This window comes from Humulus lupulus, chromosome 8, assembly GCF_963169125.1.
Source record: "Humulus lupulus chromosome 8, drHumLupu1.1, whole genome shotgun sequence".
Classification (NCBI taxonomy): domain Eukaryota; kingdom Viridiplantae; phylum Streptophyta; class Magnoliopsida; order Rosales; family Cannabaceae; genus Humulus; species Humulus lupulus.
Genome location: NC_084800.1, coordinates 93,414,526 through 93,486,614, shown reverse-complemented (window position 1 = coordinate 93,486,614; position 72,089 = coordinate 93,414,526). Strand labels below are relative to the sequence as shown.

At 41.6% G+C, this 72,089-nt stretch overlaps 2 protein-coding genes and 1 non-coding gene across 3 annotated transcripts; 2 read left to right on the top strand and 1 right to left on the bottom strand.

Moving 5' to 3' along the window:
- Positions 1–36,968: 36,968 nt before the first annotated feature.
- LOC133795821 (uncharacterized) lies at positions 36,969–39,695 on the bottom strand. The gene is made up of 3 exons (XM_062233277.1): positions 38,428–39,695; positions 38,100–38,322; positions 36,969–38,024 (listed from the first exon to the last, which is right to left on the bottom strand). The coding sequence occupies exons 1-3, from the start codon at positions 39,693–39,695 to the stop codon at positions 36,969–36,971; spliced, it is 2,547 nt and encodes an 848-aa protein (XP_062089261.1).
- On the top strand, positions 39,055–39,161 carry LOC133799009 (small nucleolar RNA R71). The gene has a single exon (XR_009876219.1). It is a non-coding gene; the product is annotated as a small nucleolar RNA R71 (small nucleolar RNA).
- A 24,443-nt stretch (positions 39,696–64,138) lies between the features above and the next one.
- On the top strand, positions 64,139–67,487 carry LOC133798144 (uncharacterized). The gene is made up of 6 exons (XM_062236349.1): positions 64,139–64,600; positions 64,708–64,813; positions 65,157–66,269; positions 66,502–66,564; positions 66,663–66,883; positions 67,039–67,487. Exons 1-6 carry the CDS (start codon positions 64,556–64,558, stop codon positions 67,264–67,266), a joined length of 1,776 nt encoding a protein of 591 aa, XP_062092333.1. The 5' UTR covers positions 64,139–64,555; the 3' UTR covers positions 67,267–67,487.
- Positions 67,488–72,089: the final 4,602 nt, after the last annotated feature.

Genomic DNA, 72,089 nt, shown 5'->3' with positions numbered 1-72,089 from the left:
CCTCCCCGCGTTAGAGATATGAGTAGTGTCGGACAAGAAAGTGCGCCCAGTTTCTTGGTTGCAAAAATGGAAAAACCCCGTGCCATCTTGGTTAGGGTTAGGGTTGGACTTAAGGTCGAAAAGAAAGTTGACCTCGTGGGGAGTAGGCACTGGCCATTTCTTGAGTTTGTAAAGAATATAGAGTGCGGCCAGCATTCTATACCCATTCAGGGTAATTTGAAAGGGGGCAACTCCAAAGTAATTTGCCACCCCCTGAAAGAACGAATGAAGAGGCAACGTGGCACCTGCCTCGAAGTGAAACCGCGACCAGGAGCTGTAGGCTCCACCTGGCAGGTTGGCCCGCTGGTCGATAGAAGGTCTGACTAAGGTCACCCCTGTTAGATTGTATTTATTTAAGTAGTTGGCGATCATCCGTATCGTCACCCTACTTTGGGGAGCGACGTGCCACTCAACAGTCGGCTGGTCAGCATGTCGGGGACGAGCACGCCTTTGAACATTGGTGTCAGGAGAAAATTCACCTCGACCACTGGTCGAGGGGGCATCAGCAGAAGGCTGGCCTGAAGAGTTAGGGGTTTTCCTTTTTTGAGCTTTTGTTTTTGTTCGAGCCATTCTCTGGGTTGGGACTGGAGGAAGGTTTGGGCTAGGGCGAGAAAAAGGGATATCCGGTATCAAAGTAGATGGGTTTTCTTCGCCTTCAAGTAATTGAGCCAAGAGGTCGTCTTCAATGGGTCTTTCTCCTCCCCAAGGGTCTTGCATATGAACTGCAAATAGACAATGGAGGAGGTAAGACACATAGTCTGCGAGGTAACGTGGGAGATTGGGATAACGTTGCTCGCGTCTAAGAGACCAGCAGCATCCTACCCCTACACTAAGTTTGGTGCTAGTGGTTTGAAAAACGGATCAAAAAGGAAATAAAATGTTTTTTGAAAGGGAACTTTTTCAACTCCTAAAGGGCGAGAAAAAACCCAGTTTTTTCAACTAGCTTAAAGATTAAATTTTTACGTTGATCTTACGCCCTAAGCCTATGGTCCTTACTATCAAACTAATTCCTAACTTATACAAAGCAGAAATACGCTCTCTTACCAAGCATTAGAAGGTTTATACAAAAATCCTCATAAAACCCTACTCAAGAACACGGGAAATCACAGAGTACAGTAATTACATGCATGGCATAAAGTAGAGTATAAAAGACGGAGTGATTACCTGGGCAAAGGTGGAGATTCAGAAAAACAAAGGATTTCAAGTCGGAAAGACCTTCGGCAGGACGTCTGAGCAGTTTCAAAAACCTGGGCTCTGAAGCAAAGTTCTTGAGGTTCTTGACGGAAATGGTGAGTAAAAAATCACAAGGAAGAAAAAGAGGTTACTTATAGAGGCTGAGGTATGGAAAAAAGTGGCAATCATTACTTTCCCATTTTCGAAATGTGGGGGAGTGTATAAGCCGTCAAATTGATCTCTTGAAAACCGAAAAGGCTTGATTAGACATAATTATGTCACGGCTTTCAAAAACGCACGGGGATCCTGACAGATTTCGTGGGGCATATGAACGGTTGTTTCCCTAAAGTTTCTTTATTGCGAAGGTATGGATGACGTGGCAGACATTTAATACACGTGGCTGACATCTGGCAGAATTCTTGCTCGACTATCGACTAGGAAGATATATATTGGTGCAACGCTCAATCTCTATATACGACCAGCCTAGTCGTATACACGCGATATACAGAGAAAATCTTATGCAGTTATGATCAAATCCGAAATTATCTCCCATGATTTCCTGAGTATCCGATTATTTAGGAAAGAATATCTGTACCAAATTAATGTAATCTTCCTTGAGCCTATAAATAGAAAAAGATAGCTCAAGGAAATGGACTCTTTCTTTGGCTTTTTGATTATCTAAGATTAGAATTTTACAAGTGTATTAGAGCTATCACCTTGGATATATTCTTTTGTTCTTCAGAGGTTTGTGAAACTCATTGAACCCTAGTTCTTTGATCACTCCTTTGAATTTTATATCAATAACAGCTCAAGTGGACGTAGGTTATTACCAGATTCTGGGGCCGAACCACTATAAATTCTTGTGTCCTTTATTTTTGTCATCACATTCATTTCAACGTGTTTGTCCACATCAAGTATTTCTGACTCCGTGTTAGTTGACCAAAATCAGGGTCAACACCTATCATCGAGGTGATTTTACTTTTCTTTTCTTTGTTTGATTAAGTAGGCCTGCGTGCCTTTGATTATTGGGATATAAACAATTAAATGCTCGATCCCCCGAGCTCAATTGTAAATACCTTTAACCTCTATGCAGCTTGCACTACTTTTCTTGCCATTATTGCTTTATTACTAACATGCTCACACTTAGTAATTATGCAATTTGGTCTCATTAATTTGGCTTGGTTTTCACGCCACTCAACGTAACGTAACGCCACGAGAGTCTGAAACCTCAACCCGTCCACATTTTGTGGGCCTCAAGTCTTAGAGACTTAGTTCTTGCACTCAAATCTTGGTGACTTGAGTCTCTATCGACTTCTCTTAGTATTTGGATAGTTTATGCACTTAGTGTTGTTTCCCAGGCTCGTAGTCCTTGAGAGTAACTCTTAGTGCGATGTCAATTAGGAACACTTAACGCAGTCCTACATCCTCGAGTCCCAACAACTAGAGGCCTAGGCCATCCATTGTACTTAGAGCTTGAAGATTTTCCTTTTAGTGTTTAGACGCTTTGGGTGTTTAGTGTTGTCTCCCAGGCGCACAATCCTCGAGATTAGCTTTAATTCATTATCAAGTAGGACACTTGACGGTCCTACGCTCTCGAGTCTCAACAACTCGGGCCTTAAGAGGTCCTTTACACTATAGGGTTCTAGATTTCCTATCTCAAAATTGACGCTTTGGGCATTTAGTGTTGCCTCCTAGGCTCGGTTTTCTCGGGAGTAACTTTAACGCCATCTGGTATCCTCAAGTGTCAATCACTCAGGTTCTAGGAGGTCAAATGTACTTTGATAATCACGCCCTGGGGTGCACTGTCCCCGAGATGCCATTTTGGGCTTTCCACCCTGCCCCCGAGTATAGTTACTCAGACCTTTTGCCACATGGAAGTCGTGAACTCATTGTCCGTGGGCTCTAAGTCCCTGGAACATGCAACCGAGTTTCACATCCTTAAGTCAGGCCTTGCGATGTTAGATTTTGGTTCACACCTCGAGTTAGTACTCGCAATACTTGGATTTCTCATCATCGGGTGATTGTTTTGGGGTTGTGCCCGAGTAAAAATGACTTAGGACTCTGTTCACATCTTGAGGATTAGGACCTAGTTTTCGTTCCTTGGGCGCGTGCAGTCCTCAGGAGAATACCTTAGGTTTATCCTCATGTTACGTGGATTTTTCTGATGCTGGGAATTTTTCCCAAGGCTTAGCTTAGGGGTCCCATGACACTTAGGTTACTTCGCTCATTGAATAGATTAGCTTCCTAGGCCATTGTTGACGGTGAAATCTCGTCAACGAAATTAGATCGGAAAAATGAAAGGTAAGTCAGGTGATGTTTATATAAGAACTGAGAATAAACTTTAAGGAAAAGTAAACACAGATAAATAATGGAGCAAGTCTTGGTATATTTCTCAATAGCCTCTCCTTACAATGAATTTTCCAACCCCCTTTCAAGTGATCTTAGAGTCCATTTTATAGTGGGCTCTAATGGCCTTAGGTACATGGTGGTCCAGGAGACCATAGGGTACATAAGTACTATGTTAGGGGAGTGGCTTCAGAGGTTGTGGCCGTACATCCAGCACAGGAGCAGGTGTCAGTAGAATGCTTCCACTACTTGTCTGTACCCATGTCTGATGAATGGTGGCAGGCATAGTGGCGCAGGAGGTAGTGGTGTCGGCTCTGACCTATGGCCGTAGACGTATGGACCATGACTCTTACCCCAGTAGTCTCACTGGCACTGGTATCCGTACTCAGTACTAGGTCGTACAAATGTGTCCCATTCGACTCGTACTGGAGCCTCTAAGCATAGGGGTCTCAAGGTGTAAGGAATGGGACCTTGGGTGTGTGTTACGGTCCTGGCATGAGGTGGAGATCTTGGGTCCTTGGCACGAGATGCCTGAAGCCTCCCGAGGTCACTCACGAGTCTGATTGATAGGCATGTGACCTTGATGGATGTCTAAGGATGTGTAGCGAGATGCCCTCCTTGTGGCCCCCTTGGCGATGCGGTTCCCTAGCTGCTTACGAGGCCCTCTTCCTCTTGCGAGGCCACGCGAGGCTAAGCTTGGGCGAAGCCACGCGAGGCCATGCTTGGGCGAGCTTGGGCAAGGCCACGGGAGGACATACTTGGGCGAGGCCACGCTTAGGCGAGGCCATGCGTGGGCGAGGCCACGCAAGGCCATGCTTGGGCGAGCTTGGGCGAGGCCATGTGAGGCCATGCTTGGGCGAGGTCATGCGAGGCCATGCGTGGGCGAGGCCATGCTTGGGCAAGGCCACGCGAGGCCATGCTTAGGCGAGCTTGGGCGAGGCCACATGAGACCATGCTTGGGCGAGGCCATGCGTGGGCGAGGCCACGCGAGGCCATGCTTGGGCGAGGCCATGCTTGGGCGAGGCCATGTGAGGCCATGCTTGGGCGCGGCCACGCGAGGCCATGCTTGGGCGAGCTTGGGCGAGGCCACGTGAGGCCATTCTTGGGTGAGGCCACGCGAGGCCATGCTTGAGCGAGGCCATGTGTGGGCGAGGCCACGCGAGGCCATGCTTGGGCGAGGCCACGTGAGGCCATGCTTGGGCGAAGCCCTCGGATGTGGGGCGGCTGGTGCGAGACAGTGGCATGGGCTTCGCAGTCGGGCCATGACAAGGGTCCTCGCGCATGGTGGCCGAGCGAGGCCATGGGGCGTCGCGCGCGGGTCCAGCGAGGCCAGGGCATCTTCATGTCTACGTCTTGCAAATGGGGTTCATATGGCCACGATCCCATGAGGCACGGGTCTAGATTCGTGGCGTGATAGCATGATGACTTCCCAAGATGGTGGTGGCCCGAGGGCCTCACATAAGTCTCATATTTTTCCTTGGTGGAATTTGGGCGTTCACATCCTGTATTCAAAAAGGACCTACAGGCTCGAGTCCAATTGCATGAGTAAGTGGCCTTTATTCCTCTGTTCTAATCAGGGACTAGAGATTTCTTATTTGGTGGATTTTTGGCATCCACAGCCATTGACTCCCAGTGCTAGGATTAACCTTACGGTGCTCAATTTTTGGCAACTCGAGGCTTTGAGCCCGAGTGGTGATGACTTAAGCTTCCATTCGCATCTCGAGATTTAGGAACTTAGTCATAGCTCCTCGGCTCAATGTCCTCAGGAGGACACCTCAGTTTTCTCTTGCACTACTAGGATTTTTAATCTTCGAATTATTGTGACACTAGGCCTACTCCACTCATGACTAGCTTAGTTTCCTAGGTATTTATGCCCAAGTATGGATGACTCAGGATTTCGTTCGCATATCGAGATCTAAGAACTTTGGTCATGGCTCCTCAAGCTCAATTTCCTCAGGAGATAACCCAAGTTCGCTCTTGCGCTACTAGGATCTTTAAGTCATGGACTTCCTCAAACTTTGATCAGTTCCCTAGATTTTTCTATTTTTTGGGTATTGACACTAAGCCTACTCTGCTTATGACAAGCTTAGTTTCCTAGGTCATCCTCCACGAGACACTATAATATATTAGGCTACCCTAACCCATGCCCCCCAAGTGATCGGAGACTAGTTTGTGTTCACTTGTCCAGGCCTACGAGCGGGTGCTCCACGAGTAGTTCAAATAGAATAAAAAGGAAACTAAAATATAAGCAGATTATTTTAATTTTTTTACCGTGTTTTGTCTACACAGTTTCCATTACTTGAGCTTGGAGGCTACAAAATGATTACATAATTTAACAAAAATACAATGCTCACATCACTGGTAATACCAATGGAGATGCTCAACATTTTAGGCGTAGAGTACTAACTGTTGGGGTTTTATGCCCTAATTAAAACCTAAATTCTTTGTAATCTCGTTTTATTATCAATAAAAGAATAGAAATCATTTTTTGACTTGGTCAAACACTTTGCTCACATGTTTTATTTTCATGATTATTTGTTTAATATAAACTTCTATTAAAACCCGAGCATATAGCTAATCTTATTTATAGTGACGTAATCATAGTGGAATATAAATATGATTATATGTTCAAAATAAGTTAGTCCTAAGATTAGTCAGTGCACAAGATTTACACTGACTTGCCAATCTACAATATGATCTATTTACACATTACAGTGTTATGTTCTTTCCAGAACATTAGCAAAGTAGATAAGATCAGATGTATTTGTTACATGGGACAGGACCGATATTGACAGTTGATAAGATAAGTAAACATACCGTTATTATTTATTCTAGTCATATCATATAGTTGACCATAGGTCAATTCAATCTCAATTCTGAGTGGTTAGTATTCTAACTGATTGTATTATTTGATTTCTTTGATTTGTTCGTTACCAGCTTACCCTACGGACTAGCCCATACTTACATCTTGGGAACTCGGTAGTATAATTGAGTGGGAGTGTTAAACATAAATGTGAACATCTATAGGTTCTGATGAAGAAGTGAAACGATGGTTTCCTTTTAGTTTGGTTCAAGGTGTTAAATGATAGAGATCTCATTTCAGTAATTAAATTAGTTTACTGAAATATCATTTACAAAGAACTATGTGTTTTAAGGATAAAAAACAATGAGAGGTAAAATGGTATTTTAGTCTTATCTCATTGTAGACCGTCTATCGAGGATTGAGTGACAATTATGGTTGTAACAATGGATAATTAATAGCGTATCTATCTTTGTTATAGAGCGTTCTATGAATTCAAGAGTGCAATTCCGAGTCTATAGTGGAGTCACGAGGAATTAATAAGTTAGTAAATTTATTTGTTAGATTTATGATAACTTATTGGAGCTTGATTTCATAGGCCCATGGTCCCCATTGTACCTTGGATAAAATAATCTAGATAGTCTCAATTAATTGATTTAATCATCAATTAGAATTATCAAAGTTGACCACGTCAATTTTGGATAGTTTCACAGAGTTGTGTAATTTTGAGAAGAAAAGAGAAATTATGGCAGATTTATTAATTAAGATAAATTGGTATCTAAATTAATAAATAAATTTAAATCAAGGTTCAAATTATAAATAATTAATTTGATAAAGGATTTAAATAATTATTTAATTAATTAAATCAATAGAAAATAATACAGGCCTTGATTTTAAGTCAAATGGGCTTATAATCAAATGGGAAATTTCACGGGCCTATAGCTCATAATAATTTTGACCTAGGGCTTCAAAATGGGTATTATTTTATTGATTTTTTAATTAAATTGAATGGCCTAATTGAGCCTATAAAAGGAGTGCTTAGAGAGAAGTAAAAACATAAGTCACAAGTCAGATTTTCTGATAGTTTTAGATTCTCTCTAAACACAAGTCCTTTTCTAAGCCTCTTTGTTATTTTCTCTTCTTCTCTCTATATCTATCACATGTGTTGAGAATTTCCCACACTAGTCTAGGTAGTTCTAAGGATACATTGGAAGATTGTGAAGAAAATAGAAGATCGGTTCAGTTTCTTGATAATACTCTGCGACAGAGAGGATACAAGAGTTAGAGAAACTAAAGGAATGACTCTTTAATTCCGCTGCATATATTGTAAGTATTCTATTCTTTGTTTCTCTTTGAATTCAATTTTAGAAACATGTTTTAGGCTATCTCGTATTAATTTGTTTAATATTAGATATACATGAAAATAAATAAAGATCATGTATAAGCTAATCTAACACTAACTCCCCACCCAGTCAGGCAAGCTTGTATGTCCCTAGACATACAACGCTCTGGACTTGGTATGGACCCTCCTAATTAGGGCCCAGCACTCCAGCACCAGGATCTCGGGTGGCTAAGAAAACTCTTTGCAACACCAAATCTCCCACCCCAAATTTTCTATCCTTCACTTTAGAGTTAAAATATCTGGCTACTTTCTGCTAGTAAGACACTACTCGAAGCTGAGAAGCTTCATAGAGCTTCTCCACGAGGTCCAGAGACTTTCAGAGTAAAGTGTGATTTGGGATCGCTCCCTCAACTGGGAGCATGGCTTCATACCCATAGGCCATGGAGAATGGCGAGTGGCCAGTGGAGGTCCTAGAAATGGTGCGGTAACTCCACAATGCCTTAGGCCGCTCCTCGGGTCAAGAGCCTTTTACTTGCTCTAGTCTTTTCTTCAAGGTGGTTTTAAACATCTTGTCGACTGCTTCCACCTGTCCATTTGCCTGCAGGTGAGCTATGAAGGAGAAGCTCTTCACCACTCCATGCCTTTGACATAAATTCATGAACAACTCACCGTCGAACTGTAGGTTATTGTCGAAGACTATCTTCCACGAGAGCCAGTAGCGGCAAATGATATTCATGATGATGAAATCTAACACCTTCTTGGAGGTGATGGTAGCAAGAGGTTCGGCCTCGACCCACTCCATGAAGTAGTTGACTGCCACAATTGCGTACTTCACTCCCCCTCCTCGTGGGCAAGGATCCGATTAGGTCAATGCCCCAGAATGCGAAGGGTCATGGACTTGTCATCTAAGTGAGCTCATTCGGAGGACCTCGGGGTATGTTGGCGAAGTGTTGGCACTTGTCACACTTCTTGATGTAATCCATCGCATTACCATTCATAGTGGGCTAGAAGTATCCTTGTCTCAATATTTTCTTGGCAAGGCTCTGCCCCCCCCCCCCCCCTAGCGTGGTCCCCACATAAGCCTTCATGCACCTCCCGGAGTCTCCCGAATAACTCCGACTTCTGAAGGACTTGTCACAAGGGATGGTTAGTGAGGACCTTGATTGGATGCGCTTGGAAATAGGGCCTTAACTTCTGAGAGGCCACCAATAGACAAAATGTTAATTTCTCCATAAGCGAGTATCTGGACTATGCCTCGAGGAGTCTCTTACTTATATAGTACACGGGGTGCTGAACATGGCCTTCCTCGCACACCAAGGCAGCACTAACGGCACCCTCCAACACAACCATATAAGGGAGGAAGGATTCTCCGTCTAGGGGCTTCAAGAGGATCGGTGGATTAGCCATGTGCGCCTTTAACTGCTTGAATGCATACTCAAACTCCTCCATCCATTCGAACCTTTGACCTCCTTAGAGTATGTTGAAGAACAGTATGCACTTATCAGCTGCCTTGGAGACAAAGCAGCATAGGGCTTTTATCCTCCCAGTGAGGCTCTGTACATCTTTATGCTTGCGAGGGGTTCTTCTCGGAGCTTGCCTCTATTCCCCGGGCACTGACAATGAAACCCAGAAACTTACAAGAGGCAACTCCAAAAGTGCACTTTTGGGGATTCAACTTCATCCCGAACCTAAATGCCTTGAAAACACTTCTGCCAGGTCTTTCACTTGGTCGAGGGCCATCCTAGATTTGACCAACATGTCATCCACATAAACCTCCATGTTCCTACCCAACTGGTTTTTAAACATATGATTTACCAATCTCTGATAGGTGGCACTTGCATTCTTGAGCCCGAAGGGCATCACTTTGTAGCAATACACTTGTTTTCCAGCTCGAAAGTTTGTGTGCTCTTGGTCCGTGACATGCATCGAAATCTGGTTGTTCCTCAAGTACACGTCCATAAAGGACAAGAATTCATATCTGAAGGTGGCATCAACCATTTAATATATCTTTGACAAAGGAAAACAATCATTTGGGTAGGCCTTGTTGAGGTCAGAGAAATCTATACAGGTTCCCCAAGTGCCATTTGGCTTAGGCACTAGGACCGGATTAGATAACCATTTCGGATATTGAGCCTCTCGGATGAACACGTTATTGAGAAATTTATCCACCTCGACCTTCAAAGTTAGTGCCTCGGTTAGGTCGATAGTCCTACGCTTTTGATGAACTGGAACGATGTTGGGATCGATGTTCAAGGCATGGCATATGATATTCGGGTCAATTCTTGTCATGTTAGAGTGAGACCAAGCAAAGACATCTTGGTTGTCCCAGAGAAAGCTCATCAGCGCTTCTTGGACATTCGCCTTGAGGTTCTTCCCGACCTTGGTTTTCCTGTCGAGGAAGGAGGCGTTAAGTGTTACCTCCTCGACCTCCTCCATGGGCTTGACAACCCTCTCTTCTTGAACTCGAGGGTCCAGTTCATTAGACTCCCCTACTTGAACAACTTGTACCTCCATATCCTTAGGGAGAGGCTGCTCGGGGGTCGCTGCCTCAATCACCATTATTGGTTGCTTGAGGGACACTTTGTAGCATTTCCTGGCCTCTTTCTGGTCTCCTTGGATTGTGTAGATTCCCGCCTTTGTGGGGAACTTCATGCACAAGTGGCGAATTGAAGTGACCGCCCCAAATTTTACCAATGATGGATGCCCCAAGATGGCGTTATATGCCGAGGAGCAGTCCATGACGACGAAGGTCTAGTACTTGAAGGCCTAACGAGGCATTTCTCCAAGTGTCACGGGCAGCTTGATTTTCCCCATTGGAATAAGCCCTTCCCCAAAGAACCTGTATATAGTCGAGGTGCATGGAGACAGGTCGTTCATGGTCAGCCTAATCTTCTCATAGGCTGCCTTAAACAAGATGTTCACCGAACTCCTGTTGTCCACTAGGATCTAAGCCACCATCATGTTGGAAATCTGGCTCCCAACCACCAAAGGATCATGGTGGGGAAATGGACCCTCCAAGCATCGTCCTCGGAGAATGTGATGACTTGGTCAGTCATCCTAGGCATCTGAGCTAACGCTAGCACTTTGTCATGATGATTCAAGGCTCGCAGATATCTATTCTGCGAACCCCGGGAGGTGCCCCCCAATTGGGGTCCTCCAAAGATAGTTCCCACTCTCCTCGTCACTGATGGAGGCTCGTGGACTATTTGTTGTTGTTGGGTTATGGGTACTGCGCTCAGATCCTGGGGAGTTTCTTGTTGCGAAGGCACTCCCGCAGTCGGGCCTTGAATCAGGTGTAGTGTCCCAGAATTTTTACTTAGCTAGATAGTGGTAGTAGTAGCTAGTAGTATATTGTAGTATGTTAGTTTCCGTGGATTTTGGTTCAAGCCGGGACTTAGTTGGAAACTCATAGCAACAGTTATGGATTTTATAAGTTTAACCTATAGTTTAGAAATATTAATTATAACATAATATTTTATTAATATTGCTAGTCCTAGAAATATTATTTAATATAACCTAAGGTTTAGATAGAATTAATAAGAGCATGACACTTGTCATAATCATGTTTATTAAGGATTTAAGTATTATTGATAAATAGATTAAATAAAAGAAAGATCTAGAAGCTCTAGAACCTTCCAGGAGCTGTTAGGATCACGTTTTGACTCAGTCAAAGTTGTTTAATCATTTCAAAATATGCTGAAAAAGTGCAAATACGTGTTTGATATAGGGGCCAATATATCGCCTACGGGAGAAACGGAAAACACGTTGTTGACGGTGAGAACTCGTCAACTAAGTTAAGTAAGAAAAATCGCGAAGTAAAGATTATCAAAAGAAAAGTTTTAGAAATCTAAGTGTAAACTCGAAGAACAATTCCAAAAGAACGATGATGAACTCAATATTCATTCAATATGGTGCCCTTGCTACCATAAAATTTCTAACCCCCTTCCATGTGGAATTGGGGTGTATTTTATAGTAGGCTCTAATTGCCCCTGATACAAGGTGGTCCAGGTGTAACGCCCCAACTCCAGGGACCGTTACGGTGTGCCTTGTAAACAGTGCTAAACTCGCTAACCGAGTCATTTGGCCAAAAACGTGAACTAAGTATGATTAGCGGTTTAGGGATTAAAACTTTGGTTAAGATGTAACGTTTCACTATAACGTTTAATATATACATTGGGATCCCGAAAATATAATTTCAGAGTTTATTACAGAAAATATTTACAACAGGCCGTTCTAAGCGGCAAAACAGGGTTCAACCCTAGTTCCACTTTAAACCTCGGCCGTGGCGGACGAGCAGCTGCATATGTACACATCATCACCTAAGCTCTCCAACTCAAGGATGGTCCAGCTTACTCTTTCCTTTACTTGCACCACGTAGCACCCGTGAGCCGAAGCCCAGCAAGAAAACACAATAAAGCATGATATAATATCAACAACGATCATAATAACCATTCAGGACTATCAGTCCAAGCAAATAGGTGACAATAGCCAAAAGTCACAATAATGAGCATCGCTCCTTCTAGCCATGTGACGATAGGGTCACCAGGGCTCAACTGATAAGTGATCCTTTCATAAGTTTGATTAGGACAGGTGCAAGGTGAATGGTCACCAACATAACCTTCCTCCCGACTCTAGAGTCGTGCTATGGACAGCGTCCCTTGTCCATGTGACAAACAGTCACCGGGGTCATATACCTTGGCCATAAACATCTGGTCATAGACCAGGCAAGCGCTTATAAGTTCTTCGACCTTAGGGTCGGTCTAGCATTAATGCCATAGAGCCATTCAATGCGTGATTCTCGACTTAAGCTTGTTTAGGACAGGTGCAAGGTGATTAGTCACCAACATAACCTTCCTCACGACTCTGGAGTCGAAACTATGGACAACGTCCCTTAGCCACGTGACAAACGGTCACCGGGGTCATATACCTTGGCTATAGTCATCTGGTCGTAGACCAGGCAAGCGCTTATAAGTTCTTCGACCTTAGGGTCGGTCTAGCATTTATGCCATAGAGCCATTCAATGCATAATTCTCGACTCTAGAGTTGGTCCCTGACTAGTCAGTGTCTTTCACTAGTAAGACATGCCACCAATCACATATCACATGTTCCACATCCATAAACGAGGCATTTAGCATGCTTACCAAACGGGTAGTAGTGATATTAGGGCCATGCACAAACACAGAGGCTCAAGCTCTGAACAGTATCATACTCAGTATATAAAGCATGTCCCAAACACATGTTTCTCATGCATCATATGCAATAAATCCAGCAATCTAACATGCATCAATAACAGCCATGCATGTCACGTTTAATAACCAACCAACATGCATCAAGAATAGTCATGCATGTCATACATAATAATAAATCGACATTCATCAATAATAACCACGCATGACGTACTCATTAATCAACCAACATGCATCATAATAACCATGCATGTCTCATATACACAGGGTGCAGTTTTCTTACCTCAATGTCGAGCTAGAACGATTAAAAGAACGACCCTTGAGAACGATCAACTTCTAGTCCATTAGCGGTCACCTAGTCATAACCAAATATAAAACCTCATCAAAATGAGTAAATAAATACTTCCAAACCCAACCCAAGCCTCCGGAATATCAAATCCCACTCAACTAGGTAGTAGGTTCGATCCTAGGCCCTTAGAGTTAAGTTCCCATCACAAAACCACCATTTAGTATTTTTTTTTCCCTTAAGGGCCGCGGCCCTACATGGACCATGCCGCGGCGCGCCCCCCTGACAGAACCTCCACCACCTTCTTCAAGCTAGGGCCGCGGCCCAACTTCGCACCAGCCATTTTTCTTCGTTTTTCCACTTCTAAAACCTTCCAAAAACCCATCTAAACATCATCAAATCAATATTACCAAACTTCTCAATGGTCCAAAACCACCAAAACCTGAAGCTCAAACCAACCAAAAACTCAACAATTCACAAAGTCCAATCCTAAGCTTAAAGACTTAAGAAACTCAAAACTTAACTAAAAAAAAATAGAGCACACCTTAAATTCATAACTAGAACTCACCTCAAACACGGTTTTGAATCCCCTTTGATGGCTGAAACAAGTCCCCTAGCTGCCACCTTTGATTTCCTAGCTTGAAACCTCTCCTAGAACCCAAGAACACCAAAGGAGAAAGAAGGGAGGAAAGTGTACGGGAAGGGAAGAGGAGGAGAACTCTGTTTTGTTCTGTTCTTTCTACAGCCCTCCTAAGTCATATATATCCTTAGGGTCAAAAGACCATAATGCCCCTAAGCCAAGTAAACCCCTCTAAAAGCTTCCGAGGGTAAAACCGTCCTTTCCCGTTTATCTCGTTAATTATAATTAACGCTCTCTAATTCCCGTTATTCTCAACATTCCCAAATACCAATAAATCATATCCCATTACCCTTTAATTCCCGGTACTGCTCTAATTATTAAATTCACCCCGAGACTCACCCCGAGCCCCGAACTTAAACCCGTTATGACTAGACCGAACACTTACATCTCATGATCGTCTCATGTCGATAGCTCGAACCAATCCACCTTATAATGTGGCTATATTAATTAATCACAACCATGCACCCCAAAATATACAATTACGCCCACAGTGGCCAAATTACCAAATTACCCTCATAATTAACATATGAGCCCATATGCATGCATTCACCATCATATAATAATATAATTCACGTAAACATGCATATAATCATTAAATACTATAATAAATCAATTATGGCCCTCCCGGCCTCCTAATCAAGGTCCTAAACCTTATTAGGAAATTTGGGGCATTACACCAGGGGACCAGGTAGTACGCCAGTACACTGTCAAGTGAGTGGTCTCAGGGGTAGTGGTGTCTGCTCCAGTACATGGTCAGAGTTGGTGGGTGCACCTCCACTTTAGTACTTGATCGTACTTCCACTACCTGCCTGGTACGGGTGTCAGAGGAGTGGCTTTGGACGTAGTGGCACAGGTAGTCGGCTCTGATATACGGTTAGAGATATGCAGGCTATGTCACCACTCCTCGTACGTCCACTACTTGCCAAGGGTGGATGTCAGAGTTGTACACCAATACATACTTCTTACCCGTGCGATCCTTTTGAGCCGCACGTAGGCTTTTGCACTTGTAAGGCGTCTGTCCCTTTTGCCTTTGAAAGTCTCTTTTCCGCTAATATAGTCATTCCTATTGGTGTGAGTCATCGTGGAGTCAGTTGGTGTGCATCGGGGGTGCAGTTATGTGGTGCCCAAAGCGCGCTTTATGAGAGCCTTGCGAGGTGCTAGGCCTAGGCACCTGAGCGAGGTTCGTGAGATGCTGACCTAGAGGCCTTCCCGCAAGCCACTAAATTGGACCCACAAGGCCCTCCTATGCGTCACGGACCTGGGCACGCGAGGCCATCTCGCGAGACACAGTCCTAAGCATGCAAGGCCCTCCTATGCGTCATGGACCTGGGCACGCGAGGCCCTCCTATGCGTCACGGACCTGGGCACGTGAGGCCATCTCGCGGGACACGGTGCTAAGCACGCGAGGCCCTCCTATGTGTCACAGACCTGGGCACGCGAGGCCATCTCGCGGGACATGGTCCTAAGCACGTGAGGCCCTCCTATGCGTCACGGACCTGGGCACGCGAGGCCATCTCACGGGACACGGTCCTAAGCACGCGAGGCCCTCTTACGAGCCATGAACCTAGGCACGCGAGGCTCTCCTATGCGTCACGGACCTGGGCATGCGAGGCCATCTTGCGAGGCATGGTCCGAGGCATGCGAGGCCCTTCCGCGAGCCTTCCGGTGAGGCAAGGATCTAGGCAAGGCTAGGGGAGGCCTTCTCTCACGAGGCCCTCGAGGTGCAGCCTCGGCGAAGCTAGGCGAGGGGTGCATGCGAGGCCGTTGCGAGAGGGCGGTGGCCCGAGCATCTCGTGGCTCAAACATGTATTTAGGCTTTTATGGGACCTTAGCACGCGTCTTGGACCTTCTATGGGCATGGAATATTGAGCATCCACACTTACCCCCTAGTCTAGGAGAGGACCTTTAGGTGCTCTTGTAGACTATTCTCCTTGATTCTTATAAATAGGCCTTCAGGCAAGGCCTATTATTTTCACCTTACTTCCTTGGCTTAGTGGTTTTGAGAATCCTTCTTCTTTCAAGAGGTAAGGGGTTCAATCCCCCACTCCCACATTTTTTCCATAGTTTCCTTCATTTTATTTTTTCATCTCATTTTTTTTTATATGAGCCAATTTCTTGGTATGTCTATTTGGAGGCTAACACATCCTTTTTGTCTATTTTTGCAGACGTGTATTTTCGACGATTTGGTGCTTTTGGCCCTCGACCTCCTTTTTTGGCCTAAACAGCTTCTAATTTCTACATCTTGAGGTATATTCTCTTTTTCCCTAGTTTTCATTGGGTCCAAATTAGCGTTACTTGGGATGGGGTACCATGGCCTGAGCTCGCAGTGAGTTTGCCCAGTTGCATGCCCCTCTTTTTTATACTCTGTAGTGGGTCATTTAGGGCGTTTGCATCTAGAGGTATTAAGCCTATTCCTTTGTGTTTTGTAGCCATCCCCTCGTCTATACGTGAACCCCTTTTTGCTTTTGGGACGAGGTCTCATGGCCAGTGACGGCCCGTCCGACATACCTCCGGGGGTTGAATTTATTGACCTGTCCTCAGACTCAGAGTCCCCTGAGGAAAACCCTTACCAGGACTATGACTCCTTAAGGCAGGCCCGTATCCGCCATCTTGAGTACATGGCTGAACTTAGGCATAAAATTTGGGTGGTGGAAAGCGAAATTGACTCGGTGTCGGGAGGAGACGGAGCACCTTTCCCCCCAGACCTTAGTGACCATGTAGCGAGCTTTAGGGTGACCCTTTTAGAGTTGCAGAGGGAGTTGGAGTTTATGGAGGGACACCTTCCGCCCGAGCCTTCCAGCCCATCCTCGCCTGATGACTGTCATGGGGCTACCTCCGCTTCTCCTTAGCCCCTAGTCTCGGTTTTTCCTAGCTCAGCGCTTCCGCAGTCGCTCCCTCGATGGAAGACTCTTGCTAGGAAGAAAAAATGGAGGGTTAAGTGTTCTGTCTCTTCCTCACATTTTTCTTTTGATTTTGCAGATATGCCGAGGGCACGACGACAGGTATCTATCCAGGAATAGGACGACGCTCCTTTACTGGCGTCCAAGCTGGTGTCGCATGTGTCCGAGAATAAATTGAAAGAAATTGTGAAGCACTATCGTGTTCCCCCAGAATACGCCTTATACGCTCCTCTGGAGACATGCCGGGCTGACCGCCCTGGGACCGGCCTTGTGGCTTTGAGCGAGCACATTTTGAAGTCGGGTGGCACCATCCCCTTGCACCCATTTTTCGTAGCGGTCCTTAACTATTTCGACCTGGCCCCCCTTCAGCTGTCACCCAACAGTTGGTTGACCCTGAGCTGCCTTTTTGTGGTGTTCAAGGAACTGGCTAAACGTGCTCCTACGGCGCAAGAGGTGCACTTCCTGTACAACCTCATGGCCTCTCCCAAGCCCAAGGGCTTCTACTATTTGCAAAAGGCCAATAACGAGCTCCCCTTGATAGAGGGCTCAGTGTCCAATACGGGGTCTTGGAAACAAGAATTTTTCTTCATAGAGGGCCCTCTCTCTGTCCGTGAATACTTCTGCGCCACCCCCAGTAAGTACCCTGGTCTTCCTTTTCTTTTTGTTAGAACTTACTGTTTTGTACTTATGTTTGCATTGACAATGGCGTGGATCATGCAGAGCAATTTCCTGTTCCCGTGGTCGTTGGGTCGGAGGGGGACGCCATGAAGGACCTCATTAATGCTGACCCGGCCATGAAGAAGGCGGCATTCTTATTCACCATGGAAAATCTCAACCTCCACCAGTTGTCCCCGGTTTCGGACCCCAAGTTCCTGTGGTCGATTTCTGGGTCAAAGAAGACAATGGCTGCGCCGGCTGAGCCTTTCTCAGACGAAGGTGAGGCTGAGGAGGAGTCGGGGGAAGCCCCCCTTGAACGCGGGGGACCTCACCAGCGATCCTTGTCCCCCAGGGGATGCCCCCCTTATGACTCCTATGACCAGGACATGGCCTTCCAATCTCGAGACCAGCATGTCGCACCGGGGTGTTATGTTTGCCCTGACCCTGAGGGCTACGATGCCTTCCCTCAGGCTCCTCTCGACCCTGGACCATCGAGGACTTACTACGCCGACCTTCCGGAGCCTCCCTCTGATCTACCAGAGCCTCAGTTTTCCACTTTCACTGCGCCCCCTCCTGCTTCGGCGAGCGGGTCGTCTGTCCTCATCCAGCCAGGTGCCCCTGGTGGGGATGGGGAGCCCTGGGTGACTTGGATGGCAACATCTTACGGGCAGCGATACATCCAACTTGCCTCGAGCCTCCCCATATCTGACTAGAACGGCCTTGGTAATGTGGCTCAGTCGGACCTTGGGGAAAACCTAAGGCGCACCATGACTTGGGTGAGTTCCCGCACCTCGCGTCGGCCCTATTATGTATAGGTGTTTATGCATATATTTTTTGTTTTTTTCACTTATTGTTGCTGTTGTTAACTTTCTTGTGCAGGCCTATACTGTGGCTCTACGGTTTGCCGACTCGGTTGGCAATCTTTTCGCGTCGTGCACCGAGAGGGATCGTCTTGTAGCACGGGCTCAAGAGCTTGAGAGAGAGCTTAATGAAACCAAGGCTAAGTTGTCAAGGGTTCAGACCAAACTTGCCAACTCATTACTAAAGAGGAAGAAAGAGGTTGCCAAGGCCAAGGAGCTACAGGGCCAAGTTACCAGCTTGGAGAGCGAACTCCAGGGGGCCAAGACCATCGCGGTCGCGTCGCAACAGAGAGTTACTCAGTTGGAGGTCGAAGTCGAGGCTACCAGGGCCGAACTCCAGGCTGCTAGGGCCGATGTCGCCATGTTGCAGGAGAGAAATGCTTCCTTGGAGGCAGAGAAGACTGCCATTGAGCACAGGTCCATAGACTGTGCCCTTTACAGCATGTGGAGGCAGGATCCCAATTTTGATTTCTCCTCTTTTGGTGAGCACGTCGTCGCTCGAGCGGCCATGTGGAGTGCCCGCAGTAGGAGGCCCTGAAGTATTTATTTTATAACTTTTGTCAGCTAGCCCACCATGGGTGTACGCTCTTTTTTTGTATTTTGAGCCTTTGTAATATGATTGTCATTACTACTTTTCTTTTGTAACTCTTCTACTGTCTTCAAAACTTTCTTTTTCAATGTATGTATATATGTGTTGCTATTTATCTCTTATTCTACTGCATTTGAGGTCCTTTTGAGCCTGTATGATGGGGTTTGATTGGTTCCCCTCTTTTATTTACCAAGCTGGAGGTCCTTTGGAACCCATGTGAAAGGGTTCACTGGGACCTCTTTGGTGCCTCTTGATTACTTTTATAAGGATATTTTGACCCCTTGGGTTCTAGCGATCCTTTTATATATTCTTGCACGCGCTTATTATTTTTTTGTGAGAAGCGTCCTTCTCGTCGTTATTCATAGTACTATTTTTGCAAGGGTCTCTTTTGGGACCCTTTTTGGCTAGACGGCTTGGTGGCCGCTCTAGACTTATTATTGTCATTACCATATATTTTTTGTAAGTCCCTATGGCCTCCTTGACGTTCACAAGGGTAGCTAATCCTTGTGATCCCAGGAGATGCCTTGTAAGGACTTCGCTTAAGGCCCTGATATAGGGAGTCCCTCTAGGATCCCCCGTTAAAGGGTCCTTTTTAGGGTCACGGTCCCTTTTGGGTCCTCCTGATGGAGGGCCCTTTTTAGGATCCTTCTGGTGCATAGGGTCCTCCTGATAGGGGGTCGTTTTTAGGATTCTCTTGGTAGAGGGTCCCTTTTAGGAGCCTCCTTTTTAGGAGGGCAAGGGGTCCTTTTTAGGATCCTCCGTTAGAAGGTCCTTTTTAGGAGCCCTTTTTAGGTTCCCCTTGCTAGCTGCATGTTTTTGCCTCCTGTCCTGCCCCCCAAGTGTTTGGTGAAATTTATTTCGGCGGGCACTTTGGCTAATGCCCGCGTAGCGAAGGAAAGTAACACATGAAGTTGCAAATAGTTTCATTCATAGAATTCTGGCTACAGTGATACATATAAGATTCTCATAGAAAATAAAAAAACTCACACCTACTCAGGAGGTTATCTAAGTAACCTCTTTGATTATTCTCTGCCATACTAAGATAACATGCAACACTTTTGAGAACCTATCCTTTTAGCACTGGGCGTGAGCGCCTTACTTGTAGTACTTCCTAAGGTGCTCCGCGTTCCATGCTTGAGGTATGATGGTGTCGTCCATGCGCGCCAGCTTATAAGTGTTTGGGGGTATGCACTGAGCAACCTGGTAGGGCCCCTCCCAGTTCGCCCCAAGCACTCCTGCTCCTAGGTCTCGCATGTTGGGGAGTACCTTCCTCAGCACCAGGTCGCCAACTCTGAAAGTTCTCTCTTGCACCCTCGAGTTGTAGTACCTTGTTGCGCGCTGTTGGTATACCGCCACCCTCATTTGTGCTTTTTCCTTTCTCTCTTCTAGCATGTCCAAGCTCTCAGCCAGAGCTACACGGTTGGCCTCGTCTCCATACGCCTGTACCCTGAAGGAACTCACATGCATCTCCACTGGGAGGACAGCCTCGCACCCATATGCTAAGGAGAATGGGGACTCTCCAGTGGTCGTGCAAGGGGTGGTTCTGTATGCCCATAGCACATTCGGCAGCTCTTCCACCCAGGCTCCTTTCATCTTTTCTAACTTGGTTTTCAGGTTCTTTTTAAGAACCCTGTTAACGGCCTCCACTTGCCCATTGGCCTGTGGGTGTACTACTGCTGAAAAACTTCTCTTTATCCCCCTTTCCCTACAATATTTCTCAAAGCCCCCCCCCCCCCTCAAACTGGGTGCCGTTGTTAGAAATGATTTTGTAGGGCACTCCATATCTGCAGACAATAAATTTGTTGATGAATGAGGTGATGTGCTTGGCAGTTATCTTCACGAGTGGCTCCGCTTCAACCTACTTGGTGAAATAGTCCACAGCTACCACTGCATACTTCGCCCCTCCCCTACCCGCAGGAAGGGTGCCGATCAAGTCTATCCCCCAGATAGCGAAGGGCCAGGGGCTGGTCAGGCTAATTAACTCATTTGGGGGCCTCCGAGTGTAGTTAGCGTGTTTCTGGCATTTGTCACATTTCTTGGCAAAGTCGCTTGCATCTTTTTCCATTGAAGGCCAGTAGTACCCTTGTCTTATGGCCTTCCTAGCCGTTGACGGTCCGCTCTCATGGTTACCACACTCTCCTTCATGTATCTCATGTAGTACCTTTAACGCCTCCTCCTTCTCTACACATCGCAGAAGTGGCATTGAGAACCCTCTCTTGTATAGAACCCCATCTATCAAGGTGTATCTAGCTGCCTTATACACCAACCTTCGGGCCTCTTTCTGGTCCACAGGCAAGGTTCCTTCCTCCAAGTATCTTTTAATCGGCTCCGCCCACGACTCCTTTGGGACACTAATCATATGCACGTCCGCGCTTACGATGCTGGGTTTGGGTAAGTACTCCACCAGTATCAACTCCAAGATGTCCCCATCCTTGGTGGAAGCCAGCTTTGCAAGTGCATCAGCATGGGAATTCCTTTCTCTGGGGATCTGCTCTATGGTATATGCTACTAACCGTCCCAGATAGCCTTTCACCCTTTCCAAGTAGGCTGCCATCTTGGGTCCCCTCGCCTGATATTCCCCCTTTACCTGGTACACCACCAACTGAGAGTCGCTAAAAATACGAAGATGCGTCACTTTTAACTCCTGGGCTAAACGCAAGCCAGCTAGGAGCGCCTCGTTATTGGAGGCCTCGAACCCAAACCGGATCGCACAATACATCTTGTGTCCCTCGGGTCCTATCATCATGATGCCTGCTCCAGATCCTCCCTTATTGGATGCCCCGTCCACATGCAGACTCCATTCCTCAAGGTCCCCTCATTCTTCCTCTATGACAGGCTGCTCCCCTTCTTCACTTCTTCCTCCATTCGGCTGACGGGTGAACTCCACTATAAAGTCTGTCAGCACCTGTCCATTGATGGAAGCTCTTGGGGTATACACGATATCGAATTGACTCAACTCGATCGACATTTTCATCAGCCTCCCTGAGGTCTCAGGTTTATGCAAGACCTGCCTTAAAGGACTATCCGTGAGAACTTCAATTGCGTGCGCATGGAAGTAGGGCCTCAACTTCCTCGAGGCCACAACCAATGCATAGGCCAACTTTTCAATCTCTGGGCACCGGTTCTCCGCGTCCACCAAACGCTTGCTGATATAGTACACGGGCTATTGCTGTTTCTTCTTCCCTTTAACCAAGGCTGCGCTTATGGCATGTTCAGACACTGCCAAGTATAGGTATAGCTTCTTGCCTTTCTCAAGTTTCTCCAACAAGGGTGGCTTCCCCAAGTGCTCCTTCAGCTTGATAAAAGCCTCTTCACATTCCTCATCCCAAGCGAACTTTTTTCTTCCTTTGAGGATATTAAAGAAGGGGAGGCACTTATCGGTTGACCTTGAAATAAATCTATTAAGGGTCGCCACCCTTCCCGTTAAGCATTGCACTTCCTTCTTGTTCTTAGGCGGGCTCATCTCTATCAGGGCCTTTATCTTGTCAGGATTGGCCTCGATGCCTCTGGAGTTGACCATGAAGCCCAAGAATTTTCCTGAGGATACACCGAAGGTGCACTTGACGGGATTCAACTTCATTCGGTACTTCCTAAGTGTGTCAAACATCTCACCAAGGTCCTTGTTGAGCTCTGTTGCATTCTTGGTCTTTACTAACATATCATCAACATACACCTCCATGTTACTTTCTATCTGGTTAGCGAACATCTTATTGACCAACCTTTGATAGGTGGCACCCGTGTTTTTCAACCCGAAGGGCATCACCTTGTAACAGTAGAGCCCTTTATCCGTAATGAATGATGTATGCTCTTCATCTGCTGGGTTCATTGGAATCTGGTTGTACCCCGAGTAGGCGTCCATGAAGCTCAGTAATTCATGTCCTGCCGTCGCATCTACTAACTGATCTATCCTTGGGAGCGAGAAGCTGTCCTTAGGACAAGCTTTATTCAAGTTTGAGAAATCGACGCAGGTCCTCCATTTCCCATTTGGTTTTGGGACTAGTACTGGATTCGACACCCACACAGGGTAAAAAGACTCACGGATAAACCCATTGGCCTTCAGCTTGTCGACCTCTTCCTTTAAGGTCGCGTACCTTTCTGGGTCTAGTGCCCGCCTCTTCTGCCTAACGGGCCTCGCTTCATGGGAGATATTCAAATGGTGGCACATAACACTGGGGTCTATACCCACCATATCTTCATGACTCCATGCAAATACATCCAGATTATCCTTCAAAAACCTTATCAACTCCTTCTTCACGTCACTCTGCAAGCTTCTTCCTACCTTCAGTTTTCTCAACGGTTCTTCCACTACTATAACCTCCTCTACTTCCTCCACTGGTTCTGCTCTTGACTCCTCCACGACCTGAGGCCCCGCGGGCACACGTAGCGCCTCATGTATCACCATGGTCATTGGTTCCCGCAGTTTCACAGGCGCACGGAGTGAGGTGTTGTAGTACTCCCTTGCTTCTTTCTGTTCTCCCTTCATACTAGCGACCCCTTCTGGAGTTGGGAAATTGACAACCAGGTGATATATAGAAGTTATGGCTTTCAATTCTCTTAGGGATGGTCTTCCCAATATCGCATTGAAAGCTGACGTACAATCTACTACGACAAAGTTAGCCATGACTATAGTCTGCCGGGGTTGCTCCCCCATTGTGAGTGCCAATTCGATCATCCCTAAGGGTTGCACTGAGTCCCCCGTGAATCTGTATAGGGAAGATTGGCAGGGCTTTAGATGACGAATGCCCAGTCTCATCTTTTCCAAGGCAGGGCGATACAGGATGTCCACCGAGCTCCCATTATCCACTAGGACCCGATGCACACACATATTTGCCAACTGAACTGTCAACACCAGCGGATCGTTGTGGGGAAAATGTACCCCCCGTGCATCCTCCTCAGTGAATGTGATCAAGTCATTTTCCCCCTTGAAGCTTTTTGGGGGTCGTTGATCCAAACTCATGACGCAGGGTGGTAGACTTCGTCGGGCCTCTCTTGCATATCTATCTCGCCCCTTCCGAGAGTCCCCCCCAAATCCTGGACCTCTGAAAATGGTTCGGACCTCTCCCTGTACTTCTGGGGCTCGCCCTTGCATCTGGGGTATCGCAGGCTCGTCCTCTGGCTTCGGCCTTTCCCTCCTGACATAACGGCCTAGATGCCCCCTACGGATGGGCTCCTCAATTTCCTCCTTCAAGTGGATACACTCCGCCGTGGTGTGCCCAATATCCTTGTGGTACTGGCAGTATCTACTGGGATCCCTTTTGGACCGGTCCTTTCTCATTGGTGGGGGCTTCTTGAAGGGAACTCGGTCCTCATTGGTGAGGTAAATATGCTCCTTGGTATCTGTAAGGTTCGTATAGTAAGTGTAAGTCGCTTGCCTATGATCACTCCCCTGTTTGGTCTTTCTCTGCTGATCATCTCTCGACCCATCATACACCCTTTTCTTCTTTGCTACATTCGACCTGTCGTTAGCTGGGGGCTTCGCGTTGGACCCCTCATTTCCTGCCTTTAGGTTTGCGTGGCCATCCTCCACACGAATGTATTTCTGCGCCCTCTCGTAGAAGTCATCTAAGTCGGTGACTTCCCTCTTCAGCATGTTGTCCCATAACTTGCTTCCTGGGCGCACCCCGACTGTAATGGCCATTTTTAACTCTTGGCGGGTTAGGCTCCCCACTTTCGCGGCCTCTATATTGAACCTGTGAATGTAGCTCTTCAGGCTCTCATTTTCCCCTTGCTTCACGTTGGCCAGGCTGGTGTCTGGCATCGTGTAGTCCCGCACGGCGTGGTGCTGTTAGAGGAATTCATCAGAAAACTGCTGCCAAGACCTGATGGACCCCGGCCTTAATCTTTTTAACCATTTGTAGGTGGGTCCTTTCAATGTGACGGCGAAGCAGTGGCATCTGGCTCCACTACCAATTCCTCTCAGTTTCATCAGGTCGTTGAATGCATCCAGGTGGTACTTTGGATCCGTGCTTCCTTCGTAGGGGGTCATATTGGGTTCCTTAAATTTGGCAGGGAGTCGGATGGCCTAAATCTCCCTCACGAAGGGCGATTCATGGTCGAACTCTTCCTCAAAAGCCTGACCGCCAAAGGCAGTGACGATCTTGCTTCGCAGGCTCCTCATTTCTGTGTCCAGGTCCTGCCTCCTCTTGCTTAGAGAGTCCTTCAAAGCAGACGGGTTAAGATCCACCTTTCCCTTGTCCTCTCGAGGCGCCATAGGGGGCGTGGTCCCTTTACCCGCCCTCTTTTTATTGAGCTCCTCCCGTAAATCCGAGGGTGCTCTTTTAGAGGTGACCTCATCCTCGTTGCGAGGGGCAGCGTTGGTCCTTATCTCTGGTTTCTGGGCCTGCTTCGGTGGTTCAGGATGTTCGCGTTGCTTTGCTCGGGGGGTGTTACTGGTGGAGTGTCGGGTCCTCCCATCATCTACCGGTAGAGTGGTCTCCACCCCCTCCTGACCTTTCTCTTTTCTCTTGGGCAAAGTCACGCTCGACTTACCCTACAATAGGCCATTCAGCACCTCTTGCATGTTCTCTAGAGTGGTCTCCAACCATTGGTTCTTACGGTGGAGCTCACGTATTTCTTCTTCATAGAATCAAGATTTCGAACCCGAGCTCACAGAATGGACCCGGGGATGCTTATCATGTCTACGCGTCAAGGGGCCCGGGTCTTGCCGGCAGGAGTTCGGTACTTGTGGCGGTTTAGGGGGCGGGAATTCGTTGGCATTCCCTGGTGGTGCCCTTGGAGGACTCCCTCCGGGCGGGACGGTCGGTGACGAGGCCTCTCTATTACCCTCGTGAACCTCAGGGTCCCTTGGGGGCTCCACATTTCTGGGTGGAGGGGCATCCTTCATGGAGGCCTTCAGCTGGACTCCGTTAAGGTGGACCTCCTCCTCTCGTGGCTCCCTGAGTCGCTTCGAATGTCTTGGCATTTCTTCTCACTAGAAGTAATGGTAGAACAGTAACTTGGAACTTAAGTTCCCACAGACGGCGCCAAACTGTTGACGGTGAGAACTCGTCAACTAAGTTAAGTAAGAAAAATCGCGAAGTAAAGATTATCAAAAGAAAAGTTTTAGAAATCTAAGTGTAAACTCGAAGAACAATTCCAAAAGAACGATGATGAACTCAATTTTCATTCAATATGGTGCCCTTGCTACCATAAAATTTCTAACCCCCTTCCATGTGGAATTGGGGTGTATTTTATAGTAGGCTCTAATTGCCCCTGATACAAGGTGGTCTAGGGGACCAGGTAGTACACCAGTACACTGTCAAGTGAGTGGTCTCAGGGGTAGTGGTGTCTGCTCCAGTACATGGTCAGAGTTGGTGGGTGCACCTCCACTTTAGTACTTGATCGTACTTCCACTACCTGCCTGGTTCGGGTGTCAAAGGAGTGGCTTCGGACGTAGTGGCACAGGTAGTCGGCTCTGATATACGGTTAGAGATATGCAGGCTATGTCACCACTCCTCGTACGTCCACTACTTGCCAAGGGTGGATGTCAGAGTTGTACACCAATACATACTTCTTACCCGTGCGATCCTTTTGAGCCGCACGTAGGCTTTTGCACTTGTAAGGCGTCTGTCCCTTTTGCCTTTGAAAGTCTCTTTTCCGCTAATATAGTCATTCCTATTGGTGTGAGTCACCGTGGAGTCAGTTGGTGTGCATCGGGGGTGCAGTTATGTGGTGCCCAAAGCGCGCTTTATGAGAGCCTTGCGAGGTGCTAGGCCTAGGCACCTGAGCGAGGTTCGTGAGATGCTGACCTAGAGGCCTTCCCGCAAGCCACTAAATTGGACCCACGAGGCCCTCCTATGCATCACGAACCTGGGCATGCGAGGCCATCTCGCGAGACACAGTCCCAAGCATGCGAGGCCCTCCTATGCGTCATGGACCTGGGCACGCGAGGCCCTCCTATGCGTCACGGACCTGGGCACGCGAGGCCATCTCACGGGACACGGTCCTAAGCACGCGAGGCCCTCCTATGCGTCACGGACCTGGGCACGCAAGGCCATCTCGCGGGACACGGTCCTAAGCACGCGAGGCCCTCCTACGAGCCACGAACCTAGGCACGCAAGGCTCTCCTATGCGTCACGGATTTGGGCACGCGAGGCCATCTTGCGAGGCATGGTCTGAGGCATGCGAGACCCTTCCACGAGCTTTTCGGCGAGGCAAGGATCTAGGCGAGGCTAGGGGAGGCCTTCTCTCGCGAGGCCCTCGAGGTGCAGCCTCGGCGAAGCTAGGCGAGTGGTGCATGCGAGGCCGTTGCGAGAGGGCGGTGGCCCGAGCGTCTCGTGGCTCAAACATGTATTTAGGCTTTTATGGGACCTTAGCATGCATCTTGGAACTTCTATGGGCATGGAATATTGAGCATCCACACACGTCGACTTTGCACAAACAAACGGGGCTCGGGATATAGGTCTAGGCGATATATCGCCCAGGGTAGGCGATATATCACCCGTGGAGTGATTTTGGAATACTTGAGGATTTTAAATTTAAAAACAGCCTTAACCACTTAGACCTGCCTTTTAACAATTTTGACCGAGTTCTGGGCATCTGTTGAACGAAAATTCAAATCTTTTTCATTTTATATTCATTTATTTATTCATTCTAAAAAGGGTTAGTTTCACTCTTTGAACTCTATAAATAGGACCTAGTACTCAGCCATTTCCTTCATTCCTGAAGCATTCTCAGAGCCTCCAAGCTACTAAGATTACTATAGAGAGAAACACTTGGGTTTTGGGGTAAAAGCTTTTCCAATCTAAGCTTTTCTAAACACTTGGGAAGTGAGATATAGTGTTATTTCGAGGTGTAGATCAAAGTCATAGTTTTCCAAGGTATTCTTATCCTTAAGTTCAGTTCTTCATGGTTCTTTAGTTTTCTTTTGTTTTCATTCAGATCCTAACTCTTGTTTATGATTCTTGGTTAGGTGTTTAAGTTCCTTGAAAATTAAGGTTTTTGGTAAGTTTCTACTTGGATGGTTTAGTTCTCTTTTCATCTCTTTTTCTTTAGAAACTCACGATTCTTACTGTTGGTTTTAGGAGTGTTCCAAATCCCGTTCTTGTCTCCATATCCCGGTTTTTGGTAAGGAATAAAGGATAGATTATATGTGTTTATATGTTTTGATATGTTTTATGCTATGATATGTGTTATGTATATATGTATAAATATGTTTTGTAGTCACTTGGGGTTTATAGTTGCTTAGATAGCAAACCCCAAGAATTTTTATCATTTTCATGGTTTAGAGTTATGATTTACCCTACCTTGATTAGTAGACAGAGGACCTAGATGGGTTATCATATACTATAGTTGTGATCTAACCTACCTCGATTGTAGACAGAGGACCTAGATGATTTTATCACATACCATGTTAATGAGTTAATGGCCATTAATATGGTAGTTGTAACGACCCGAATTTGCTAATAGGGCTTAGGGCCTTGATTAGTGTGCCTGGAGGGCAATAAATGGATTATTATGTTAATGTATGAATTAATGTGAATATATGATAGTGATACATGTTTGGTTGAGTTAAATGTGCATGTGGGCCCTGTCTGGATATTAGGGGCATAAATGTGATAAATGTTTTATGTATGTGATATGTCTGTGCAGCACGATCAGAGACAGTCCTGGGGAGCGGTTAGATAGAAAGTCACAACAGGGTTGAGATTCAGACTCGGGGCAAGTCGAGGGGTAATTTGGGTACTAGATGTGTTACGGGGTTATCGGGTCAAGAAAATAATATTTGGAGATATATTTGAGGATAGAATGTCTAGGAGGGAATATTGGGAAAAATTACCATTTTGCCCTCGGGGACGTTTTGGTACCCCGAGCCTTGAGGTAACCACATAGACTAAGTTAAATAAAACAAACAGGAAGAACCATTTAGGGGCTTGTAGAAACCGACACCTATTCTTACCTTCCAGCTGAAGATAGGTTCTTATTATTTTCTCTCCTCACTCTCTAAGGAAAACTTTGGGGAAATCAACTTAAAGCTAAGGGATTTCAGCTGGGGATTTAAGGGAGCTTGAAGCTTGAAGATTGGAGCATAGGGGACTGATTCTGAAGCTTAATCCAGCAAGGGTAAGCCTTAATTATAAAGATTAAGTTTAGATTTGCTGTTGGTTTGTTAGAGTTTGCATGTTGGGTAAGTTTGATCTGTCTTGAGTGTTTTAGTTGAGCTTTGGAGCAGGATTCAATGGGGTATTGATGTTGATATTGAGCTGGAATGTTTGTGTTAATTAACTGAGATTGTTAGCTAATTTTTAGGGTCAATTGGCTTGAGGAAAATATAGAAAGTTGGTGAAGAATTCTGGGTTCGGAGGTGAGGGCCGCAGCCCTAAGAGAGGTGCGCCGCAGCCCTAGGAGAGGTGCGCCGCGGCCCGTGTGCGCGCGCGGCCATGGGAGGCCGAGAAGTTCATGCGCGCCGCGGTGCTTGGTGTACGTGTCGCGGCCCGTGTGGGTGTCAGTGAGGTGCTAGCCTCTGTTCTGAGGCTAGCCACGACTGTTGCAAATTTTTACTACTGCGCAAGTATACGCAATCGAATAAACAAGTAATAGTAGTGGAAATATATTATCGTTCCGTCAGGGAATTGATCTAATAATTACCAATAGCAAACTTTTATTTCTATTTGACTAATGAAATTTTAATGACAATTAACAATGATCAATAAACTAAGAAAACACAATTTAATTAACGAAATTTAATATAAGCGAAAGATTAGAGTATTCTAATTTCATCAACCTTCAATTCTATTCAATCAATAATACAACTAATATGTTTCTGTGATCTATGGTTATAGCAAGTTTACTAATGACAATTCTATTCTCTCTCAAGATATAAAATATTCAGTTTACCTGCGAATTTTCTACATGTCTGTGATAAATTCTACACATAAACCGCATTAAGAACAAAAACCTAATTGCTACACAAACCAATTTGATACTTTCGTTCTAAATTGAAATCTATGTCTATTGTCTAAAGCTATTCCAATTCTCACTTTTCAGATATTGAATTAAAACCAATAATCATGCAACAGATGGCCAATCAATTACAAGCATTAAACATAAGAACAATAGATAACCATAAATTCAAAGATTCATAGAAATTGCATTAAAGACGAATAGAATATCCAGTGACTACATTAAAATACTCTAAATATGAATTTAGTTCATAATATTAAACTTCATCATCCAATCTAAAATTCAAAAACATAAAAATAAACACAAACGAAATAAACGTGGATTCTTCTCTGTTTCTTTCCCTTTGCCGTCAGAATGCTTCCTCTCCCTCTGTCCTTTTTTATCTTCCTTTTATTCTTTTTACAAAAATCCCAAAAACCTACGAATTTCCATGAAAATTTCCAAAAATGCCCTCGTGCCGATATATCGCCCAAGACAGGCGATATATCGCCTGGCGAATGTTCTCGATAAAAACGCAAGTTTCTGATGTCGTTTCTATAAAGCCAAAATTTGGAATTCCTCCTTATGCCGATATATCGCCCAAGACAGGCGATATATCGCCTGTACCATATTTCCACATATTGGCCAATTTTCGGCTACTAAAACCAACATTTATCCAAATTCTCGAACAAATCAGAATTATAACGACAAACTGCACAAGTTCACCAAACAGATTAAATAGAAACTTTATCTTGAGAAAAACAACCAAATCAATCTGAAAATGTTATCAATAAGCGTATATTTTGTACGCTTATCACACCCCCAAACTTGACTGATTGCTTGTCCTCAAGCAAACAAAAGAAAGAACAAAGAAACAATCCAAAACTAAAAAAAAACTATTGGATGACTTAACTTCACAGAAAAATTTAAACTTAGACAAGGGGCATAATTTTTCTCAAAAATTCCAATTCCTCTTCAATCGCTCAACCAATGCTTCAGATCATGTGACTAGAATTTCAACATATCAATAATTTCTCCAAATACTGTCATTCATGCACATACATATTTCATTTAACGAATACCATACAAAACATAATTTTACAAGTATCAACATTCATTCATACCACAAACCCATCAAAATTCACCATAAGCTTGCTCAATTAACTTGTCTCCACTAATATAAAATCTGTATCAAGTAGATCAAAAGGACTTTTATAGGCTCATAACATTAGGCTTAGGTAAAGGTAGATAAATAGTCATTTAGGCTCGAAATTACCATAAGTATATAAACCTTAAAACTAGCCAACTTTCTCTTCACCACACCAAAAATCACCCATTTATACAATTAGAGAGAGAGAGAGATTACATACTTTCATCATTTTTTTTTTCTTCTTTTCTTTTTGTATCATTTTTTTTTTCTATACTCATCACTTTTTTTTTTTTCAAATCACACTCCCCCAAACTTAATATTTTCTATATATAATCAAGGAGTGTGACAAAGTGAATTTTTTTTTCTATTTTCTCAAAAACTTATCTCTCTCTTCTTTTTGTACAATCATACTACATTCAAATCATACTAATACCTCCCTATTTTCCATTCCACTTTCCCACAAATTATATGCTTATGATAACAAAGGAAAAGGAAAAATTATGAAGTTAGGAAATTTAGGCTCAATAGTATAATCGATAACAAAAACCAAAGCTTTAGGCTCAAAAAGGGTAACTAAGGATAAATTTTTATGGGTTAGCTAGAAAGGCTCAAACGTTTACAAAGAAAATTGCCTAAATCATCTCTACTCAATACTTCATTTAGCATTTCGTCTCAACAAATCAACTGAGCAAGTTCTAGCTTATTTCAACATCCACCATACATACCAATTCCCACAATACTTATAAACTTATATAATGTAGAGCATAAATTAAATAAAACACATATACTACACAAATGACAATACTCAGATCATTTATCAACAGGTTAAGCACACAGTCTACATATCCAAAGCATCAGTCTAACAACATCAAGGAATTAGCATATATCATCATTGAAGCCCACCTGTCTCAGTCAATAATAGTTTTGTACAGTCATCCAACATTAAAATTAAAAATAAATAAAAAAAATCAAAAGAAAAGTAAATAGTCCCCCAAACTTGAAATAAACAGTGCCCTCACTGTTTCACAAAATCCAAAGGACCTGAACTAAAAGAAAAAAAAATAAAATAAAATAACTAGAAAAAACCTGACAACCGAACAGTTACTCTTCATCATCTGAATCTGGAGGCGGCTGATATGGCTGGCGCAATTCTGAAGGACATTGGGGAAAATCATTGAAGCCCGTATAGCGCGCAAATGCCCCACAAAAATCGGCCATGTAATTCGTCATGTGGAATTGACGATCTCGAATGTCCGCCTGACCATGCAACAACAGCTGTTGTTGTCTCTTCAACTCTTCTATGTCTTGTTGCATGGTACTATACTGTCGAGAACTAGAGCCTTCAGTAGCTCTAGAAGTAGATGGTTTCCGCCCCTTTCTCTTCGGCCTTGTGGTCTCAGGTTGCTCATCGGTCGGTGGCAAGGACAGCAGACTCGGATCAACAGGCTCGTATCCCAAACCAGTGGGTCGAGGAACACCCCCATAATTCTCATCCTGATGTAACACCGATTGATGACTAATGATTGGAGACTGTTCACATACTTCATTAATGTTCATTGGGACGCCTTGATCCTTACAGAGACTGGTAATTAATGAAGCATGCCCATGACCACCAGATGTGGCCCCTCGCGCTATGTAACTGATACTCTCAGTAATAAGCCGCCCAACATTAATCGACTTGCCCGAACAGATACAATAGAGCAAGTAAAGACGTTCAGTGGTCACCTCCATTTGTTGAGTGGAAGGCATGAGAGTACTGATGACAAACCTGTTCCACAACCGCCCATATGGACTCAAACATGTAGCCCTAATTGATCTTGGAGTAATCATGTCACTCCCCATCTTGTAAGTGGAACCAAGCTTCGTCATTTCCCTTAGAAGCAAATCGTAGTCCTTTTCTGCGGCCCCTACACGATAATCATCATCCCAAGGATCATTTAGGCCGTAGAACTGGTTTATGACTTGTGGAGAGTAGCAGACCTTCTTACCCCGAACTAATACTGTGTGGTCATCCCGCTCAACAAAAGCGTTGGCATAAAACTCCCTTACCAAACTAATATTAGCCAAAAGTTTTGGCTCACATAATTGCTTCCAATTCCGATTGATAATCATTTGTGGGAGTATGCCATCCAATTCACTGGGCCTAAAGTGAGACTCTACTATCACTGTTTTATTCTTTACTATCCATTCCTCGAATTTATTTTGCGCAGTGGGATTAACAAAGGTATGGGCAATATTGGCATTGGCTCTTTGGACGGTAGACATGGTTTTTGCTTTCTTGGGAGCCATAGAGGAATTGAAGCACAAAAATACAAGGTATAGTCTCTGAATACACTGAGAACCCAAAATCAACTCAAAAACACACTAGAATATCCAAAATAGTCCAAAACCGTTCACTGAGGAATTTTATCAAACACCTAGTGTGCGATCAAGAAAAAGTGGCCAACAAAACTCAATGAACCCCACAATCTTCCCCAACTGTATAGAATATGCTCCCAATAATAATAAAAACAGTACACAGAAGCCAATCTTGCAATAGATATCAAAAATTCGTCCAAAGCCCAAAACAACTTTAAGTTCTCCAAATTTCTCAATAAAGCATCAAACACACCAAACTGAACAATGTACCTTGAAAATCTTGGAGAATGATGATGATAAAATCGGTGGTGAATCACTGCTTTAATCGGCCCCTTGATTGCTTGATGAAGATGATTGAGAGAAGTTTTGCTTGAGAGGAAAATTGAGTGAAATTTGGGAAGGATTTGAATGAGGGTTTCGGTTCTGGAAGATGGGGTCGAATATGTGGGTTTTAGGACTGATATAACTGATATAAGTGGGTCATGTGCGCCCCACGTGACTGTTTTTTTTCAAAAAATTCATCCAGGCGATATATCGCCTGTAAGTGGCGATATATCGCCACAAGCTATATGCCGAAACCCTCTCTGACTTGCGTGCCGATACTTCGCCTCCACTACCCCCGATATAGCGCATCCCAAATTGCTCCAGGCGATATATCGCCTGTATGTGGCGATATATCGCCACATGCAGTATACCAAAACAGCGTCTCTGACTTCCACGGCGATATTTCGCAACTTGCACCGCCGATATGTCGCCTTCTCATCCACTGATGCCGATATATCGCCATTGATAGGCGATATATCTCCTGGGACCGAAAAAAAATTCCAACTTAAAGCCAAAAATCCCCTCCAAATCGGTTGTCCAGGCGATATATCGCCTGGTTCAGGCGATATATCGCCTGAACACTGTTCAAAATTCATCAACTTTTTTTCAACATTTTTTTTTATTTTTTATTTTATTTTTTTTCACGTTTTTCACGGTTTTACTACACTAAAAGAAATTAAAAATAATAATGTCAAACGAAAACGAAAATAAATTACAAAATAATGAGGTGCCTCTCAAAAGCGCTGTCGTTAACGTCATTTAGCCGGACGCTGCTTTCCTTTCCTTCAAGAATCCACCAGAGTAATATTGACCTTCGTCTCAAGTTCTCCTCCATAGTAATGCTTCACCCGCTGTCCATTAACTTTAAACGGCGAAGAATCACCTTGTTGAATCTCCAAAGCCCCATATGGAAAAACTTTTGTAACATTGAATGGCCCCGACCATCGAGACTTTAATTTTCCCGGAAATAACTTGAGACGGGAATTGAATAGCAGCACCTTATCGCCCACTTGAAAAGTCCGATTGACAATATTATTATCATGCCATTTCTTTGTCTTCTCTTTGTAGATTCTTGCATTCTCGTAGGAATCATGACGCAATTCATCTAACTCATTCAGTTGAGCTAACCTTAATGCTTTCGAAGCGGCCGGATTGAAATTCAACTTCTTTAACGCCCACTGTGCCCTATGCTCCAATTCAAATGGCAAGTGACAAGCTTTACCATATACAAGACGGTAGGGAGAAGTACCAATTGGCGTTTTAAAAGCCGTCCGATAAGCCCATAACGCATCATCAAGCTTATTCGACCAATCCTTTCTATTAACTTGCACCGTCTTCTCTAAAATCAGCTTAATCTCCCTATTTGACACTTCCGCTTGCCCATTTGACTGCGGATGATATCCCAATGCCATCTTGTGCTTAATTCCATATTTCTCCATTAAGGAATCAAAAATCTTATTGGCGAAATGAGTCCCTTCATCACTTATAATCGCTCGAGGTGTGCCAAAACGAGAAAAAATATTCTTTTTCAGAAACTTGACTACCACCTGAGCATCATTAGTTGAAGTAGCAACTGCTTCAACCCACTTACTTACATAATCCACCGCCAATAAAATATACAAATTACAGAACGACGGTGGGTAGGGTCCCATAAAGTCAATACCCCAAACATCGAATAATTCAACCTCCAATATATTAGTGAGAGGCATTTCATGACGTCTTGAGATATTACCTACCCTTTGACAACGATCACACCGTTTCACATAGTCATAGTTGTCTTTATACAGAGTAGGCCAATAGAATCCACATTCAAGGACCTTTGCAGCAGTCCTTGCTCCCCCAAAATGTCCACCAGTCGGCGATGCATGGCAATGAAACAAGATGTCCTTCATTTCTCTTTCCGGCACACATCTTCTGATAATCAAATCTGGACCTTGTTTAAATAAGAAAGGATCATCCCAGTAGTAGTTCTTCACATCAAGATAAAACTTTTTCAGTCTCTGCCCAACAAATTCCGGTGGCACTACGTTGGCTGCCAAATAATTCACATAATCCGCAAACCATGGCACAAACTCATCCTCCACTGCAAATAATTGTTCATCTGGGAAACTCTCATTAATCTCTCCTGCAGCAAGTTCTGACTTATCCCCCAACTCAAGTCTTGATAAGTGATCCGCCACCAAATTCTCTGTACCCTTCTTGTCCCGAACCTCCATATCAAACTCTTGTAAAAGAAGCACCCAACGAATAAGTCTGGGTTTAGCATCTTTCTTAGCAATAAGATGCCTGATTGCGGAATGATCAGTATACACAATAACTTTGTTCCCCATCAAATACGGCCTGAATTTGTCGAATGCATAGACAATGGCAAGAAGCTCATTCTCAGTAGTGGCATAATTCAACTGAGCGCCATTTAGTGTTCTGCTGGCATAATAAATAGTCTGAAATACTTTGTCAACACGCTGCCCCAGAACCGCACCCACTGCAAAATCACTTGCGTCGCACATTAACTCAAACGGCTGGTCCCAATCCGGTGAAATTACTATAGGTGCCGACACCAACTTCTGCTTTAGTATCCTGAAAGCTTCAAGACACTTCTCATCAAACTCAAATGGCACCCCATTCATCAATAATGTCGAGAGTGGCTTAGAAATCCTGGAGAAGTCCTTTATAAATCTTCTGTAAAACCCCGCATGACCAAGGAAACTTCTCACTCCCTTAACTGAAACTGGAGGCGGCAAATTCTCAATAGTAGCAATCTTAGCCCTATCAACCTCAATACCGTTCTTAGACACCTTATGCCCAAGTACTATGCCTTCATTTACCATGAAATGGCATTTTTCCCAATTCAAGACTAGATTCGCCTCTTCACATCTTCTCAGCACAGCCTCCAAATTTGTCAAACAATTGTCAAAAGAAGACCCCATCACAGAGAAATCATCCATAAAGATCTCAATGCTCCGTTCCACCATATCAAAGAAGATAGCCATCATACACCGTTGAAAAGTGGCAAGGGCATTGCACAGACCAAACGGCATACGACGGAATGCAAAAGTACCATATGGGCAGGTGAAGGTCGTCTTTTCTTGATCCTCAGGAGCAATGGCTATTTGATGGTACCCTGAATAGCCATCCAGAAAGCAGTAATACTAATGTCCAGCCAATCTATCTAACATCTGATCAAGGAACGGCAGTGGAAAGTGATATTTTCTGGTTGCTTTATTCAGTTTACGATAATCTATACAAATCCTCCAACCAGTTACAGTACGCGTCGGGATAAGTTCGTTATTGTCGTTTTTCACCACTGTAATCCCTCCTTTCTTAGGGACTACCTGAACTGGACTCACCCAACTACTGTCTGAAATAGGATAGATCACCCCAGCATCTAACCACTTCAAGATCTCCTTCCTTACCACCTCTTTCATTGCTGGATTCAATCAACGTTGTGCTTCAATAGAGGGCTTACTGTCATCTTCCATCAAGATCTTGTGCATAACTGTGGATGGACTTATCCCCTGAATATCTGCCAACGTCCATCCAATTGCCAACTTATGAGTTCTCAACACCCTTAACAATTTTTCCATCTCCTCATTAGAAAGAGAAGAAGACACAATAACTGGTAAAGTCTCCTTCTCACCCAGGAAAACATAGCGAAGATGTGCAGGCAATGATTTCAATTCCAGCTCTGGAGGTTTCTGAACTGATGGTAATGGTCTCTCAGGTCCTTGGCCCAAATCTTCATATTTTCGATTATAAATTGGCCCTTTAGAATTCAACCACTGTACACACTCTTGGACCTCACTGTCTGACTCAGCATCTATATCCCCAATTGTCAAGCTCTTCTGAAGTGAATCCTCTGTAAGATTAATTTCAGCCACCGCTTTCTCTACCAGGTCAACTCTGAAATAGTTGTCATTGACATTTGCAAACTTTAAGGCCTTAAACACGTTGAATACCACTTCTTCGCCCTGAACTCGCAGTGTCAACTCACCTTTCTGAACATCAATCAAAGCCTGCCCCGTAGCTAAAAATGGCCTGCCCAGAATGATTGGTACATCCATATCCTCCTCCATATCCAGAACTATGAAATCTGCTGGAAAAATGAACTTATCCACCTTCACAAGAACATCCTCTATGATTCCTCTGGGGTGTTTCACTGATCGATCTGCTAATTGTAGAGTGACTGTTGTAGGACTAGCCTCCCCCAAACAAAGTCTTCTGAATACAGACAAAGGCATCAGATTTATACTCGCCCCCAAATCACACAAAGCATGCTTACATTCAAATTTCCCAATTGTACACGGTATAGTAAAGCTCCCCGGATCTCTCAACTTTTGGGGCAACTTCCTCTGCAATATCACACTACACTCTTCAGTGAGCGCCACCGTCTCATACTCCTCCATCTTTCTTTTCTTTGACAGAATCTCTTTCATAAATTTGACATAACTAGGCATCTGCTCTAATGCCTCAGGAAATGGAATATTGATGTGCAGCTTTTTGAATACCTCTAAAAACTTAGAAAACTGTTTATCAAGTGTAGTTTTTCTAAGCCTCTGAGGATATGGAACTTGAACTGGCTGACTATCAACAACTGGATGACACTTGTTTGATCCCTGGTGGTCTTTAGTAACCCCATTCGCTTTAGTATCTGATTTCTCACCCAACTCTTCATTCCGAACCACTGACTTTTGTACACTGGGCTGCTCCACTTGCTTACCATTCCTCAACGAAATTGCTTGACAGTTCTCTTTAGGATTTACCACAGTATTACTAGGCAAATTCCCTTGCGGTCTGTTATTAAGCATGTTGGCCAACTGACCCACTTGTGTCTCAAGGTTTCGAATAGAGGATCTGGTCTCAGTCATGAATTGAGTCTGAGTATTAGTGAGGGTCAACAAGGCTGCTTGCAACTCATTAGTCTTTTCTGGTTGATCTTGCGGTCTAGGCTGGTGTGATGATGAGGCCTGATTCATAGGCTGTTGTGGCATGTGCTGCTGGTATGGCCCTTGAAACTGTGACTGTTGGCCCTGATTATTTCTCCATGAGAAATTTGGGTGATTTCTCCACCCAGGATTATAAGTATTGGAGAACGGATTCTGATAAGGCCTCTGAAAATTACCAACTGCCTGTACCTGAGCCTGATTAACTGGCAGATTACCACACATGTTGGCCGCTGTACACTGTTCATATAAATGAGGCCCTCCACATATTTCACACCCTGATTGCATCTGTATAGCCTGGGCTTGAGCTGAGATCTTGTTTTGTTGCAACTGCTTTGTCAATGAAGCAACCTGAGCAGTTAAAGCAGTTATAGCATCTAATTCATGTACCCCGGCTACTTTTCTCTGTGAAGTGTCTCGTTCGGCAGGCCACTGATAATTGTTCATAGCCATCTCCTCTAACAATTCATATGCCTCATCAGCCCCTTTACTCATGAAAGCACCGCCTGCTGCTGCATCTATTATAGTGCGAGTAGTACCGCAAAGCCCATTATAAAAATTGTGGACTAACATCCACTTCTCTATACCGTGATGAGGGCATTTTCTGAGCAGGTCTTTGAATCTTTCCCATGCATCATACAATGACTCTCCCTCATTCTGATAGAAGTTATTGATTTCTCCCCTCAACTTTGCAGCTTTTGCAGGAGGAAAGAACTTTGAGAGAAACTTCTGAGCTAGTTCCTCCCATGTGTTGATTGAGTTGGCCTGTAGAGAAATAAGCCAACTTTTTGCCCTGTCACTTAGTGAAAAAGGGAACAATCTCAACCTTATTGCATCATCGCTCACCCCATTAAACTTAAACGTTGCACATAGCTCAAGGAAATTCACTATGTGCAAGTTAGGATCCTCATTGGGGAGACCACCAAACTGAACAGAAGTCTGGACCATTTGTATCATCGCCGGCTTAATCTCAAAGTTATTGGCAGTAATAGTAGGCGGCCTAATGCACGAGTGTACTCCTGTGACAGCGGGGAGCACATAATCTCTTAATGCTCGCACATTTTGGTCTTGAGCGATATGATTCTGACCATCATTGTTGTTAACCCCGTCTCTTTGGTTGGTAGCCATTGATACTTCCAACCTCTTTTTCCTTCTGTTTTGTCTGCAGGATCTTTCGATTTCAGGATTAACAGGAACAAGATTTGCAAATCCTTCACGTCGCATACAAAAGATTCACCTATTAAAACAGAATGCGGCAACTTGGATTAGTTCAAATAATAAAAACAGCCAAATTAGAATAAAAATTAACTATTTTGATATTAATAGAATATCAATTCCCCGGCAACGGCGCCAAAAACTTGTTGCGAATTTTTACTACTGCGCAAGTATACGCAATCGAATAAACAAGTAATAGTAGTGGAAATATATTATCGTTCCGTCAGGGAATTGATCTAATAATTACCAATAGCAAACTTTTATTTCTATTTGACTAATGAAATTTTAATGACAATTAACAATGATCAATAAACTAAGAAAACACAATTTAATTAACGAAATTTAATATAAGCGAAAGATTAGAGTATTCTAATTTCATCAACCTTCAATTCTATTCAATCAATAATACAACTAATATGTTTCTGTGATCTATGGTTATAGCAAGTTTACTAATGACAATTCTATTCTCTCTCAAGATATAAAATATTCAGTTTACCTGCGAATTTTCTACATGTCTGTGATAAATTCTACACATAAACCGCATTAAGAACAAAAACCTAATTGCTACACAAACCAATTTGATACTTTCGTTCTAAATTGAAATCTATGTCTATTGTCTAAAGCTATTCCAATTCTCACTTTTCATATATTGAATTAAAACCAATAATCATGCAACAGATGGCCAATCAATTACAAGCATTAAACATAAGAACATAGATAACCATAAATTCAAAGATTCATAGAAATTGCATTAAAGACGAATAGAATATCCAGTGACTACATTAAAATACTCTAAATACGAATTTAGTTCATAATATTAAACTTCATCATCCAATCTAAAATTCAAAAACATAAAAATAAACACAAACGAAATAAACGTGGATTCTTCTCTGTTTCTTTCCCTTTGCCGTCAGAATGCTTCCTCTCCCTCTGTCCTTTTTGATCTTCCTTTTATTCTTTTTACAAAAATCCCAAAAACCTACGAATTTCCATGAAAATTTCCAAAAATGCCCTCGTGCCGATATATCGCCCAAGACAGGCGATATATCGCCTGGCGAATGTTCTCGATAAAAATGCAAGTTTCTGATGTCGTTTCTGTAAAGCCAAAATTTGGAATTCCTCCTTATGCCGATATATCGCCCAAGACAGGCGATATATCGCCTGTACCATATTTCCACATATTGGCCAATTTTCGGCTACTAAAACCAACATTTATCCAAATTCTCGAACAAATCAGAATTATAACGACAAACTGCACAAGTTCACCAAACAGATTAAATAGAAACTTTATCTTGAGAAAAACAACCAAATCAATCTGAAAATGTTATTAATAAGCGTATATTTTGTACGCTTATCAATGACGCTTGTGGGCAGGGTCGCGGCTCTTAGTGCTAGTTTGTGTTTTTAAGGGTGTTTAGGCTTGGGAACTCAATGGTTAAGGCTCGGGATGGATTTTATCACCCGGATTGATAGAATTCAAGGTCCCGGAGGTTAGGGTTATGGCTCAAAGTTATTTATTGGATTAGAACTTGATGGATGGATATTGTTAATGTGTGGTGACTAGGGTTTTGGCGAGGCTCAAGTTAGAGGACTGTGCTCGGGATATCGGTGCTCGGAGAGCTCGGGACTCAGGTAAGAAAACCCTTGTTCCCATAGAGCTTGTATGCAGGGCTGAGCCCAATGTGCTTGAACTGTAGAGCGTAGCCCTTTGACTGGTTTTTCTAGAATTTTGTACTTGCTTATCATGTTATGAATGTTATTATGTGAATGATCGGCAAGTGTCGGGAACGGTGTAGGCCGAGGACGGCAGGGGGCCGGGAACGGCAAAGGGCCGGGAACGGTGTTAGGCACGTTGAGTGCAAGGCTGAGTACGGAAAGGGGCCGGGAGCAGCGTTGAGCATGTGGAGTGCGAGTTTCCAGGGCGAGTCCTTAAAAGGATACCTGGGATATCCTCACGGCGTGGTCCGCGAACCCATGGCTTGGTAAACGCCTGGGACGGCTAGGCTGTATGTGTTTAGCCCATTGGTGGCCTGTTTATATGTTTGATATATGTGTTGCATATGTTATCTGTTTGTGGGTTTTCTTGCTGGGCTTCGGCTCACAGATGCTCTGTGGTGCAGGTAATGGTAAAGAGAAGACCAACCAACCATGGGTGTAGTAGGCATGAGGCAGCGTGTACATGTTTGGCCAGCCTGGCTGCCACAGCCAGAGGGTTTTGGGAAATGTTTGTAAATAAACTTAGATTTTGTCGTTTAGTCGACTTGGTCCGATTTATATGATGTAATGTTTCTAAACTGTATTTTGGGATCCTAGGTGTCAAACTTTTATGATTTTCAATGAAGTGGAATTATTTCAAAAGTTTTTCCTCTGTTTATGGCTTAATTACACTATCTGTTCTAAAACCTCGATTAGCGAGTTGAATGCATATTTTTAAACTCACTTGGTAACGGCTCTAAGGAAGTAGGGCGTTACGGTAGTCCTATATGATATACATTTTTATAGTCATATGTTTGATAGTATATGTATATGATATAGTCTTATGTTTATGATTTATGATATATGTTGTTAGTAGATTTTCCTTGCTAGGCATTAGGCTCATTCTTTTTTTTTTAGCTTGATGTAAGAAAATGAACATGGAAGGCGGGAAAGATTCGTGGCAGTTTGGCATGTGTGTTGAGGATGAATGGACTGATGGAAGATCGAGGATGACATTGTTTTTAAGTCTTTTGATTATGTTTTTATGTATTTCCGCGCTTAGTTTTTTAACAATTGATTTAAGTTTATGTTTTATGTTTTTATGTATTAAACAATGGGTACCCATATCGTATTTTGTATTTATTACACTATTTTTGGGTTTTAAATAAAGTTATGTTATTTCTTATGTATTTATTCCAAAATAGTAGCTATGTTTAGTAGTTTTTAATGGTCTGAGGTCTTAGAAATAGTCGGGTCATTACATCGGGCGTGCTCTGCTCCAAGCATACTAGTTTAGATGCCCTAGATTGATGAGGTTCTCAATCTCATCCTTGAGTTGTCGGCACTCGTTGGTGTGGTTCCCCATGTCATTATGGAATCGACAAAAATTTTTGGGTCTCTCTCTCCCTGTCCCTTTGGATGGGTTGTGGTTTTCGGTAATGGACGTGCTGCTTCGTGGCCAAGAATATGTTCTCCCAAGATTCCACCAGGTCAATGTACTCGGAGTACTATGAGACATAGTTCTCCTCGAAGGTCGCTCCTTGTCCTGCCGATCCTGCCCCAGTTCTTTTGGGCTTTCTGCCTTTGCCCTTGCCCCCGCGCCTACTTCTATTGGGGGTCCTGCTTGGTGTAGCCGACTGTGCTAGAGCCACAGTTCCAGCGTTGAACACAGGTTGAAAAGCATTGTCTTTAGTTGGGACGACTCCATATCTCATCAGAGCGGCACTAAAGCCAGCAGGAGGCATGGCACTAAAGCCAACTGACTAGACAGTTGGGCTAAACTGCGGAGCCACAAGCTCGGAGGTAACGGAGCAGGAAAAGAGACTGGTCCGCCAAACACTCCAATCTGGGCATCCCCCCAGTTTATATACTCGTGTGCTCAATGAATGAAGTCGTCGAGCCTACGACATCTCCTCCGCTAGAGGACATCCTACAAAGGAGACCCTACACGGATGCCTGCCTCCAAGGCCATCAACTGCTGTCCATCGTCAACCATCTTGGTCCTAGCAACTTCCTCCTTAAAGTGCTTGATGTAGGCCTTGAAGGTTTCGAGGGGTCCTTTCTTTATGTTGGCCAAGGCATTGACCTCAAAGTTCACCTTCCTAGCCGCTATAAACTGTCTTCGTAATGAGGAGGAGAGCTGGTGCCATAAGTGTAATGCCCTGGTTACCCCATAACAGTTACGGTGAATCAAAAATTTGACCCGCTACCCGAGTCCTTTGGTTAAAAAACGTGCTCTAAGTGCTATTAACAGGTTAAGGTGAAAAACAATACAACGGAAAGGGTATCTTTTATTAAATATATAACTGCTCATGAGCTTATCAAAACATTTACAAGTGATTTACAACTCAAAATGGTCACTACTGTTTCAAATTTACAATTTTTATGCATGTGGGTGAATTATGAATAATACCACATTATATGTGGATTTGTTCGAGCCATTCGGCATGAGACGATCTTTGAATGCAAGTTATTGGTCTGGTTATAACGAGGTTAGTTTCAGGGCTCGGGGTGAGTCTCGGGGTAATTTGAGGATTGGTTCATTGCCGGGAATTAAAGGGTAATGGGATGTGATTTATTAGCATTTGAGAATATTGGGAGTAATGGGAATTGGAGGACGTTAATTATGATTAGCGGGATTAGATGGGAAAGGATAATTTTACCCTTGGGGGCTGTTAAGGAAAGAAGATGAACCTAGGGGCATTTTGGTCTTTTGGACCTAAAGGATATATATCAACTAAGAGGGTTGTAGAAAACAGAGCATTTCTTCTTCCTCTCCTGTTCATCTTCTTCTCCTCATTTCTCTTTGGATTTTGAAGCTCAAGTTGAGGGTTCAAGCTTGGAAATTGATGCTTGAGGTTCTAGGCTTGTGTTCAGTCATTGAAGAGGGTTTAATCTTGAGCTTAAGGTAAGATTCAACCATGAATTTCCTAGTTCCTTACTCTATTTTTGGTGTTAGTTTTGAGGTTTAAGTTTTGATCACATGAATAGGAATTTGATGAGGTTTTGATTGGTTTGAAGCTTAGGTTTTGTTGGTTATATGATAGACAAGTTGTGGCAATAGTTGGGACCTTTGCTTTGTGATGTTGGAAGTGTTTTAGTGAGGTTTTGAATTGAGTTTGAAGAGGAAAAATAGGGGTTTTTGGCTGGGTTTCAGGTGGGGCCGCGGCTTCGTTCTAGAGCGTCGCGGCCCAAGCTTGATGAAGAAGCAGGTGGGTGCTAGAAGGTCGTTGGGCCGCGGCATGGGAAAGGTAGGGTCGTGGCCCGTGTTGGGGATTGAAGGGGGGCCGCCTCTGTTTTGGGAGGTGGACCGCGGCATGGTGGATGTAGGTCTGCGGCCCTTAGTGTCATTTTTGGCTAGAGAAGTGTTTTCATCATGGGAACTCAAACCTTAGGCCTCGGGATCGTTCCTACTACCCGGTTTAGTGGGATTTGTTGTCTCGAAGGCTAGGTCTTGGTCCGGGAACCTTTTATTGATTTATTTTATTGATGGAATCCCATATTTGGTTATGACTAGGTGATCGCTAAGGGATCAAAGGATCGATCGTTTTCAAGGGTTGTTCTTAACATATTTCTCGCTCGAACAGAGGTAAGAAAACTGCACCCAGTATGTGATGCATGTGATGCACGAGAAACATGTGATTAGGGCATGCCATGAATGTTGAATATGAGATTGATCAGAGCTTGAGTCTCTATGTTTGTGCATGATCATAATTATGCTAGCAACTGTTAAGTAAGCATGCTGAATGCCCTACATTTGGATATTTGACATATGATATATGCCTGGTAGCATTGTTTACTTGTGTGTGGCACTGACTAAATAGTCAGAATTTGTAATGGTGTCAGTATTAATTGTGAAGTTGTGACTCACTAGTCAAGTTCGGCAGTAGTACTGAGCACTGGTCACCTGGTATTGACTAATAAGTCAAGAACGGTCTTAGCGTGGTTAATGAAAGCCAACAAAGATTAGATCTAATCGACATCTGCATTGAATGACTCAAATGAGCATTAATGCCGGACCGACCTCAAGTTTGTTGAAAACTAAAAGTGCTTGTCTAGCCTATGGCTAGTCACTTAGAGTCAGGGCCAGAGAGCCCAGGTGACTACTTCGTCACATGGCTATGGGTGTTGACCCCGAAGTGACTTACCCAATAGTCATTCATCTGTTTAGAGCCAGGGCCAGAAGGCCCATGTGACTTTTTCATCACATGGCTATGGGTGTTGATCCCCGTAGTGACTACCCATTAATCACTCACTACACCGTCAGATGGTTGTGGGTGCTGAGCCTCGTAGTAACTTGCTCGTCAATCACTCATTATGATTAAACAGAACCTCGAAGTGATATTCACTCATCTGTTCAGGGCTACAAGCTCTATATGATTATAATGATCATCAGTCACATGGCTGTGGGTGTTGAGCCCCGTAGTGACTTGCTTGTCAGTCACTCATTATGGTTAATGGAACCACAAAGTGTTAAATCACTCATCTGATTAGGATTGACTTGATAGTCATCCATTCAGGAGGGTAGGATTCCTCATCATGAATCCCCCGTCATTATCAGAACTTGTTTGCATGCATGATTAAGGCTATAATTGCTAGGCATGCCAGATATGATTTTGTGATATGTTATTACTGTTCATGAATGTTTACCCAAAAATGTCTCCTGATGATGTGGCAAGAATTTATTACATGTGGTTGGCATGTGTTAGCGATAAAGTGAAGGAATGTTGTTCGCCTATCGACTAGATATCTATTACTTCATCAGATCTCGTGTTTAGATGCGACCAGTCTGGTCACATGCTTCGATTTATTTCCTTTAAGATATACAATCTTGTAATAACTACACTTATTATATTTTCTCTTTATTGTCTTGATACGCTGATATTAAGGATAATTAAGGCCCATTGGCCCATGTAACCCCATTTAGCCTATAAATATACGTGAGAGGGCTCAAGGAAGGGACTTTTGAACCTTGAACTTGAATACTGATAGAGAGAGCATATTGTGATTATTCACAAAAAGTTGTAATCCTCCTAAGGCTTGTGAAACTCAAGAACCCTAGTTTTTTTATCACGGCATTGGGATTCAATATCAATAAGAATACTAAGTGGACGTAGGTTATTACCACACAGTTGGGGTCGAACCACTATAAATCATTTGTGTCACCTTCTTCCCATTTGATTTCATTCTTGATTTCCTTTTTGTTTCTTTGTCGTTATTTTGGTTCCGTGTCGTTGGCCAAATTGAGGGTCAACATTCTGGTGCTTTCATTGAGAGATTAGTCAAAAAGCTTAAAGAAAATCAAATGGCGAAGACATCCAAGAGAGCTGGACAGGCTGCTAGCGCTGCGTCATCTCAACCTCCTCCTCCAAATGTGGCTGAAAATGAACCACGCTTGGATTTTTAGGAGGAGGAAATGGATTCTGAGATGCTAAGGTCAACACTAGGCATGTTGCAGGATGAGTTGGCCAGTCTTAGGGCCAATCAGGAAAATGCGGCAGAGACCTTGGCGCTGCAACAAAGGGAGATTGAGCGTCAGCGCCAGGAGCTAAATGAGCAACAGGCAAAAATGGACTGTCGGCAGAGAGATGCCACAGCCACTCTTGAAGCAGCCATTCAGTTGGCCAGAGGGCATGCTACACTGACCTCTCAACCGGATCAGCCACCAAGTGCACCACTGTAACGGGCCCCTAACCCGAGTCCTCTGATCCAGCCAACAAGCCCACAAAGGCCGGAGCAGCCACCTGTTGCTCAGGATGATGTCCTAATTCGGGATCCCGAGCAACAACCATCTTCTCAAGCTAGTCGCGGCAATCCCCAGCGCCACAGGCAGAATAGGGCCGGGTAGCTGCCCCGTAGCCCTATATGCCAAGGGGACGATGAGCCAAATCCACCGAGCGGGGGGCAACGTCTTTCTGCCCACAGAAGGCATAACGAGTCACGCTCTATATTCAGGGACCCCCCACGGCATAATAATGCACGGGGACCACCGACCAGCACAGGCCTCCCCCTGACGCTCAGGAAATGTCAGCCAGAGGAGGAAACAGCGTGACCAGCCGGTCGTGCCAAAGTCGGCCACAATTTAGAGATGACCATGACTACAATGAGGCCGATTCTGGCAGGGGTAATGCTGGTTGAAGGCATGAAAAAAGAGGTGGAGACAGGAACCCCCCACCAATAGATAATAGGCCTGTAAGCCATAACGTTGGGGGGCAGCCGAGACATCATAACATCTTTGATCGGCTAGGAGTTAGCGAGCAAAGGCGGAGGGATGATGACTTGATAGACGTACTCAACGACAGGCGCGAGAGGCACGATGAGTATGCTCCTCTAGCACCAGTCGCCCCAACAATCCCAGGCGCGGTTCAGGCTCAAATTGATGCTCTGAACCAGGGAATACAGTAGCTGGTCGGGAGCCGGACATCCCACATAGAGTACGACCGGAGGAGAGGCACTCCATTTGTGCAGAGGATTGTTGTGGCAGAAACCCCCAGCAAGTTCAAAATGTCAGTACTGCCGAACTTTGATGGGTACGGGGACCCAGTATCTCATGTCAACAAATTTGAGATACAAATGGATATTCAGAAGGTGTCAGATGATGCCCACTGTAGGATCTTCCCCACCACACTATCTGACACCGCCCAAGAGTGGTTCTTTAAATTCCCTCCTGCTAGTATAGTATCCTGGGAAATGTTCGTGAAGGAATTTTACAGACAATTCTACGCGGGTCGCGTACACCCCATTGAGGCCAACCAACTGGTCAAGATATGCCAAAAGGAGGGAGAACCTTTGAAGGAATACGTCCAGAGTTTCATGCGAGTAGCTGCTGGAGCCAAAACAGTGGGCGACGAGGGAAATATGATGGCCCTAACTGCCGGTGTTAGACGTCATTCTCCCCTCTGAAGCAGCCTGAGAAAGAATGGGGTAAGGAGTGCCCAGGAATTCCTGGATCGAGTTGATTGATACATCAAGCTCGAAGATGCGATCGCCAACGAAGGGAAGTCACCCACGAAAGACAAGGGACCGAAGGAAGATCCCGCCAAGGCCGCCAACGGGTCGGACAAACCCAATGGCAACGGGAATGGAAATGGCAGAAATGGTGGAAAAAGGGTGGGCAATGAGCCATCAACATCTGAAAAATAAACGCCCCAAAGGCAATAGATATGAGCCAAGATTCACCAACTATACGACCCTTGTTGAAAGTAGAGCAGAGGTCTACCAGGCGACCAGCTCTAATGTCCCTTATAAGCGACCAGTACCTATAAGGAAGGATATCTCCAAGAGAGATACGACAAAATTCTATCATTTTAACAACTTCTATGGACATGACACCAATGTGTGTAACCAGTTGAAGGACGAGATCGAGTTCATGATCAGGCAGGGACACCTAAGGAGATACGTACGAGCCACGGGAGGTTATCAGCGAGAGGCTGTAGGTGGCAACGAGCAGGTGCCTGCACACCAATGCTCGCCACCTTTACAACCATCTCATGTGGCAGAAATGTTACTCACCATCTGTGGCGGCCCACACATTGTAGGAAATAGTGGGAAAGCAAGGGAGCGATACGCTCGGACATTACGCCATGACCAAGACATCGAGATGATGAGTGTGGAGGATCGAGCACCAAAGAAAGCTCGAACAGAGGAGTTGATAACCTTCTCTAAAGACGATGCTCAGCACGTTCAATTCCCACACTCCGATCCACTGGTCGTTGATGTCCAAATCGCCAACATGATGGTTAAAAGGGTGTTGGTTGACACAGGGAGCTCAGTCAACATCTTGTACAAGTATTCACTGGAAAGGATGAAGTTGTCCGTCAAGGACCTGGAGCCATGCAACCAAACCATATATGGTTTTTCTGGCAAAGGGCTCGCCCTGACAGGATCGATTAAGCTCCCAGTTACAGCAGGAACTGCACCTGCAAATAGGACATTACTCACTACTGTCATAGTGGTTGATTGTCCTTCAGTGTATAATGTTGTAATTGGAAGGCCAATTTTGGTCGACCTGCAAGATGTTACCTCAATATGGCACCTTTCCATGAAATTACCAACCGACGCAGGGATAGGATGCGTGTTGGGAAACCAGTGGGAAGCGAGGGAGTGCTACAATGCCTCAATATCTAAAGCGAAGAAAGGTGTATCGAGGGAAGCTATTGGGAAAGGGTTGCATACGGCCAGTGATATGCAAACCCAATCAGGTGATTGTGTCACCAAATAGGGTGTTGCCAAAAGTGAGGACAGGGATTTGGATCCTCGCTTTGGGGATTTTGATGAAGAGATAAGATCCACGAGGACCTTGAAGAGTTCCAACTCGATGACGCAGATCCGACCAGGGTTGTGAAAGTCGGTAAAAACTTAAAGACAACAACAAAACAAGAACTGGTGGAATTTTTAAAGAAAAACCAAGAAGTCTTCGCCTGGTCGCATAAATACATGGTTGGAATAGACCCTGTGGTCATTAGCCATGTCTTGAACATAGACAAGAGTTTTCCACCAGTAGAACAGAAAAGGAGGCTCCTCGACAAAGACAGATCAAAAGCTCTAAAAGAAGAAGTCGAGAAGCTAAAGGAGAATGGGTTCATCAGGGTGGCGTTTTATCCATCATGGGTCTCTAATCCCGTACTGGTTCCCAAGCTGAATGGCAAGTGGAGAACGTGCGTGGATTTCACAGACCTTAATAAAGCCTTCCCTAAAGACTGTTTCCCACTAGAATCGACCAGCTGGTCGATGCCACTGCAGGGCACGAGATCCTTTCATTTATGGATGCCTACTCCGGATACAATCAGATCAGCATGCATCCCCCTGACGAGGATCACACTAGATTTCAGACCGATACAGGGCTCTACTGTTACAAAGTAATGCCCTTCAGTTTGAAAAAAGTTGGTGTGACTTACCAGCGACTAGTCAATCACATGTTCAAGGAGCTGATCGGAACAAACATGGAGGTATACGTCGATGACATGCTGGTTAAGTCGAAGAAGGCAGAAGGACATATAGGGGACTTGCAAGAGTGCTTCAACATCTTGAACAAATATCAGATGAAGTTGAATCCCCTCAAGTGTTCCTTCAGAGTTGGATCAGAGAAATTCCTTGGATTTATAGTAAACTCACGAGGAATTGAGGCTAATCCCGAGAAGATAAAAGCCCCGGTCGATATGAAATCGCCAACAAAAATCAAAGATGTTCAAAGCTTGACTGGAGGAATTGCTGCTCTCAGTAGATTTATTTCCAAATCGACAGACAAATGCGTCCCATTTTTTAATCTACTCAGAGGCAACAAGAGATTCGAATGGACGGAGGAATGCAAACAGGCTTTTCAAGCTTTAAAGACTCACATGTCGCAGCCACCAATTCTATCAAAACTAGTTGATAAAGAAACTTTGTTCATCTACTTAGCGACCACGAAATATGCTGCTAGTGTTGTTCTAGTAAGATAGGAAAAGGGCGTGCAGAATGCCGTCTATTATGTAAGCAAAAGGCTAATAGGAGCATAATTGCGGTATCCACCTATTGAAAAATTAGCCTATTGCCTTATCTTAGCCTCCAGAAAGTTGCGGCCGTACTTCCAAGCTCACCCAATCACAGTTTTGACCAACCAACCTCTTCGGCAAGTTCTGCAGAAACCAGAAGCCGCTGGCTTATTATTAAAATGGGCAGTTCGATATCTCTTATCTGCCATGAGCGGCAATAAAAGGACAAGTTCTGGCTAACTTTGTTGCAGAGTTCACTGGGCTCCTAGACAGCGAGCAACCAGAAGGGACAGAAGAGCCTGAGTCTCAAAGCCAAACTCCTTCTTGGAAGTTGTTTACAGGTGGTTCTTCTAATGAGCATCACACTGGAGCCGGAGTGATTTTGATAACGCCTGAAGGGAATCGATTTCACTGCGCGATTAGATTCGACTTCATCACTTCAAACAACGAAGCCGAATATGAAGCGCTGCTTGCAGGATTACGGCTAAACAAACACACGCACATAAAGTCACTTGATATCTACAGTGACTCTCAGTTAGTGGTCAATCAAATCATTGGAGAATACCAGGCCCGAGGTTTAAAAATGGTCGCTTACTCGAATAAAGCGAGGGATCTATTGGCGCAGTTTGATAAGTACATTCTCCAGCAAGTACCTCGCGACCAAAATTCAAACGTTGATGCCTTGGCCAAGTTGTCAAGTGCCAAGGATGCTGACACCCTAGACATAGTGCCGGTTGAGCGACTATCTACGCCAAGCATCGAAGCAGAAGAGGCCTCTTTGGTGATTCAAGCGGCGGTTACATGGATGGCACCTTACATGGAGTACCTGACGAAGGGTGTGTTACCAACGGATAGAAACAAAGCTAGGACCCTTCAACGGTAGGTTGCTAGGTATATCCTGGTCGATGGAATCTTGTACCGAAGGGGATACTCAATGCCACTCCTCAGGTGTATTTCAAGGGAGAATGCCAAAGAATTGATGAAAGAGGTCCACGAAGGCTTCTATGGAGACCATGCTGGGGGGCAGAGTTTATCAAAAAATATCCTAAGGCAAGGATACTTCTGGCCAACAATGAATGAAGACTCGATGGAATTTGTGCGGAAGTGCGATAAATGCCAGAGGTTCTCAAAAATTCTGCGAGCGGCCCCTAATGCACTAAAACAGATGCAAAGTCCATGGCCATTTCACAGTCTGGGGTATAGACCTAATCTGATCTTTGCCCACAAGAAAGGGCAGCGTCAAGTACGCCGTGGTGGCCATCGATTACTTCACAAAATGGGCCGAAGCTGAGCCACTTGCAACCATAACGACCAAGAAAGTGCTGGATTTCGTGGTTAAGAACATCGTGTGTCACTATGGATTGCCAAGAAAAATTGTCTCAAACAACGACACACAGTTTGATAGTGATCTGTTCACAGATTTTTGCGAGTGGCATGGAATTATCAAGAGCTTTTCTTCAGTTGCTCACCCTCAAGAAAATGGACAAGTTGAGGCAGTCAATAAAATGCTAAAAGATGCTCTGAAGAAAAGACTTGAAGAAGCAAAGGGGGCATGGCCAGAGCAATTGCCTGAAGTCCTTTGGTCGTACCGAACGTCCCATCGCACAACAACATGAAATACTCCATTTTCTTTGGCTTATGGATATGAAGCTATGTTGCCTGTCAAGTTAGATTCGCCGTCACACCGGAGAATGACGTACGATCAAGGCTCTAATAGCCAGTTATTGATGGAATCTCTAGATTTGGTCGATGAAAAGCGTGAGCAAGCCCAACTCTGAGTAGCAGCCTACCAGCAAAAGGTTGCCCGATATTTCAATTCTAAAGTACGTGAAAGGAAATTCAATGTAGGAGATCTAGTACTTAGAAGGGTTTTCCTCAACACCCGCGACCAGACTGCTGGAGTACTCGGACCTAACTGGGAAGGACCGTACCAAATTGAAGAAGTCCTCCATCCAGGCACTTACAAACTTGCTCGCTTAAATGGAGATCTCATTCCTCCCTATTGGAATGGAGAACACCTGCGCAAGTACTATCAATAAATAATTCTTCTTAAAGAATTGGCTTGTATTAATTTTACTTTTTACAAGTTATGAAAAAGGGTTAGTCATTTTATGTGACTGATCGCTTATAAGTGTAAGATCATTTTGGTGATCACTCGTACAGACACGTTTTGTCCATTTACTACGAGAAATAAAAGGGACTGTGCACAACCAATCAATCTTGCCAGCTATTGTATTTATTACAAGTATTTGCTCATTACGTGTGTTGTTTTGCTATATTATCGTTTTAAATTCTTTGCTACAAGTAGTTATGTTCGAACAGGTCCTAGTCAAGGCAAGTGACCGAGGACCTAAAGTTCCTCAATCACTTGGGGGCATATAAGGTATCTAGTAAGCAAAGCATATCGAAAGGTATGTAAACACATGAGCAAAATAAGTGAAAGCATGCTAGGGTACTTAGAGTATTTTTCAAAATTTTGTTATTTTGTTAAATCAATCCAAAGTACTATGCTAAGTTCGGTCATGCGAACAGATGTTATAATAAAGTGCAAACATATTATAATATCAAAAAGAAACCTTTTACACCGCGAGCAATCACTGCTTGGATGTAATTGTTTGATTAAAAGGGAAAAAGCTGCCCATGCAGCAATAAAAGTTAAAAAATAAATTGTCTTTACATCACGACCTGTAGGTCGCGTATTTAAAAGATAATAAAATAAAGAGAAAAATAAAAGACTACGAGGATGCAGGATCTTGAGGAGTGTCCTGGTCGACAGTAGTGGCAGCTTCATTGTCCGCACCGTCAATCCCCGTCGCTAAGGAAATTCCTGGGGAAGCAGGAATTTTGGCTCTTTCCTCTTCCTCCAGGTGAATAGTGCACCGGGTTATTTGAGTTCGTCTCAAGTGCTCAGACAGATAGCTGAAGTCGGCCTCACGATTATGCTTCCAAAACTCAAAGCAAAGGTGGGTGGCTTCCCTATACTTCTCCAAGTTTCTAGCGTTCGTCTCCTCAAGCTCCTTAACGCGCCCCTCCAGTTCCTCCATCTCCTTTCTGCTCGCAATCAGATCGAGCTCAAGTTATTTGGCTTCTTGGTAGTTGAGTTTGGCACTCTCTCTGAACCTTTCTTTGTCTTCATTAGATTTGGTCAGGGCAGCCCGACACTCCAACAACTCTTTGGTCAGCTGGGCTTTTTGCTCACGCAGTTCATTGTTCTGGTTGGTCAATTATGTGTTTTTCTCAAGCAGTTCAGCATTCTTCCCTTCAAGCACCTTCACCGCCTCGGTATGCTTAGTGTCAAAGTCTTTGGTCTGGGTGACCAAAGTCCCTGTGCGGCGCCAGCCAGCAGTGATAGTCAACAATCCCTGCGATCAGATAAAAGAGGTAAGATGATGGCAGAAATTGACAAAGTAAAATGACTCAGCAATAGAAAACAACTTACACTGGCTATCTCGTTCAGCCCTCGGTTTATTATTTGGCCGGCCTCCATGGAGCTGGTGCCGACAATGGCCTCTTAGCTGCGTTTGTGCTTGGAGAGTTTGTATATTCTCTCCCTGGCCTAATTGACCACGGTGCTGGTCAGGGTATCTTCGAGTTGAGTGTGGCGTGGCTAATCGGTAGGCGCTGGAGGGGTAGAGTTTCGGTCGAACGGTGCAGTTGGAGATGGCTGGTCGAGTGGAGAAGAAGATGGTGTTGTTTCCTTTGTGGGAGGTGGCGTGTTTTCCTTCGAAGGAGCAGCCATCGAAGGACCCTCAGTCAACTTTGTTGCTTTCTCCGCAGACCCTCTTGCAGTCTTTCTTCCTGCTCGAGGGAGTAGCAGCAGTGGTGTAGTGATCGAACATATCTTCAAACGACATACCTGCAAGTATGGAAGCATCGCGAACAGTTAAACAATAAATATAGATGGAACTGAGAGTAAAGACAAGGAAATTATAAGTAAAGTATATGTGCTATAACTACTAGTCGCTACATTACTTACTGAACTACTGCTACACTCACTCACTGCCTGGAAGAAATCTGAATTTAAATTTGGAGTATACTTAAAGTTGTCGTCCCCGTCAAATAAATGACAGGGAATAGGCAAGTTGTCTAAGAATGAGAAGACAGAATCGTTCTCATCTGAAGACTCGTCGATGGGTGCAGAGGGTTTGGAAGCTTTCTTTTTTCCCTTTCCCAAAGGGGCAGGGGGAACGGCTACTCACGGGGTGCTGTAGGGTTCCCTAATTGTCATTCTAGTTGGTCTCCTCCTTTGAGGTTGCGACACGTCTGGGTGCTGCTCAGGAATTTCTCCACTAGTTGCACTCCCCGCTGTTGACTCCCTCACGTCCTGGTGAGGTGCCAAAAGCCCGACCAGCCTTAGGTTGGCTTCAGTGACTAGTTGTTTAACGCTTTTCTCTACGTCACTCATGCTGGCCAGTAGTGCCGCTCGAACCTCCATTTCTGGAGTGGGAGCCAGTCGCAGCCATGGACCTGAAATGTGCTAATTTTCTAAGGAAAATGCAGGTAAAATACAAGGAAAATAAACGACCAGAAAAATGAAGAAGTTACCTCCTTGGGTGAAGGCTAGGTTGTTGGCGACTAGGTCAGTAGTCAAAAAGTACTCTTGGTGGTACTTTCCTACATTAGACTTATAGGTAGTCTTACTCATGAAGGTGCGGTTTGTTTCCTGGTGGCGGAGATGAAGAACCCCGTACTGTCCTGGTTGGGGTTAGATTTGAGATCGAACAGGTAGTTGATCTCATGAGGCGAAGGGACAGGCCATTTTTTATGGCTGTAAAGGATATAGAGTGCGGAAAGCATTCTATACCCGTTCGGGGTTATTTGGAAAGGAACGACACTGAAGTAATTGGCCACTCCCTGGAAGTAAGGATGAAGAGGTAGGATTGCTCCTGCCTCAATGTGATACCTTGACCAGGCGCTGAAGGTGCCACCAGGTAGGTTTGCCCGTTGGTCGGTGGTAGGAAGGAATAAAGAAATCCCAAAAAGTCTGTACTTTTTGAGGAAATTATTTACCATCCTAGTAGTGATCGTGTTAGGGGGAGCAAGGTACCATTCGACGTCTGGTTGAATGGCATTACGGAGACGGGCATGTGTTTGGATTTCGGGATCAGTGGTTTCAGCTCTACCACTGGTCAAAGGAATCTCAGCCCGAGGAGCAGGCTGATTCTCAGAAGGTTTTGATGGTTTCTTTTTTTTTTGGGCAGTGGATTTTACTCTACCCATTTTGGATGGACTGGAAGGAGGTCTGTTGGGTGGAATTCGAGAAAAAGGGATTTCTGGGATGAGTAGTGACGGCTGTTCTTCGTCCATGAGCAGTTGTGCAAGCAAGTTGTCTTCAATTGGCCTCTCACCTCCCCATGGATCTTGCATGAAAATCTGAAAATAGAGAAGGGTAGATGAGAATCTACGACCTAAAAACTTGTGTTAAAAGTTGGAATAACGTTGCTCACGTATAAAAGTTAAGCTTTTAGACGACCAGCAGCATTCTAGCAAAAACACTATGTTTCATACGAGTAGTTTGGAAAACAGATCAAAAAGCAGAAGTAAAAAAAAATTTCAGGAAAAACCCAGTTTTTCTACAAGCTTAAAAATCGAATTTTTACTTTGATTTTACGCCCTAAATTCGTGATCCTAACTGCCAAACTAATTCCTAACCCCAGCAAGGTGGTATTTTTCTACCATATTTAGCACAGATCAGCGTACCCATTTATCCCAAGACCATTTTGCAAGAACAGACAGAGATATTCAAGAACTCACAAGTCAAAAATGAAGGGAAAACAAGCATTACATGGCACAACGTGACAGAAAAGAATCGATTAGAAGACTTACCTGGATGTAGGATTGAGAAGATTTCAGAAAATCGGACAGGCGCATCGTGGATCAGCAAACTTTTCTGGGTTTAGTTGTGCTTGGTTCTACAGAGTTCTTGAAGGCAAAGGGTTCGGTAAAGGGTAAAAAGTGAAAATGATGGGTTATTTATATTGATCGTAGCACTGTAAAAGAGGTAATCGTGGAATTACTTTTTCAAGGCATGGGGAAACGCAATAGCCATCAGACAACTTTTGGGAAACTGAAAAGACATGATTGGTTGCATTTTTCGAGAAGGCATGGGCGGCTCTGACTGATTTGGTGGGGCATGCGAAGGGTCAATCTCCTAAGTTTACTTTATGTTGGTCACAGTAAAATAAACTTGGGGGGCAAATGTTTACCCAAAATTGGCTCCTGATGACGTGGCAAGAATTTATTACATGTGGCTGGCACATGGCAGCGATAAAGTGAAGGAATGTTGTTCACCTATCGACCAGATATCTATTGCTTCATCAGATCTCGTGTTTAGATGCGACCAGTCTGGTCTCATGCTTCGATTTATTTCCTTTAAGATATACAATCTTGTAATAACTACATTTATTATCTTTTCTCTTTATTGCCTTGATACGCTGATATTAAGGACAATTAAGGCCCATTGGCCCATGTAACCCCCTTTAGCCTATAAATATACGTGAAAGGGCTCAAGGAAGGGACTTTTGAACCTTGAACTTGAATATTGATAAAGAGAGCATAGTGTGATTATCCACAAAAAGTTGTAATTCTCCTAAGGCTTGTGAAACTCTAGAACCCTAGTTCTTTGATCACGACATTGGGATTCAATATCAATAAGAACACTAAGTGGACGTAGGTTATTACCACACAGTTGGGGCCAAACCACTATAAATCATTTGTGTCACCTTCTTCCCATTTGATTTCCTTTTTGTATCTTTGTCGTTATTTTGACTCCGTGTCGTTGGCCAAATCGAGGATCAACAATGAGCATATTGAAATTTCTTGCTGGGCTTCGGCTCACGGGTGTTATGTGGTGCAAGTAAAGACACAAGAAAGCTGAACCATCCTTGAGTTGGAGAGCTTAGGTGACGATTTATACATATGCGGCTGCTCAACCGCCATGGCCGAGGGTTGAAAGATGAACTAGGGTTAAACCCTATTTTGCCGCCTAGATCAGCTTGTTGTAAATATTTTCTTGTAATTAACCTTTAAATTATATTTTTGGGATTCCAATATATACAGTAAACGTTTTAGTGAAATGTTATATCTTAACCAAAAAATTTAACCCTAAACCGCTAATCATACTTAGTTACACAATTATGGCCAAATAACTCAGTTAGCGAGTTTTGCACTATTCAAAATGCACACTGTAACAGTCCTTTGAGTTTAGGGCATTACAGTAATCCTCCTGTACCATCCCCGGGAGGTCTTGTGGAGGTGGACGGTTGGTTTCCCCTCTCTTAGCTCTGGTAAGAGGAGCTGCATCATCTGGTGCATTCCGTCTAGTGGTCACCATGGTCAATTTTCTTCAAGCTTTCTTTAGGCTGTTGACTGCCTTTTTCGCTTTCAACCTAATCTAAGAACTTGACAAAAACTAGAAAAAAATAACACAGAGATTTTACGTGGTTCGGGCTATAAAGAGCCCTAGTCCATGAGTTTTTGGTATTAGTGAGTTTGAAGCTTATTTGAGCAAGCTTCGATGGAGTCTCAAGCAGCGTATATATTGCTCTGAGTTTACAATGCTTAACTAGCTAAAATTCTGAACCTCTTACAAGGAGATATCCCAGCCCTATTTATAGAGACTTGGGTCATTAATGCCCTTTATGGACAATTAATACAACATTCTCCATTATTTGGGGAGTAAGATACTAATTAATTACCTAGGGATGCATTAATGCAGACCATGGGCCCATGCAGATTACACGGGGCCCATTTGTAGAAAGTTGCCTACTAACTTTATGGAGAACAGGTATCTAAGCGCGTCAAGATACGACGCACATTTGCCCATGTCAGGTGGCATTGTGGGAAATGTCGGTTGTTGAGTGTACGATCTCGACACCACTACTCGAGGCTCACCGAAAGTTGTCAGATGATCTTCTGGTAGGCCACAGCTGTGGCGACTGACACCTAGCAGCTACTCCAGGTCTGAGGATGAGAATCCTAGACCTGGGGGATTGGCAAATGAAGAGAATGAGGACCATCTGAATGATCCTCAGAGCGTGACCTTACTTGGAGGCATCCACGCCTTGGAGACGAGTCACGAGACGTGGCTTCACTTGGAGACATCCGCGTCTGGCCAGATCATAGTACGAAACCTCACTAGCACTCGAGGAGCCTAATTACTCTTCTAATGAATGCCACGTTTCCTCTGGTGAAATAGACATATCATGCTATTAAACATATGCATCATATGTACCATAGTATTTTATATACCATAAGAAAAAAAAAATCAATATATCATGATAATAAAATTATATACACTATAAAAGTTTTTTAACAAAAATAAAATTGGTATATTATTACTCAAAAAATGTATATATCATGCTAACAAAAGTATATATCGCCATTAAAATAAATATGTTATTCTAATAAAATTATATATCACCCTTATATATAACAAGATATAAACTAAATATCATCTAAAAAAATAACATATCATACCACAAAAAAAAAACATATATATTGAGTTGGAAATAATATACCAACACTTAAAAAATGAAAAAAAAAACATTACTCAAAAAATATTTATAACATGTTAACAAAATTATATACCACTATTAAAATGTATATATAATGCTAAAAAAATAATATACCACTATTTAATTATATATATACAATAATAACAAAATTATATACCACCATTATATATAAAAAAAATAACAAAATAAATATCATCTACAAAAAAATAATATATCATACCACAAAAAACATATATACTAAGTTGGAAAATTTTATACCAACAATACTTAAAAAATTATTACTAAAAAAATGTATATATCATGCTCCATTATTATATATATATATCACAATTACATATAACAAGATATAACCTAAATATTTTCTAAAAAATAATTATTTATCATATCACAAAATATATATATTGAGTCGAAAATTAATATACTAACAAAACTTATAAAATTATTACTCAAAAATGTATATACTATGCTAACAAAATTATATACTACCATTAAAATGTGTATATCATGATACAAGACTATATACTACCACTATATATAATAAGATAGAAACTAAATATCATCGAAAAAAAATGATATACCATACCATAAAAAATATATACATTAGTTGGAAAATAATATACCAACAACCCATAAAAAATGAAAAAAAAAATCAATATAATTTTAAAATAAAAATTAATTGAACAAAATTAATATACATATACTACTATATTAAAGTCATACGCTTCTAAATAAATAAATAATACAAAATACAAAATTGAAAAAATAAATATATAATAAAACTAAAATTTTGAAAAAATATTATTTTTCTCTAACTTAAAAATAAGGGAAATTTATTAATTATCATCCTAAAAAATTTGAGATAATTTGTTATAGGTATCACTTTAATGAGATGTAAATGAGAGACTTATATGATAATGACAATTTAAGTAATCAACAATGTATATTGATCATTTCTCTACAATTTTTAAAATAAGGACATTAACTTATTGATGTCATTGTTTTGGGCCATTCAAAATTCAATAAGGGGTTTGGTGTAAAATGACCCTTAATGGTGTGTGAAAATAAGTAAATGTCTATGCTTTTAATTTTGTAGTAAAATAGCCTAACCGCGTTCTTAATATTACATATTACCAAATATGTCATTTAGCAAATTACTATTTTATTCTAAATATTTTAATATTATGGTATATGTATATTAGTTTTGTTTAATTAGTTTTAATTTTAAAGTTATTTTGATTTTTTTTTTCGTTTTTTATGGGTTGTTGATAGTATATCATACCACAAAATACATATACCAAGTTGAAAAATAATATACCAACAAAACTTACAAAATTATTATTCAAAAATGTATATACTATGCTAACAAAATTATATACTACCATTAAAAAGTACATACCGTGATACAAAATTATATACTACCATTATGTATAATAAGATAGAAACTAAATATCATAAAAAAAAATGATATACCATACCACAAAAATATATATACACTAGTTAGAAAATAATATACCAACAACTCATAAAAAACTTAAAAAATCAATATAACTTTAAAATAAGAACTAATTAATCAAAACTAATATACATATACCACTATATTAAAGTCATACGCTCCTAACTAAATGAATAAAAATTATAGAAAATTACAATTTAGGCAATCAACATGTAAAATGGTAATTTCTCTTTATGTCATTGTTTTGGGCCATTTATTATAATTTCTCATTCAATAAAGAGAATTTTTAAAAAATATGACTTTTATACCATCACTGTGCAAAAATATGGGAATTATATTTTTCCTAATTTGTATGGGAAGATTTATTAAAGAAAAAAAATAAAGTATGGGAAACACAATTACTAGCTAACTAAAATATAGAAGCTAAATTTCAAATAAAAGCATATCAACCAAACAGAGGTACTATTGTAAATTAGCATTCCACTATTTTCTCTCTCAAACCCCACCCACACAGATCATTTATCTCTCCAAACCCAGTCGCACGGTTCTCTCTCTTCCATATTTCTTCTCTTTCCTTTTGCTCTAGCCGCCACCTCCTTTGTCTTCCACTCGCTTGCCTTACCATCTCCACCATCATCTTCGACCACTCACCCTCACCACTTACGATTCACCTTAGGTGCGCACCTCCGCGAAACCTAGCCCAGAACACCCAGCCGCACCATTGATGAACCCAACCCCAATTCGTGCATCTTTGCGCGATTCCATTCGTGAGCCCCAAATCTAAAACGACAAGGCTAGGCTGAGGCGAGGGATGTGCTGGTGGTGGTCAGAGGTGAGGGAGAAGGGTGGTGCCTGGGTTGAGTGCGATTCATGGTGCTCGGAGCTGCATAAAATGGCGGGGATGGCTAGAGTTGCGACGGGGTTCTGCGCGCAGGGGATGGGGGGTTCTGATGGTGGTCGGAGGCAGGGGAGGAGGGTGGTTCGTGGTGTTTTTTTTTTTTTCTATCTTCAGGTTTGTGGTAACTGGTTACCTTCACGTTCTTTGTGTGTATATTTCTGAGGGTAACTGATTAATTTCACGTTCTGATGTGTGTATATTTCTGGATTCTTTATGGTAACTGATTACCTATGTTATTAAAATCATACTTACTTCTTCTTCCTTTTTAAAAGAAGTGTTCTAATATGAGTGACATGTCATCCCTCTTATGGTAACTGATTACCTCTCTTATGGCAAAATGTTACTCATCTCAAGGTAACTAGTTACCCCTCCTTATACATGTTATTTAACCTAGCTCTAGGAGTTTTTCTTACATAGCTGTAAAAAAATCAATCAAGTAACTGGTTACCTTATCCAGACTTTGAAAAAAAACGTACAGTCTAAAAAAAGGAATATAATGTTTATAATAAATAAAAATAATAATAAACACAATTCATATTAAAAAATAAAATTGCAAAACAACCAAAGAAAAGTTTAATATAAAAATAGTTGTATAAAATTAATATAAAAAAATCAAATAAGCTAAAAAAATAATCAAATTACAAACATACCCTTCCAAATTAATAAAAATTGGTTAAGACTAAAATTATGGTATAAATAAATTTTTATATAAAAATATGGGAAACTAAACACATAAAAGTGAAAATTCTTAATAAAAAAAAACCATAGATTAATTTTTCTTAAAAAAAAGCCATATTTTTTTCAAACTCTATTAAAAATATCATATAAAATGTAATTTATCTTCAATATATGAGAGATTTACATAAATATGGGAAAAATAAACATAGTTTCTATATTTATGGGGAAAAAATAATTGTATAAAATGTGGTAAGTTTTGAAAAAAAAAGTTTAAACTATGGTAATTTCATATAATATAAAAAAATTGATTACCATAATCATAAATACACAAAACTCTCTATTTTCTCATTTCTTCATCTCTCCTCTCCCATTTGGTTCTCTCATCTCAGCCATCCGCCGGCGATCCTACCTCCGCCTCCGCCCGCGATGACGACGACGCACCTTCGCCCCCGCCCCTGACGACGACGTACCTCCCCCTTTGGTTCTTCTTCTTCTTCTTCGTCAAATCTGGTTTTATTCTTATTTTCTTTGTTCTTCTTCTTCTTCTTCTTTTTCACATTTGGTTTCACCATTTTAAATCTGTTTTTGCACTTCATATTTAATTTTTTTTCCCTTCTAAACGTCACTGTAACTAGTTATAGTCACGATCTGTTCTGATTTCTGATATTTTTTTCCAGATCTGTTTAAGTAACTGGGTACAATAGTGGTTGATTCTTTTTATTCATAACTGATATTTTTTTTTAGATCTAGTTGTAACTAGTTACAATAACGATCAATTTATATTTTTTTTGTTTAGATCTAATTTTCTTTCCAGATCTAGATAAAGTAACTACTTACCATCGTAATTGTTTTTTTTTTCAGATCTAACTTTTTTTTTCAAATCTAGCTGTAACTAGTTACGATTATGATCATTTTAGATTTTTTGTTTGGATCATATTTGTTTTCAGGTTTGGCTAGGTAACCGGTTATCATCACAACTAGTTTTTTTTTCATATATTTTTTTTTCAAACCTAATTGTAACCAGTTACCTTCACGATCAATTTAGTTTATTTTTTTCATATAAGTTTTTTTTTTCTCCAAATCTCACTAAGTAACCAGTTACAATTCAACTAGTATTTTGATAATAGTACATTACTAAAAAATCAAAATTATTTTTATAGTTGTAACTAGTTACTACAACGCCACTTAAAAAATAAAACTGATTTTTATAGATATAATCAGTTACCACACATCACTAAAAAAATTGACAGTGGCAAATGATCACTACCACAAAAAAAATATCAAAATTATTATGATAGTAGTAACTAGTTACAACAAAGAAAATGTTGATTGACGAAGATAAAAAATAGAAGAAAAGAAGAAAACAAAACGTTTTTCAATGTCTGAACAAAAAAATAAATTAAAAATAATACCTACAATTACTGAAATACTCTCACAAAAATTCAAAATTAGCCAAAATAACCTTATATAATTAAATATGGTAAAACTAATCAATTATTACACAAATATGAAAAAACAAATCCCATAAAAAAAGTAAGTAAACATAAAATACCATATTTATCAAAGTTTTAAAAAATAATTCATATTTGATGTAAATTCCTCTACATTTGTGGAGGGTAGATAAGAATGGTGGGCTTATGGGCCTAAGTATGTCTAAGAAATTTGAATTTAAAATATTAGATTCCCACTTTCTAATATGCCCAACAAAAATGCAACTTTTAGATGATGTAATGAAGCGGCTTAGCGCGCTTTCCTTTTTTTCTCTGTCTTCGAATTCAAATTTATTATGATTTTTAGTTTTTTTTTTATTAAAACCTACACAGATCTATCTTCTTCTTTCGCTTCTCTCTTCTACTAAAACCCTATTCCCCAATTCTCTATTTCACTCTCATTCTTCTCTCCTGCATCCCCGTCCTTCCATCCCATTTTCCCCTTTTCGCGTTTTAGTTCACTGTTTTTCTGTGCCCATGAACCTGATTCGGGGTTTTCTCGGAAAGGGTTGGGAGTTGAAATTGTTGGATTTGAATTGGGTTTGAATTTTTATGGAGAATGAACGTGAATTGGCTTTTTTTGGACCCGATTCAAAGGTCGATTCATTGTGCTTTTGGGTGGACGGGAGTTGAAATTGTTGGATTTAAATTGGGTTTTGAACGCTTATGGAGAATCAACGCGAGTCGGCTTTCTCTAGACCCGATTCAAAGGTTGCTTCTTTGCGTTCATGGGTGCTTTTCGAGTTGATGAAGTATGATGTTTTCGTTCAATTTTTGTTCTAAAGATTGTTTTTTGTTTTTGTTTTACCTGTGATTAGATTTTGGGCGAGAAGAGAGGCAGTTCAGAACCTGGAGATAAGCACCAGCATGGTCCTCGCAAGCGGATTAAAATGCGGGATCTCAAATCTGTGTGCGGCTCTGATGGTATTTTTATTTTTGGCACAGAAAATTTAATACAATTAGGTGTCTTTTCATTACGAATACAATCTGAGAATTATGTTGGTCTAGCTCGAAATATAACTTCCGTGTTTCATTCATTTTTTTTTGGTTCACTGTTATTTGCTATTCGTGATTATCATAGGAATAATTGTAAACTCAATCACTGTAGATTTTAAGGAATTATGGTTTAATTGGCCCTTCAACAATAATTCCATTTATTTTCTCAAGTACCTCGTTGTTTTGAAATTAGTTTATAATTCACGCATGTTGAAGGAAGAACTTGTTTTGACAGTGAATTATTTGATTTAATGTTGCCTTTCTGCCGTAGGAGTTGATTCTCATCATCCCAAACCTCTGAACAACAAACAATGTGGAGACGAATGTATTTTTGATGAAGAAGACGAGTCTCAACTTTCCGAAGTCCCTGAAATGTTTGAATCAGACGCTTCTCAAGCAGAAAAAGGTGGAAGGAAGACAATTCTATTGGTTGGTAATTCTGCCACTAGTCCTGTGGATCTCAATAGAGAAATGAGCATTCCCAAAGATAAGGCTGATGTCGATAACGAGGACTGTTTTAAGAAGTCTGATAAACTATCGTTGCTCAGGGAGAATGAAAAGGAACGTGATACAGGCTTGGTAACTTCAGGAGGCATTGGGCTGGATCTTAATACTGAAGATGTTTCTAGTTTAATGAACCAAGATTCATTTTTTCCATACAAAAGTTACAAAAAGATGAAGCCAAGAGACATCTCCGAGTGTGGAAGCTCCACTGGCCCATTGGAAGAAAATGAATCACGCAAACAGTGGGAGAAGATGAAGCAAAATGGTTATCTTTCTTCATCTCATGGTGGCATACCGGTTCCAAAGCAACGAGGAAGAAAAAGTAAAAGTGAGAACAACTATAAGAAAAAGATGGAGATTGCAAAGAAGGAGCAGGTTGACAGGTTTACCAAGATTGCTGCTCCAAGTGGACTGCTCAACGAATTGAACCCTGGGATTATAAACCATGTGAGGAATAGAAAACAAGTCCATGACATAATTAAGGCACTTGTAAGATCCGAGAAACATGAAAAAGGAAGTCATACTAAAAGCGGAACTAAAGAAATTGGTTATCGAAAAGACCTGGAGATCACAAATGATTCTGCTATACGGGGCCTTGGTTTGTCTCTTATAGATAGGCCGCCAAGCGCTTTCTCTTGGGAAAGGCAAACAAAAGGGTACCCTACTTCTATTGGTAAATGCCCTTCAATTATGCAAGAAAAAGGTGGAGAAAGTGACCAAACCATGGAAGAGAGGTTTTCCGATAAAACTGGTGTATTGCAATCTACTGTTGTTAATGAGGACGATGAACTAGCACTGAAATTATCATCATCAACTAAGATGTCTGAGAACGAGAGCTCCACCTCTAACGAGGATTCAGCTTCATGTCTTTCTGTCAAAGGTTAGTATTCAATTTATTTATTCATTTTAAGATCTGTTGTTTCTACCCCCACGTCCTTTCCTTCTTTATGAATTGAAATACTGGGGATAGTTTTTAAGTAGGTCTGAAAAGAATCTTTGAAATGTGATTAGGAAAATGGAGTGTAACATAATAAAGTTATTTAGATTGAACATAAAACCAGATAATGGAATGCTTGACTTATCAGTGTCATTTTTGCTTCTATGTTTCACAGCTGCCACTGTTGCTTCTCAGTGGTTGGATCTTCTACAACAAGACATTAAAGGACGTCTTTCTGGTAAATCTTTGTCTAAATCTTTCATAGTGTTATTGCACTTGTGGCAATAAACATATTCTCATGTCTTGAGTGGAATTTACTCTGTTATGTTATTTCAGCCTTGCGACGCAGTAAGAAGAGAGTTCGAGCTGTAATCACTACCGAGTTGCCTTTTTTGCTATCAAAGGAATTTTCATTTGATCAAGAGAATAATCCATATGCAATGAAAAACTCAGCAGATGGATTTTCTAATAGTGCAACTGTCGACATGCATCGAGCAAGGTGGAGTAAGCTGTTCGATCAAATGGATAAAGCTCTTTCTGAAGAAGAGAAACACCTGGTGAGTATTGTGGAGGCGATTGCTTTGTTATTTTCACAACCTTGTTGCTTTCAAAGTTTTATTAACTAGCTTTACTTTCTGTTTGCTTGGAGAAATTGGAATTTGATTTGCCTAAAAGTAAAACCCTCATGTTTCTGTGTATTGTTCTGATACAGGAAAGTTGGTTGAACCAAGTAAAAGAAATGCAAGTGCACTGTGACAAAGGTTTACAACACATTCACTGGAGTACAGCATTGGGTATTCAACAGTTGGGAACATTAGACAGTGAATTCAGATCACAGAAATTGGATAACTCAGAAAGGGAATTGGCTGTAAGGGCTGCTGCAGCTTCCATTTATTCAACTTGCAACTTCCTCAGCACAGAGAATATATCTTGTTTTTGATGCCCTTAATAATATATATTATGTTTTTTTTCTTCTTTGGGGGTACTTTCACCATTCTAATTGCTAACTAGCCAAAAGTCTAAGTAAGTTTCTCACATGGATAAGGCTTCACTGAAACCTAAATCCTGTCTGTAAAATTACATTGACAATTATCATAATTTCAAATTTATTTGCCAGTTTTTTATGGTTGAAATGAATGGTGAAAAGTTTTTACCTTTTTACTTTTGATGTTGAATTATAGCACCTAAACATTTTAAGGTTATGGATAAATATTACTTGAGGTTGTACCAATAGGTCTCCATTTTTTTAAATGCTACAATTTATTTCTTATATCCTATTTACCATTTAAAAACAAATTTAATGAGAAATCTATAATTAGTGTTTTTTTAATAAATTTTTTAAATAGTAAATGAAAAAAGTGATGAATGATAAGAATATAATTTATTTTTATAGATAAACCTCAATTTTTTTTTTATTTTTTATTAATATTCAAACAATTTATTTCACGTAACACTCTATACCGTCATATAACAAAAAACAAAACAAGCAATTGATATATTACACAAATAATACAAAAATGATATAATTATAGTTTTTTCTTTAAATTTAATAATTTTAAAATGGTAAATAAGGTGTAGGGACTAAATTGTAGCATTTAGGGTGTGTTTGGAAAGCTACCGTATAATTGGAATTGTGTGTAATTTAGAGAAATTATTTGATTTAGCGTATTTGTTTGAGCATGTAATTACACAGTAACTATGTAATTGGGGTAATTGAGGGGTCTCAATTTTCACTATCAAATTCTCATAGTCTCCATGAGAATTTGGTGTAATTTCATTGTGTAATTACTAATTACTATCAATTTTAATTAGTATTTATTACATAATATTATTTTGGGATCTTTACAATTATATACATATAATATAAAATAATTACAAAAATCACCTACAAAATTTTATTTACAAAAATACATTGTCATATCATCAAAAAATACCGGATTCTAAAAGTAATATATCTGAATTTGAAATTTTCCGGAAATCCCATTTCTCTAGGTTTTAAAAAGTAATCTTTTAGTTACTTAAAATGTTAATAAGTTACCAATTAGTTACTTTTTCATAAAAATTTTATTTTTAGAGCATATTATTTTATATACATTTTTGTTACCTCCAAAACTTATGTGTTGAACCTTTTTAACTTAAGACACCGATTAGTCATTTTTAAGTAATATTATGGTGTCTTATTATTTAAGATACTTTTATGTTGCCAATTAGTCATTTTTTAGAAACTAATGAGTTACAATAAAGTATAACAAATTACTATATAGCTTATTATTAAAAGTTACTTTTAGTATACTATACAGTAACTTTTTTAATGAAAAGTTTTAATTCAATTTTTACTCACTAATGTAATTTACATGGGAGTAATAATATTTTTTTTATTAATCAAATAAAAAATAAACTTAAAAGTTACTTTCGAATTATAATAATAAATACACATTTTGGTCTTTTATTATTAAGTTTTGTTTGATCAATTTAAAAAGCAATTGCATAGTTACTTTTTAAATACAACACAAAAATGACTTACTCCAATTATTAAGAATCCTTTCTGGTTTTTTTATAAACAAAGCTGAAAAGAAACTTTAATGTTACTTTTCAAACACAACACAAAAATTACTCCATCCCCATCATCTTCTCCGGCGACGCCAAAACACTCATGTTTGTCATATATCAAAATGATCACCTTCAAGAGTAGGTCGTGATGGTACTACTCTTAAGCTCAAACAACCAACAATGTGGTCGGAAAAAGCTTCTAAAGTCGCGGAATACTCACAAACTATCCGGAAAAAAGCTGACATATAGTCAGAGTGAATGGCTGGGTTGTGCTCCTCTCAAAGAGCTCGTTCCAACAGTACCACCCCTGAGACTCTGGGTGGTCGGAGTTGACCGGAAAATGTAGTCAACATGTCACTGACGCTATCTTTGACCGACGCGTGCGGTGGCTTCCGGCAACTGATGACGGCGAAACTTCAGGCGAAGCTTCGTTGGCAGCCACTCTTCCTAGTGGTCCAGCGCGTGTACGAAATGGATGCTTCGGTGGTTGGCGACAGTGAGGATAGAATAGAAGAAGAGAGAGAGAGAGAGTGGATTAAGTTATATGAAGTTTAAAAAATGGTATATTTGTAATTAAAAAAAGTAACAGTAAAACTGCAAATAAAATGCAAAAATCAATACTAGATGTAATTTTTCCTATTATTTTTATGTGTAATTACTACTGTTTTTCCAAACATGACATAGGAATTCATAAGTAATTACTGCGTGATATCCAAACACATCTTGTATTTTAAAATATAGTGTAATTACTCAGATTATTAATTATTTCCCCAGTAATTACACAATTATTTCCAAACACACCCTTAATAAAAATTGGGAACTTAAGTGATAGTGCTGGTATAATAGATGGACCTCAGGTGCTATTTACCATTCTCTTATTGTCTTTCCAAGTGCATGCCAAGCACGTGCTATTTTATTTTTGTTTTTTGATAAACCAAGCAAATACATTTTTTTTTTCTAAAAAAAGAAGAATAAATTTATTAAAATTATATTAATGATAATAAAATAAGAAAAAAAAAGTTATTAAAAAAGGGTTTGACTAAGATTTGTGGAAGGTTAATTTTGGTAAATTTAATAAAAGTAAAATTACCATTTTGGCCCCTCCTCGTTTTATGCCCTATACTAAATTTAATTTTGGGTTTTCAAAAAAACTAAAATTAACAGCCTGATTGGTTTGCCAGTGTACTCAATATTAGTTATTAAATAAAATTGTGTGGGCCCCGATATTAGATTGCATCAATAATAGTATGTCACTTTCATATTAGCATTTTTCTTAATTTTAATGCCCTCATTTTGTTTATATAAATATAAATTATAAAATGGATCAACAATTTATATTTTTTTAACAAATAAATCTAAAATTAAAACAAATAAAAACCACATTCGACATTTATTATGCATTAATATATAATATTTTGTTAAAAAATTAATAAAATCTAAAATTAAATGAATAAAATCCAAAACTAAAAAGAAATGTAGTTTTATTTTTTTTTATTTTGAATTTTAAGTTTAATGAATTTTATAAATTATTTATATGAAATAAATAAATATATTAATAAATTTTAAGTGATGACATTTTTGTCTTTATAAAAAAAATTGACTAAAAAACAAGGGTAGGGGGCATTATTTTATGGGGATTTTTCAAAAATATGGGAAGTAATCTTTTTATAATATGTATTGGAGAAATTTAATTAAGAAAAATTTAGTTTATGGGAAAACTAACTACATAGGCCAATTGAAATTTAAAGAAAAACACATCAGCACAATCAGGGGCACAATTGTAATTAACAATACAATAGTCATCTGCTCAAGCATGAAAGTCGATCAAAGCCTTCTCCAAAACCACGTAAATCTCTGCAATTGCTTCCATCTCCGGCACTCCCTTCTCCGGCGATAGCTGTCTTCTCCGGCGACAACTCCTATCTCCGGCAATTTCCTCAACATTCGATCAATACTAGCAAAGGTTCGACCTCATCTTCTTCAAAAATACTTAACAAAAATCTGTTCATTGTGATAACAAAATTACTGATTCGTTTCTGTAGAAATCAAATAAATTCCAACAATCATACGAGCTGCGATCTTTGCAATTTCTGGCGACTTGCATCTCCGATACACAATCAAGAAACAAAGTTTGCAAAAAATCGTCTCCTCTGGCAATTCTATTCTATTGTCATTTTCTTTTATTTGAAAACTATCTTAAATCTTCTACATAAAACTATATTATTTGCATACAAAATCACAATTATAGATGAACTATTATCTTGATTATAATGATAAAGATCATGATCATGACGTGCTTTTTGAAAAACACAAACAATTTATAAGCTAAAAAATTGAAATTGTTTATCTAAACCTACTGGTTTGTGTACATTGATTAACCAAAAATAGACAAGAAACAAGAACTCTGAAAATAATAGATTCTAATTTTTCTTTACAATAAAAAGAATCATTTGATATTAGTGTGAAATTTAACTGCCAAAACATTTAGTAACAATAGGATAACCAGTTACCTTGAAAAACAATCAATATATTCAACTAAATGTTTCAGTAGGGTATGTGATTACAGATTAAGGTAACCAGTTACCTCCCATCAATATGATCTTTAGCCAACAATGATTGATGATGATCAACTCCTAAAAGTGAGGAAGAAAAATTAAGCACATTTTAAATCAAGAAAGATCTTTAAAATTTGAGAAAACTATTTCATGCATAATCATGCAATGCAAAGATTACTTATATATACCTGCAATATTAGAAGATAATATTAATATGAAAAAAAAGATGGAAATTAGAATATTTGGCCTCTTTACGTAGTTGCTTGATTGCGATGAGACCATGAATTAGAGACTTTGTCTGAGACAATAAAAGGAAAAGACCACAACAGGATTTGCAAAGAAACTCTTTACGATTAAGGAATAGATATATCTAGGAGGTTCACTACTTAGTTACACTAGTGATATTAAACTACCATGCCCTGTTAATTAGCTATATGTCCATATATATAGTACTTCCTTTTTTAAGCAATTCAATGTCATATCTTTAATTGAGTAAAAGGGTTGTTCTCTACTCTTTCTCTGACTGATTTTAGAGTGATTAATAAAATTATTACTATTTTCTTCATATTTTTCTTGGTCGAATTGGATGTGTACATTGATTGACTAAAAATAGACAGAAAACAATAAATCTGAAAATTTTAGATCCTAATTTGTCTTT

What these genes read in the sequence shown, in the direction of transcription:
- LOC133795821 (XM_062233277.1), bottom strand. Translation starts at nt 39,695, where the DNA reads ATGCGACGTGAAGGATTTGCAAATCTTGTTCCTGTTAATCCTGAAATC. An exon ending in AATGAGTTGCAAGCAGCCTT is followed by an intron (nt 38,323 to 38,427) that starts GTTGACCCTCAC and finishes GCTTAATAACAG; the next exon opens with ACCGCAAGGGAATTTGCCTA. An exon ending in TTGATAGTCAGCCAGTTCAA is followed by an intron (nt 38,025 to 38,099) that starts GTTCCATATCCT and finishes GTATTCAAAAAG; the next exon opens with CTGCACATCAATATTCCATT.
- LOC133798144 (XM_062236349.1), top strand. Translation starts at nt 64,556, where the DNA reads ATGGAGAATCAACGCGAGTCGGCTTTCTCTAGACCCGATTCAAAG. An exon ending in TCTCTAGACCCGATTCAAAG is followed by an intron (nt 64,601 to 64,707) that starts GTTGCTTCTTTG and finishes ACCTGTGATTAG; the next exon opens with ATTTTGGGCGAGAAGAGAGG. An exon ending in TTCATGTCTTTCTGTCAAAG is followed by an intron (nt 66,270 to 66,501) that starts GTTAGTATTCAA and finishes TATGTTTCACAG; the next exon opens with CTGCCACTGTTGCTTCTCAG.